The sequence below is a fragment of the Lolium rigidum genome, chromosome 7 (genome assembly GCF_022539505.1).
Source record: "Lolium rigidum isolate FL_2022 chromosome 7, APGP_CSIRO_Lrig_0.1, whole genome shotgun sequence".
NCBI classification, from domain to species: domain Eukaryota; kingdom Viridiplantae; phylum Streptophyta; class Magnoliopsida; order Poales; family Poaceae; genus Lolium; species Lolium rigidum.
This window is the reverse complement of record NC_061514.1, coordinates 356801798-356873102: the sequence shown is the minus strand read 5'-3', so window position 1 is coordinate 356873102 and position 71305 is coordinate 356801798. Positions and strand designations below refer to the sequence as shown.

Sequence of the window (71305 nt, the reverse complement as noted above, 5' to 3'; positions counted from 1 at the left end):
CGTCTTTGTCGGATTCAAGAAGGAGCTCCCTGCTTCCGCTGCCCGGCTGGGACAGGGGAGGTGGACGTCGTCTTCATCAACAACGCGAACGTGTGGCCAGGAGTACGGAGGTGTTTGCCGTTCGTGGCGCCGGAGACCGATCGTGATCAAGATCTTCTACGCGCTTTTGCAGCGGCAAGTGAACGTCTACCGCAGCAACAAGAGCCTCATCTTGTAGGCTTTGGAATCTCTCTTCAAGGGTGAGACTCGATAATCGTGATCAAGATCTTCTACGCGCTTTTGCAAGCGGCAAGTGAACGTCTACCGCAGCAACAAGAGCCTCATCTTGTAGGCTTTGGAATCTCTTCAAGGGTGAGACTCGATACCCCCTCGTTGCTACCGTCTTCTAGATTGCATCTTGGCTTGGATTGCGTGTTCGCGGTAGGAAAATTTTTGTTTTCTATGCAACGTTATCCTTCACTTGGCTCATCTACGATTACTTGAGACTCTCTCTACTGCTCAGTCTCACCCTCGTCAACACCGCAGACTATGACGTACTCCACACCTTCAACCCTTCCTGAAAGATCAGACTCCTCTTAATAGACTTCATAGCTGTTTTTGGGTTTCTCGGTGTAGTCTCCTCCATCGTTCTCACAGTCTAGCAAGGAGTTTAGAATAAAAGAATGAGTACAAGCATACTCGACATGTTCAACTAAAGAAAAAAAAGGTAAATGAGACACTAACTACGGTCCTTGACTACGAAATCGTACCAATGCATGTTTTCGTAAACATTTTTTTAATGATTTTATTGAGAAAAGCTATGTCCATGCGTCTTCATAGGTTGAACAGAACTTCATGGTGTTCTTTTCCTCCCGTGTTCATCGTTCTTCTAGAATAGGTAGTGACAATGCATAATTCATACACTCTGCAGAGGTGTGTTATTTTTCCCAAAAGAGATTATTATCTTTGTTAAGTTGGGCATACTTTCTCATTCACACTTTCTCGGTGTGAGGCCCGGTATAAGAACCAAGACAATCATTTCCCTTCTCCACAACCCCACATACCCACCCTTTTGCAACTCGGACTGAGTTTAGGACGATGATTTCCTTGATCGCTTACCCTTATCCCTTGGGCGTGTAACCCCTAGTCCGATGCAACAATCCATCATAGACAATAGAGCTCCATTCTTTACTCCTAGTTAGGGAGGTTAAGGCCCTCCCAACCCTTGTGGCACATTTTGTACTCACAAGTAGGATTTATTCAATCCATCAACATGCGAAAGGAAGAAACTCAACGTGGCTTCCCAGAGCCATTTAAGATCTCATGGTTAACGCATAATAAAGGGCAAAAGAATTGCTAGACGATATTGAAAGAACATCTCTCGGTTTATTGTTTTGAATGTTTGATGACAATATATGTGATACTCTAATGTATGATTGAGATGGTGCATATTATACATATATATGTAGTTGTTTTTGTGTGGAGAAACATGAGAAAAGGAAGCAGGACAATATTACTAGGCCGGATAATCGGGGCCGGATATTTGCAAAATATCCGGCCCGCAAAAATCGGCTAAGGACTTTCTGGCGAGCTTCTCAGTAACCCCCTAGATCCAGGACGGATTTTTGGCCGGACTTTTCCAGAGTGCCGGATAATCTGGCCCTTACTTACACCGGATTATCCGCCCCCAAATTTCCTCCAACGGCTCGATTTTGGAGGGAGTGTTTATACCCACCTTCTTCCTCATCCCCAAGTTGCTCAAACCCTGCCAAGTTCATCCACCATTAGAGCCACCTCAAGAAACACAAGAATCACAAGATCTCCTCCTCCAACCATCCAAAGCTCTTGATCTTTGGAGAATCGAAGGAGAAGACCCCGATCTACATCTTCACCGAAGAGATTTGCATTTCCCCCTAATATGCTTGAGGGCCCCTTTGCTAGTGTTCCTCTTTTGGAAACCCTAATTGTTTGTGGTTGATTTGTTCTTGTTGTTGTTGTATTGTTACATATATTGGGAGCCTCCAATTCGGTTGTGCATGTGTGCCCCAAGAACCTTGTAAAGGCTCAGTTTCCGCCTCGAGGAAATCCCTTAATTAGTGGAAGTGGGCTAGGCCTTCATGGCGTTGCTCACAGGAGACCTGAGTGGAGGCTTCGTGGCATTGGTCTGGCTTTCATAGCGACCACACTCCTCCAAACGTAGACGTACTTCCTGTCAAAAGGAATGAACTACGGGAATCATCTATGTGTCTCCGCGTGCTCCACTCTCGGTTACCTCTATCCTTATTACCTCCCCTATATATTGTCTAGCTATATTGCTTAGTAGTTGACCTTGTCATATAGGTAAATTCACATAGTTGCATTTTTCTTTTTATTTGTTTTGCTTTTCACTTTGGATTTGACTTGGTGAGTACTATGTTGGGTTCTTAGTGTTTTCAAACCATCTAAGAAAAGTAAATATGGCATAGGCCACTATTTGCAAAAATGGCCATTTGCTCACATATGACTCCACTTTTATTTTCTTTTCTTTTCTTTGTTTCTCTTTGATTCAAAAGGGGCAAGGTTTAGGGTTTTAGAAACATTGTCAAACACTTCAAACAAACAACCATGGCAAAAATCCAATCATACATGCTTGAACACTATGCACATAAAGTAATGCAATCCAAGTTTTTGTTGGCTCCAAAATTTGGAATAGGGGAAATTGAGTTTTTCTTTGTTTTGAAATTTTGGGGTGTTACACCTTCCGTGGACTCGCAACCATCCCGGCCGTGTGAGCCTAGCTTCACCATGTCATGATAGTTGCTTCCAGGTGCACGTAGGGTCATATCTATTCTATTTCTCTATGTCTTCCTCTATTAAAGCTTTGTTCATCGATTCTTAGGGTTATGGTTTTGGTTCTCTATCTATTGCACTATATTCTTGTTCTAGAATTCATATGTTGTTAATTATCATTATATTATTAGTTTCTACCAAGTAGCTTCCCATTCAGGGTGATGTATTCATTGTACTATACATTACTTGATTGCTCGTTTTCTTAATACCTTCTAGTTAAGTCAGATTGTAACTCGAGCTTTTCATGTGAAACTGGTTCATCCGGTCTCTTCAAACATTTTTGGAGTTGTGACTTATGTGCTAATTTTAACCTCTCATGTAACTCTAACTGAAAAGCTACTCCTCGATTCTAACTCAGAATCTTGAAAGGTTCTATGTATTTGGGATATATCTTCCCCTTAAATCCAGATATCTTCAATCCTTACATCGGACTTACTTTTAGGTATGTCATGTCTCCTATTTGGAGTTCCCATTTCTCCTCTTCTGGTCTGTGTAACTCTTATGTCTACTCTTTTCTATCGTCAAACGATCTCTGCTGATATTAATTTGTTGTAATCAGGTGCTATAACATAGGAGGAGGCACAGTGGGATGATGGTGAGCGTGCATCCCCCTAAGTTGATTTTGTGTGTTTTATAACAACACTAGCGAGTTTTTACCGTGTGCTAAGATGTGTAGGGACTATTAAAATAATAGCACAAGATGATGGTCAGCCCCTCAAAAAGGAGAAAATATGATTTACTTAAAGAAGGCGTTCTGTAGATGTGTGTGTATTTTGTAGTAGGAACACGTACCATGAGGAGGGGTTCAACGGTGGAAAGATATGGGAAATTCAAACACATTGGTGAAACCCTACATACAGTCTCACTACCCTTTCCTACACTGGTGTGAGAGAAACCCACTTTGTGGTTGTTGGATTTCCCATACTTAGAGGTGGGTTGAGAAGTGACGAGACCGGATTATCCGGCCCCTAGAGGTTGGATTATCAACCCGAGGCAAAAATTCTGACCTCCGATATTTGCAAATATTTCTACCCTCGAAAAACGGTTAAGAACCTAGAGATGTCCCATTTGCGCGACATTCTAGTGCCACCGGATTATTTGGGCCACATATTTGGTAGCACCGGATTATCCGGTGTAGACCGAAATATCCGACCAAGTAGCCCCAGGATTATTTGGGGGTGGGGGAGATTATCTGGCCCTACTTGGACCGGAATATTCGGCCTTGCGCAGCTACAAATTGGGAGACCTACAAATATCCATCCACTTCATCTCCTACCTCCAAGGTTGAACACACACAATCTCTCTCTCTCCACCATTACATTGAGCTTCAGTTTCCACTAGATCTCCCCATTCTTCCAAGAACTCTTGATGCCCTGTTGGGAATTGAGGGAGGATACATAGATCTACAATCCCACCAAAGGAATTTGAATTTCCCCTTCATTCCATTGGAACTTGTTACTCTTGGGTTATTTGGAACCCTAGATTGAAGAGGTTGTCCTGAAGCTAGTTCTTTGTGTAAATCTTCATGGCCCTCACTTGAGAGCCTCAATGCAGTTGTAGATGCGTGCTCTAACCTTTGTGTAAAGGTTCAGGTTGCCACCTTCAGGTTATCGCTTAATGGAGCATGAGCTAACCTTCGTGGTTTTCTCACCGGAGAATAGGTGAGGCCTTTGTGGCGCCATATCCCTCCAATGTGGATGCACTTTCCCTCAAAAGTAAGGAACTATGGGAGTGAACCCTTGTGTCTTCGCGTGCTTCACTCTCGTTTACTTCTATTCTTTACCGCTCATTTATTACTTGTGTCATGTATCTTGTTAGTTGCTTGTATCTTGTCATATACGTAAATTCACATAGCTTCATATCTAGAGAAGTTACCTTTTATGTCAAGGTTGAAATAAAATAGAATTAAAATTTGATTAACACCTATTCACCCCCCCCCCTCTAGGTGCCCGTATGATCCTTTCAGATGGGCTAGAGCCGGCATTGATCCTCGCCTCATTCCATACGGTGCGACAGTTGAGGGACGCTGGTGGAGCCATCGAGGAGGCTCACGCGGCCATCCTGCAGCGTGCCACCGAGTTTTCTCACCAGTGGGTGCCAACGGAGGAGGTTGGTCTCCTACTCATGGCGGCCGAGGATCATCGATCTCAATGCTCGGACCCCTGGCAAGGAAGCCGTCCACGAACTAGTGTGGGTCACCCATAACGAGGAGTTCCGCCGGTGTCGGTCTGCTTTGAAGGGACAACGTCGCATGGAAGCTCTCTCCTCACCAGCAGCGATCGAGCACCGACATGCGCGTGCGCCGGTGACTGGGCGGAAATGTGGGCATATGCGCAGTAGGACAAGGGAAATAACAATGATGAGGCTAGTACGTTGTGCCCCTCGGCCGATGGTGATTATGCTAGTTATTATTAGGTTTTATTTAAATTTATTCATTTTTTCATTGTACTCTGTAATATATAAAAAAAATAGTTTCTTCTAGTCCTTCGGGGAACGCCGCTAAGCAGAGGCGCCCCAACAAAACGGCAAGCCACATCAGCGTCCCCATTTGGTCTCTCCGGCGCGTGTGCCCCACAACGTTTGAGGGACATGACTGGAATGGTCTTATTCATTTGCTTGTTGCCCTTCGCCTCAACTATGAATGGAGTTTCTTCCAGGTAACTCTTTGACTCAGAGTTCAATAACCAACCCTCTGTGCAAATATTATTTATAAGATTTACTTGCCCCAATGCTGAAAACTGGGTTGTTTTCGGCTTATGTGGTATTTATGTAGAAAAACATCCTCTTGGAGGGAATATGAGTCAAAATCACCAAGTTTTAGAATAAAAAATAGTAAACGCAATATAATAATTTACAAGAAAATGGGAAATAATTTCGAAAATGGAAATAGTTAAATCATTCAAAAATAAAATGTGGAAATAATTCCCAAAAATGGGGAGAATAACATTTGAAATCACAAATTATCAAAAAAGTCGGAGAATAACATTTGAAATCAAAGAAATTGTTAAAAACTTAATATGCTATGGAGATTCCATCTTATAAATAATCTATCATCGCATTTCATGTATCCCTCGACACATAACATCGTCCAAATAACACACTTTAATAATGGATTCCAAATTTCTTGCTAAAATGTGTGATTATTTGTTTTTTAAATTAGTTTTTATATGTGTTAATTTTTTTTGCTTTCTATTATTTCTATGATATTGTATTGCAAAGTTTCATTATGACCTATTTTTCCTAGTTTTCCAAACTATTATGTGTGATCCCCCCACCTTCCCAAAAATTATGTAGCTGCCGAAACATAAAACTTAACTCACAAAGGATAACTTGGCTAAAATAAACTGATAGGATTTTTTGTGCCTCAGAGAAGAATATTAAGCATTTATTTCTCATTTGCCCGTTTAATCATATTGCATGGCGCAAGGTGCATATGGCATGTAATATACCTTCACCAACAAATATTACCAATGTGTTTGCAAATTGGCTGAACGAATTTGATTAAAAAAACTAAGGATGGAATAAGCATTGATGTTTCGGCTACATGTTAGTCTATTTGGATATATAGAAACAATATTATTTTTAAATTTTAGCAAGATGAAAGGTACAAATATTTTGCGGGTTATCCTTTTGGTTGCACATTGGATTCGCCTATGACCTTTCGTTCTGCCATCGTATCAGCGGGGCTCTATAACCAGGTTGGTTGACAGCACATTAGAGGACTCCCATCATAGGCTTTGCTACGTGATGTTTCTTTTCCGTTGGTTGATATATGTATAGGCATTCTATAATCGTCTATCCGCAAACATACTGATCTTCGAACTCGCAAGAATAAAGGTTGTGTCTTCTAAAAAAAATCCATAACCAAATTCATCCGTAGATTCTGATCGTGCGGCAGGCACAATTGCGAATACAAATCAACAAACAAAAAGTTCGTGTGTATAAGGGCATCTTCAACGGCTCGATGTAAACAGATACAAAGTGAGCGTTTGCATCCGTGCGATCGAAAAATAGGTCTGCACCCTAGCCCATCGGCTCAACGCAAAATGTTTGGCTTGTCAACGAGGACACAAAAGCGGCCAAAATTTGTGGTTGAAATGTGTCTGCGCGATGCTGCATGGACGCATCACGTGACCGCTCCCATCTGCCTTGGGCCCGCCTGGCAGCGACCGTGTCCGCTTCGTCTTCTGCATGGTGCGGCAGTACTTGCGGGCAACATCGCTTCCGCATCCTGCCAAGTGAATTAATGGCCGCGCATCGATGCAGCTTCTCCATGCCTGGCAATGGGTGTTCGTCTTAATGTGTGCCACCGCCCGCTCGGCTGCCTCCGATGTATAAAATGGGGTGTAGGGGGCATCCATTTCCTTGACCCTAGCTACCTCCCAAATCCCCAACCCTAGCGCTGCCATCCACCTTCTCTCCATCTAGCTTCTCCCCACGCGCTTCATGGCGGGTCCTAGGGGCCGAGGCCGAGGACGTGGCCGCCGAGGCCATGGCAGGGGCGGCTATGTTGGATCTGCACGCTCGCTATCGCTTGCGCGCTCACCCTCCCATCTGGAGTGGGAGTGCCTATTCGCCATGGACCTCGAGTCCGTCATCCACATCACCGAGGACCCCTTCTACAGAAAGAAACCCCCGGATACGTTCACGGAGTTTCTCGCCGGCCGAGAGCCGGCCTCCGTGAACCTGTGCGGTGAGTGCCCGTGGCCCACCGAGGTCTTGTTTGATGGGGAAGACAAGGTGTACCTTGACACCGACTTCGAGAAGTTTGTCGGTGCCCACAACCTGTTGCTCTGCCGCTACGAAGGCAATGGCAACAGGAGCGTCGGTGTGTTCGACGACTCATGCTGCCCCAGGCACTACCACAACAATGACTCCGGCGAAAGCAACGACGACCAGCTCTAGGTTTAGGGTGTTCTTTCTTTGCAGCGAAGAAGGCAAGTGCCAGTTGAAGCCATTAGTGTAGGTTTCTAGATGTTCTTTCATTCCAGCGAAGAAACCGCGAACGCCCGGAACTATAGTTTGGGTGACTAGATGTTCTTTCTTCGCAATGAAGAACGTGAGAGTCATCGCAACCCACTAGTTAGGTTTTATGATTTTGCAATGTTTTAAATTATGCACCAAATCTATGTATATATCTATCTTGCAATAAAAATCAATGAAAAAATCGCAACTAGAACGCGCTGGGTTGGTGGGGCTGCCACCCAACCCAAAGAGACAACCGTGGACTAGCGACTATTTCGATGTCCACAACCCGACATAAATGGACGCGCGCGATCATTTTGAGATATACTCTAATAGGTAACTTAGAGCATATCCAGTCGCGTCCCCCAAACCGTCCCCAAAGGGATTTGGGGCGCGCCGGACAAAAAAACGTTCTCAGCCGCGTCCCCCAAAGCCGCTTTTTGTCCAGCGCACCCCGATACGGTGTCCGGCGCCCCGAGGCCGTCCCCGCCCCGGGCACACCGGACACAACGAAAAGCGAGGTGGGCTCCCACATGTCAGCGACTATTTCCATAAACCGTTGGTTCCGCCTTTTTTCTCGTTGCTCCTTCCCTCCCGCTCCTCCCACCCCTCCACCGCCGCTGGATCTGCCGGCCGTTTCGACGACTGATCTCTTCTGAGAGTCGGCATCATCATCGCGGCTGGCACTCTCGCCAGTCATTTCGCCGCTGCGCCAGCGCGTCCCAGAACACGGCGTCAAATCCGCCCCACCTCTGCGCACACAAGGTGCTCAACGACTTGCCAGGTACGCGTGATTGGCCGCTGTTCGTTGCCTCATCTGCCACGGCGCAATTTTAACCATTGATTTTGCTTTAGATATGGATAGCGACGATGAGATGATTACCCTACTGCTGGAGGACGAGCAAGCCTCCGACGACAATCATCGCGTCCCTCCAGGACGTGCTTGACGCCGAGGCGGAGAAGAGAAGAGGCCGCGCCGCGGAGGTTCAAGGCTGGGGAGAAGAAGTCGAAGCCCCGGCAGAGGATGGAGGGGCATACCATGCTGCAGAACGACTACTTCGCAGATGAGGCAACACATGCCGACTATTTTCGGCGCTGGTATAGGATGAGCAAGGATCTGTTCATGAATATCCTCCATGGCGTTCGAGAGTTCGACCCCTACTTCAAGCTCAAGCACGACGCTGTAGGCGTTGTCGGGTTCCCGTAGATTCAGAAGTGCACCACCGCCATGAGGATGCTTGCATACGGAGCACCTGCCGATACACATGGCGACTACCTTCGCATGAGTGAGTCTACTGCCATTGAGTGCATATACAAGTTTTGCCGAGCTGTGGTGGGAAAGTTTGGCAAATACTACTTGAGAGGGTCAACTGAGGAAGAGACTACAAGGATCATGGCACAAAATGCTCCTAGAATGCTTGGAAGCATCGATTGCATGCACTGGTCATGGAAGAACTGCCCGTTTGCTTGGCAAGGTATATACAAAGGGCGTCATGGATATTGCAGTGTGGTGCTTGAAGCTGTGGCAGATTATGACATGTGGATTTGGCATTCTTTCTTTGGCATGGCGGGATCACACAATGACATCAACGTGTTGCAGCAGTCTCTGGTGTTCAGCAGACTAGTGGAAGGTCATGCTCCACCATGCAACTATGAGGTCAATGGACATCAATATACCAAAGGCTATTATCTAGCAGATGGTATATATCCAGAATGGGCCACTTTTGTCAAAACAATCTCGAATCCATTAGGTCAGAATAATTTCCACTTTGCTTCGCGACAGGAGGCTTGCAGGAAGGATGTCGAGCGGACATTTGGTGTGCTTCAAGCTCAATTTGCAATTGTCCGGTACCCTGCTCTAAGCTGGTTTCACGACCAAATGTGGGAGGTGATGTAGGCTTGTGTGATCATGCACAACATGATCATCGAGGATGACCGCAAGAATCATGCCATGACACATGTTGGTCCCTATGAGTGTCAGGGCCCAAGGGTGCTTTAAAGTTTGTGATAGCCAAGAGCCCCAACAATGGCAACCAAACTATCCATTTTTACATCTGTGGATGTAAGAAACGACATTAAAAGTATCCAAACATGCCCTAAGTGTAAAGCAGGGTGTCTGCTGAGAATTCCTAGTAGCATGTTTGCATAACAGAAATGCATATGTCCCGTGCATATCTATACCATTAGATTCACATTGTTTCATGCTTTGAGGATCCGTGTTATTATTATTATTTTTTGACAATCAATACCACATATATTCATAGTAACAAATAGTACATGGTAGAGATACATGAACTGACTCCAACGATTACAAAATAAAGTCTAAAAGATAGTAACAAATCTTCGAGGTCTTCAATTTCTTTCTTCTTCCAGAACACAATCTTGTACTCTTCTGAAGGCAGCCAAATATAGATAACGAATTAAGTTTATTATAAGTTTCAAAAATCTTAAACTATTGGTATGCAACAAAACGGGTGGCCCCGTGCACGGAACAAACACTACTCTCGTCTGCATACCCATACATCTGAGATCTCGCTGAACCAATTAGTAAGTGGCCCTGGACTTGCTAAAGAGGTTTAGAAAGAGGCATGAAGAAATAGCCGGCATCTCGGCCACCTCCCCTGATAAGAACCTAGCGTCAGCTTGGTCACAGAGCAAAATTAAGGAGAGCACCGCCAACTCTTGCGGTGGAACTCATTTCTGCTGCTGTGGCTTCCCGACAGTTTGGTAGCCTCGCATCATGGTTACAAGGCTATAATCGAGATAACTTGTTGCTACACTTCCGTCAGCACTTACGTAGACCCGATCGAGGAAGAATGCAAGGGATAGATGGAAGCCGAACAAGAAGACAGATACAATTGCTGTCAGGGGCATTGCGACTGATGTACAATACACCTGCATATTTGCACTGAGACACACATGGCTGGGCAACCAAATACACTACGGGGTGAATTATAAAGACCGGGGAGTAGTGTGATATCAAAAATAACTTTCATCCGTCGATAACTATTAGACCATTTAATTAATGATTCATAGAATCTTAAAATCCAATCGTCACGGCATCACAGATATCTGAAAGTTTTGATATCTAAAGACCATTAGCCGTCCAAACTGCAGGGTAACTGGCTAATGCATTACAGTTCTCTTCCTATAGAAAGGACGAACTGAATATGTTCACAGTTTAGTGAAGACATCTAGATGGTCTGTCTATAACCAGAGTTTCTCAGATAGGTAACATAATGCGGTCTGACAGAATAGTGAAGTAACATATTTCCCCAGCTAACAGAATATGGAATGCCATAGTTTCTCTGATAACAAAATGTGAGCAACTGAGCATGCAGAATGCTACTGAGTTAGTCTCTATCAAGCAGGCATGATGCATGGTCATAATGTTGTTGCAGTTCAGAATGTAGACATGCATAAAATGCATGCTATAAGATGTAATCTAAATGTAAGGATGAACAAAACAGCTACGCCACTGAAAAAGGACTGTGGACTGACTGAAACAATCCATAGTTGCTTAAATCCGTGATCGACTTTTGTAGTCCACCAAGCCACCAAACATTTAAATAGAAAGATACAATGCCATTTTGTATTTGGAATTTATTTCGCCTGGGATGGGTGCTTGGAAAAATAACTAACATATATAATCACCCTGCCGTCTGCAAATTTCAGACTAGTGAAATACCCGTGCATTGGAACGTATAAGGACACAGTGAATTGATGAAAATTGCACTACTTAAAGCTGTATAGAAAATCACAGAACAAATAGAGTATCATTGTAAAGAGATCACAAAGGTGAGTAAACAGACCATAGCCATATTATCTGCATGGCTAGCTTTGTAAGTTTATATGTGGACGCAAGTAAATTTTATTTTGATGTACAAAGCTGTAAAAGATTTGCATCATGGCATGATGACGTATTTTCATTTTAAGTATTTGTGGAACCAATCGAGCATTAAGCCAAGCGCTTCTTCAGCTGTCTTGACTGCGAACGGGTCGGTAGCGTTGTATCTGCCAGCAAAGCCATGCGCAACTCGTGGAAAGATCTTTGCATAGTATGGAATCTGCAACATGCGAAGTCATATGAGGGTCTTACGAATAGTTTTTCCTTTTTGCTAAAGAACATGAAAAATCTGTTCATGTTAACAGCAATAAACCTAGAGCCTCAATTTTCTAACTGATCTATAGCTAAATGCATGTCTCAAACTTGGTTATACAAGTGTTAACACGCCAAATGTTTTGATAGCAATTAAAACTAGCAAGCTGCAACCGGGATGATATTTGCCTTCTGGGTTTATGGTTTAGTTTCAGTTATTCTAACTGAATCTTCGGTTACATCCATTCAAACCGAGTTACAGTCTATCATGCAAAGCATAACAAGGCAAGTACAAACATCCTGCATTTCCTGTTAGTTATTCCACTGAAATGTCTGGAGTGGAATCACCAGGAACTCACCTCATTTCGTTGACGCAGTGTATGCACAATTCGATACACCAATTTTGGCGGTGTAACAGTGTCATTCTGACCTCCAAGAATTTCAATGGGGTTCTTGACCTCTGAGTAGCAGTTGAACTTAATATCAGAAGACAGGTCTAGTTCTTCACCAACAAGAGTACATAGAAAAAGATTTTTAAAAAGCTCACCTTTCATATCGTCAGCAGTAACTGCGTAAGGATGGGAGATGACAACTGCTTCTACCTCGTTCGTTTTCGCCACCTCCACGGCGAATTTCCCTGTTAGTTAAATTCAGTACAGGAAGAGAGCATCAACCAAAATTTGTCCCTGAGCAAAGGAATAAAAATAATCCTATTCGCATAATTCTTATCTTCATCTGCAGGGTTTTGTATTCTTAGCTTGTCAAACAATACAAACGTATTCTCTTGTGCTGATTTCACTCACCGCCCCAACAATAGCCCGCAACTCCAACAACAGAATTTTGTCCCCTTTTCAAGGCCTCGAAGATCGGTTTTGCATCTTGAGCTGCCTTTACCTGTAAGAACGATCGATTTGTATGGGTAAAAAGACAGGATAAAACGAATTTCCAGCAGATTATTATCGATAAAGTTGATTTACCGGAGAATGAGCCGGGAGCCACACTGTTAGGTTAGTACCATTAGTGGCAGGTTGTCCATTGAATAAATCAGGCACCACAACGTAGTATCCAGCTTCACCAACTTTGTCGGCAATTTTCCTTCATTTCCGTGAACCCACGACGAAGTACAAAGGCTTTTATTCATTTCAGAGTAATTTAAATAACAATCATATCAAGTGGAGATTTTTGGTTACCAGGCTCTAGCAATCAGCCGATCATGTAGTTTTAAATTTGAAAACCACATTTATGAGTTCCAAAAGAAATTGAAAAAAAATTCTGGATGTAGCTCATGATGCATCCAACAAACATGTAAAATATTAATTTCAAATACTATGCATTTTGAGCGACACAAAAATAATAAAAGTGTGAATATGAGTATGCATATATTCAAATCTCCAAATTTTATCGGATTTTGTCATTTTTTGTGTAGCCCACAACACGAAGAACTTCCAATTGCGATTTTGCCTTCTTGTAGGTTTAGTCATTGACTATGTCCAGATTTGTTTTCAGTTCATAAAAAAAAATCTTAAAAAGATATTTGTTTACTTTATTAAATAAGGGGATCACTTGAGCTCAGGAGCCAAAGACACTTTCTGAATCATATCGCAATAAATAAATTTTCAATTGACAATTTTTCTGATCATCAAGGGGGAAGATAGGAGCAGTAAAAATTGGGGAAAGGAACTACGGAAAGAAGAAGCTCGTACCTCAACAAGGGCGCTTCGAATCCTGAAATAGAAAATCAAAACAGTGCGCCAGGGAAACTAAGTTACACTCTAGTCGCTACGCTTGCATGCATATTCAATAAACAGTTTACTCAAAATGCACTAACCGTAGGCGTCGGAGGCGAGGACGATGGCCCTGTGGGAGTGGACATCGCCGGTGACGTAGGCCTTGAAGCCGGCCAGGTCGTCGACGACAACACCGGCCTGGTGACCACCGGTCGTCAGATCCGGAGGGTTGTCGAGGCACTGAGAGTGAGAGGCAGCGGTGGTGGCGGTAGCGGCTAGGACGGCGAGGCAGACGAGGCACCGATAGAGCGATGCGAGAGCCATGGTTCCTGCCTCTGCCTGGAGGGCTTGATGCTTCCTCTCGGCTGTCACAGTTGAAGTATAAAGACTGTGTGTCCTGTGTCTGGAAGGCTTGATGCTTCCTCTCGGCTGCCTGGAAGCCGGGCTGTGTGTCTGTCCTGTGTCTCGTTGTCATGGGTTGCTTCCATGTCACCATCGGGCTTCCTCTTTTTCTTTTTTCATTTATAAGCCTTTTGTAGTTTGCTTTTTTGTGTATTATAGAAAAAAATTGTACTACCTCTGTCTATAAAAGGAAGTGTAAGTTTATCTAAATTTAGATGTATTCTTAGCATATGGACTCCAAATTTTGACAAATCTCCAGCACTTCACCGTGAGAAAGGAAAAGGTTAGTGTAAATAGAATCCCGATAACGAAGTAGTATAGTGAGGGAAAGGTGAAAAGAACCTCCAATGGGTAGTGAAATAGAACGTGAAACCGTACTGAGCTCCCAAGCAATGGGAGAGGTACCTTTTATGGACAGAGAGAATATATTTTTCCTACTTGACCCTCATCCACGTCAACCACTGTTATTATACTCCTCGTACTCAGCAGCGATAATTAGACTCTGACTACAGGCTAGCACAAGCTACTGCAATAGCGGCCATTTCGATCGTGGCAAAAGAGGCTCTGCTGCTGCTGCACGCAGTCAATGTTCAGATTTTTGTACAGCACAAGCTAGCGGGAGAAAACAAATTGTATCTCATTGACCTCCCCAGATAGGAAACTAACGCCACTTCAACCACAAATCAAAATTAAACCACTCAACACTCAAGCTGTTCAAACAGCAGCGAAGTGATACGTCAACAGGTTGTTGGTCAGTCAGCCTTGGATCGGCATTGATGCTCAAATTTAAGTAGTGCTCCTTCAGAACTTTAGTCAAGAACAGTGGCATGGCCAAGAGTGAATTTGTGTCTTTGACGTTGTGCAATGATGTTGGCGGTGCTATCCATAAACCCTTCTACAATGCGACGACATCAAAGCGTTCTCTGCCAACTCTTGGAGAGACGGGGGTGGAACTCATTTCTGCGGCTGTGGCTTCCCGACAGAATGCAGATATACCGAGACAGAAACAACCCTGGAATATTATCAGTTTGTTAGGCCACATCATGGGTTAAAATGCTACAATCAAGATAATATGCCGTTGCACTTCCATCCGGACTTACGTAGATCCGAGGAAGAATGCAAGGGATAGATGGAAGCCAAACAAGAAGACCGATACAATTGCTGTCAGAAGCATTGCGACTGAAGTTGAATACACCTATACGTATGCACAGACACATGGTTAGACAATCAAATACAGTAGTTGAAGTATAAAAGACTGAAAAATAGTGTGATATCATCAATTTTTTGATCCACCTCAATAATTATTACAGCATTGAATGATTCATAGAATCTCAAAATCCAATAGCCACAGCATCCAAGATATCAGAAAGTTTGATATCCAAAGACCATTAACCTACTCTGCAGGATAACAGGCTGATGCATTCTAGTTTTCTTCCATCAGAAAGTATATGAACGGAATATTTTTTTTGTTTAGTGAAGAGATTTAGTTGGTCCCTCTATAACCATAGCTTCACTGATAACACAATGTGGGCTGGCAGGATGATGGAGCAACATATTTTCCCTGATAACATAATGTGGAATGCTCTAGTTTCTGGATAACAAAATGTGAGCATACAAAATGTTGCAAGTTAATTCCTACCAAGCAGGCACGGACATGATATCGTCGCATCTAACTGCAAGGGTAAACAAAGCAGCCGCACCACTGAAAAAGGACTGTAAACTGACAAACAATCCATAGTTGTTTAACTCGGTAATCCACTTCAGTAGTTCATCAAGGCACCAAACATTTATAATAGAAAGATCCAAAAAATCTTTACTTCGCATTAACGCGATGAGATAGCCATTTAAACTTAAGTTGAACTAGTGCTGCGTGAAAATTTCAAATGCCATGCAACAAGTATATAAACCACATGTTTTCTCCGAAAAAAAAGTTCAAAAAAAACAGGAGGGGAGTAATATTTGATACGAAAATTCAAGATTATAATAGACTGGATACAGCTAATAGAATGTGTATTTTACGTAACAAATACGGTTATAACACATCATTTAAACGACAAAAGCAGCTGTAAAAGTTTACAATCTGTACCTTGACAATGTTGTCAGCATACTTCATCACCATTGATACAGCAATTCCACTGGAAGCAAAACAAAACAGCCGTAAGTAATGCTAATCCAAGGAATCAATATTCAACCAATTCAAAGATCCAACTGTAGTACCTGAGTGCATGGTTTAGGATCATCAGAAATGTAATAAATGAGTAGCCATGAAAAAATCCTCTGCATTAGATGGCACGATCAAATTAAAATAATCAATACTTTGCATTGTAATATAATATTATAACATGAAACGAAGCAATTTACAGCACAACTGACTTATTCATGACAGCATCAAAGTCCTGAACACAGATGGCAACTAAATTGAAGATCATTCCAAAAATGTACAGCCAAAAATTCTGCACATTAATGTTTCTTGAAGGACGTTTTTTGATGATAGCCTGCATTGTTCAAAGATGAATATATGTCTTTAAAATCTTCAGAAGTTCCCTTGGCAGTCGAATCAAATAAATCTTTCTAAAGCAAGATACATATGCTGATAGGAGCAATTGCACAAAGTTACATACTTCTGTGTATACCCCAGCAAATCCACTCAGAAGAGCCATCACCTAAAAAAGAAAGAGCATTCAGCAAGTTGAGTTGAAATAACTTCCTCTAGCATGTCCAAGTCACTAGATTAGATGATTTCTTTTTTTCTTGCATGCTTACAATTGCCATCATCCAACCTTGAAGAGGGGTTTGAAGAACATGGTCTGATCTGAAAGGGGCATATTATTTCTGTTAGTTGAACATATTGATTAGAGAAATTATGAAACAATAGCAATGGATTTTTTTTGAAATTTATGTTGCTTACGAGGGGTTAAGCTGAGCAGTAGTGCAGCCAGCACATAGAAGAATAAATGCAGCCCACTGAATTTCACTTAACCTGGTCACAAAGCATTCAACGATGGAAATAGATTCAACAATCACTATAAACGATGGAAAACAGGTGATGCCTGCTGGGGAAGAAAATGTCATGAAGAGTTCTGGAAAGAACGAAGATGAAATTGATGAACATTTGAAGACATTTAAGGCACTTAAAGAACACATGGATTACAATGGCGAGCTCATGCTACGATCTTATTAAAAAAAAACAGGTTATCACATTTCATGTTTGCGTCCTGCATAATGATAAATGTTTGTGAGCAGTTGAATTATACTACACCAGTTTTGTACGAAAGTGCCTTTCCGCAAGAAGAAAAACAAATAAATGAAAACTAAGTAGATGCAATAAAGATGTCGGCAACAGAAGTAAGAAGAGCAGAGTCATATCCCTTTATTCCCAGCTTCCAGGCCACATTAAGTGAGTAGAGCTTACTTCTTCTTTAGAATGATACGGTATAAGACACCAGTGCTAATAATATTCAGATTCTTCAGGATCTGGTAAGCTGGTGCATCCACATAAGCAAAGATGTAATACTGACAGGGGGTAGAAGCATGTGTCAAGCTTTTGTTGTTGCAAATACAAAATTATTTTATCGCACAAAAACTTCACAAGTGGGAATACCTGCAATAGATTCTTTACCATGTAAAGTGCGGCGGGAATAGGATAAACACTAACTTCATCTAGTGATGTACTTAACCTGAAAATAATGAAGGTATATCACTGGAGAGTACTGAAAATACAGTAAATACTCGAATTCAATCAATACATAATGGTAGAATGGCCACCTATTATCTTCTGTAACACCTTGACTGTTCCATGTTCTGTACAGGGCTACCAGTGATAATAGACATTTCAGAGCTTCCACCTAGACAACAAGAATTAGATAGATAATTAAAATCATGGTATCAAGAGAACAAAAGGAAAAGCTCCTGCCTCAACTGTTACTAAGAGAAAAATAATTCAAATACTCACAGAAAAATTTGCTGTTGTGACACTATACTCATACTTTCCAGCTCTTTTTGACCACACAATCAGTATTGCCTGGGAACTTGTTAGTAATGTCAATGCAACTGTAACAATGGACCTGCCACAACGAACGACATTTGCCAGTAAATTTTCTGATCTTCTGAAATTATGTTATGTGGCAGAAAGATTGGAACATTAACTCTTACTTTTGCTTCCAGCTATGCTTGCCCTTCAAACCCCCTGCGTCGCCAAGCGTGGAAGATGCTGCAGCTGTATATAATACATGCATTAAAAAACGAGGTTCCTGATTATAGGACATTCCAAAGAGAACATTTCAGTGATGAACCGGGAACTTACTGCTAGAAAGGGACCTCCCATCAGGGCTTTCTATGTCCTGAAATATGACATCATAAGTCTCCTTTAGATTGCCAGGATAATACAGCTCCTCAGCACACAACACAATTGACAAGCATAAGTCTATTGTAACACACGGAACTTCCAAGTTCAAACAGATCGGGCAAGACATTGCCAGACAGCCAGAGCATGAAAGTTTTAATTAGTCCTAGGCTACCAGGGGGCGATGGTGAAGATCAACATGATAAAGTGACTGGACAACTTTAATCATTTTCAAAGGTAAGTCATAGTATGGTTTAACCTCTGCCATAATATACTCAAAAAACTTGCTATGAACAAGTTAGTTCCAGTAGGATGCTCCAGTGTTAAAGAAGATCAATGCGCAAACTAATAAGTTCATAAATGGCTGAAAGTTGTACATGATCCTATGTTCAAATACTCACTCTTTAAAAATGCAAATGTGGTTTACCAATCGATGTTGTATGTTATAAGAGGAAACATCGGTCACCTATAGACTGACTTACTGTCAGTTGTAAGACAATCTGGCAAGCATGCCTGAACCTTGCAATCACATAAAAAGAATAAAACCAAAGCATGTCCACAAATGTATTAGAGTGTTGTTCTCAGGTGCGCTGGTTTGTACATCTACATTATCATTAATCCACGGCTAGCGTTTGTACAGGTTTAATTCATCAGTCATGTAGTATATAGGTTAGAAAACCCCAATGGACACAATAACATACGGAGTAATATTCTTCAGCCAGTGACCAAAATGTCCAAAATCAGTTCCCCGCGACCTACTATCGAACTTTACAACAAACTGAAGTCAGTCACCAACGAAACAATGCAATGTTCCCCTAACTCCCTAAGGCACGGCATTTGCTGCGGAATTCTAATCGAGAATTACAATTGCATCCACGCACTGGTCACACTACGAAACCGTCTTATTGGGCACTAACCAGCAACCACAATTATATGATGACGACCGACACCCTTAACATTCCAAATGTCCTTAATCGAATTAATAACAAACAAATGCCACATATACTAGTGTCGTCAAAAACCTCAGTAGACCAGGAATCTTGAAACCCTCGGTGAGAAAACTAACAAACACGCAAAGACGAAAAGGGAGAAAACGCCGCGGCAGCGATCTAACCTAAAGGCGCGGCCCACGGCGATCTGGCGGGAGGAGCGGCATTTTTCTCTAGATTGCGGGGGTTACCCTCACCTGATCCTTCACTTTTCTGTACTCCATTACTCCCTCCTCTCGATCCCCGGTCCCTCGCCGCTCCTGCCTCTGCGGTTTCTTTCGCAGGAGGGGAAGAAGGAGCGCGCACGGGGACGGCGCGGAGGTTGTACCGCGGCCGGACGAGGTGCGACGGCGGCGCCCGCGTCGGGGATGTCACAGACCGCTCGGTCTAGGTTTCGGGCGGCCCACTTTGCCTCGCCTACGGGAGCTGGCCTCGCCGGGGAGGGAGGCGCGCCACCGAGGAGATCCGCGGCCGGGCTGGGGGGTGGACGGTGGACGGCGGTCGGGGCTCCGTCCACAAGTACGAGTGGGGTTCAGTTCGACGCAAAGCCAGCTCCTGGGTTTATTTCGATGGGCACAGCGGGTACAACAGAAAATTTGGTTTTTTTTTTTTTTTTTTTTTGACATTGGTTACTTTGGTTTCGAGCGGAGCATCTTCACTCGCGTTTTGCTTTAAAGCGCGTCAGATTTAGCGTTGGAAGATGTTTTTTTTGTGGCGCGTTTAGGGGCGTCGCTGCCTAATCACATTCCAACCGAGACCCTATTTTTTATTACAAAACGCAGTCATTTTATTAAACAATAGCATACAAATAAATATGTTTGCTAAAATTATTTTCAATTAAAATACAACAAAGAAGCTAAACAAATATATTAAGTGGGGCTAGATCAAGGTGCCACCGTATGCGCTGATAATCTTTTAACCCTTCACAGATGCTCAACGAGATCATGTTGAAGTTGTTCGTGAAATTTTTTGTCACGGATCTCTACGTGCACAGTGGGAAAATTAACAAAATCTGCAGACACCTCATGATCAACCTTCGCAAAAGGGCCCTGACACTCATAGGGACCAACATGTGTCCTAACCCATTGCGGTCATCCTCGATGATCATGTTGTGTATGATCACACAAGCCTGCATCATCTCCCACATTTGGTCGTGAGACCATCTTAGAGTAGGGTACCGAACAATAGCAAATTGAGCTTGAAGCACTCCGAATGCCCGCTCGACATCCATTCTGCAAGCCTCCTATCGCGAAGCAAAGTGACAATTCTTCTAACCTGATGGCACCGGGATTGTTTTCACAAAAGTCGCCCATTTTGGATATATACCATCGGCTAGATAATAGCCTTTAGTATATTGGTGGCCATTGATCTCATAGTTGCATGGTGGAGCATGCCCTTCCACTAGTCTGCTGAACATCGGAGACTGCTGCAATATGTTGATGTCATTGTGTGATCCGTCCATGCCAAAGAAAGAATGCCAAATCCAGAGGTCATAATCTGCTACAGCTTCAAGCACCACACTGCAATATCCATGACGCCCTTTGTATATACCTTGCCAAGCAAACGGGCAGTTCTTCCATGAACAGTGCATGCAATCGATGCTTCCAAGCATTCCAGGGAATCCTCTGACAGCATTTTGTGCCACAATCCTTGCAGTCTCTTCCTCAGTTGGCCCTCTCAAGTAGTATTTGTAAAACTTTTCCACCACAGCTCGGCAAAACTTGTACATGCACTCAATGGCAGCAGACTCACTCATGCGAAGGTAGTTGTCCTGTGTATCGGCAGGTGCTCCGTATGCAAGCATCCTCATGGCGGCGGTGCACTTCTGAATCGACGAGAACCCGACATCGCCTACAACGTCGTGCTTGAGCTTGAAGTAGGGGTCGAACTCTCGAACGCCGTGGAGAATATTCATGAACAGACCCTTGCTCATCATATACCGGCGCCGAAAATTGTTGGCATGTGTTGTGTCATCTGCGAAGTAGTCGTTGTGTTGCATGGTATGCCCCTCCATCCTCTCCCGGGGCTTCGGCTTCTTTCTCCCCGGCCTTGATCCTCCACGGCGCGGCCTCTTCCTCTTCTCCGCCTCGGCGTTAAGCACGTCATGGAGGGCCACGATGATCAGCAAATGCTCCCGGAGGTCGTCGTCGAAGGCTTGGGCAATCATCTCGTCGTCGCTATCCATGTCTGAAACAAAATCAATGGTTAAAATTGCGCTGCAGCAGACGATGCAACGAACAGCGCCCAATCGCGCGTACCTGCCAAGTCGTCGAGCACCTTGTGTGCGCGGAGGTGGGGCGGATTTGACGCCGCGTTCTGGGACGCGGGGGCGAAGCGGCGGCAGCAGAACGACCGGTGAGAGTGCCAGCCGCGACGATGGTGCCGACTCTCAGAAGAGATTAGTCGTCGAAACAACCGACAAATCCAGCGACGGCGAAGGGGTGGGAGGCGCGGGAGGGAAGAAGCAACGAGAAAAAAGGCGCGAACCAACGGTTTTCATGAAAATAGTCGCCGACATGTGGGAGTCCGCCTCGCTTTTCGTTGTGTCCGGCGTGCCCAGAGCATCCCCTGTGGAGCGGGGACGGCTTCGGGGCGCCGGACACCGTATTGGGGGACGCCGGACAAAAAGCGGCTCTGGAGGACGCGGCTAGAAACGTTTTTTATCTGGCGCGCCTCAAATCCCTTTGGGGACGAGCTATTGACTCACACCACGACGATGACGTACCAGTACATTACTTGCCCAGACAAATGTACCACGGCGGCGAGATACCAGTACATTACTTGCCCAGACAAATGTACTCCTTAGCTGCGTCAATTAATTTGGGCGAGTATACAATTTTGACATATGGAACCTTTTTAATAAGATGACCTATGTTGCTCAACAACCTCAGTCGTGTATGACGTATGAGTGCAAAACAGTTCGAGTGTGATATACAAGTCGCTTTGCATTTCTTTCAGTTCTACTGGAAATAATTCACAAAGTTCGCTGTCACAATGGTACTGAATGATGTGTGGAACCATGGAATTTCCTGTGGATCATTCATCTTCATTGACACTGAGACTGGGCAGCAACCTAAAAGCTGATTTTCTTTACATTGACAAAGCCATGTCCTTCTGGAACAAAGTGGTCATTCAGCGTGCGACGATGAGGCCTTTGCAGCCTGTAGCATTTCCACAATAAGTGTCTTGACATCCCTACGCACAAAAGAAGAACAAGACCATTTAGAGTTGGTCAAAAAAATAATTAAAAGAACCATGTCTTAGTTTTCTGTTAAATCGTAATTCAGCAGGTTATAGACCTAGGAGTTTTTTGTGAAAATAAGTGTAATCATCCCCAAAGAAGGTAATATATACAGTAAACAACAGAGCAGTTATAAAGCATACAGTGGAACAGGACAAGAAAAGAAAATACATTACTATCATTTATCATGTTTAAACCCAAATTAAAGAACATGATTATGAAGAGAGGAGCAGATATAAGCATAGAGTATGCATCAATTATAAGTATAAGAAAAATTATAACATAGCAGGGGACCAACTTTCTGTCTTGTGCACGCCTAGAGAAAGGTATGCGCAGCTTCAGAACACTTCCATCATAACCAGCCTGTATAATTAGAGAAGTGTTGATTACAAGTTACCACATGGTTGGATTTCACTAGAATATATCGGATCAAATAAATTAAAAGACATGAAAACAATGTTCATCGTTGTTCAACTAGAGCACAACCCTAAAAAATAAAATGATCTAATCCCTCCGGTGATGTATGTACCCACTAAAATATGTCTAGATACATCCACTTTTAGGCAATTATTATTTGAACCGGAGGGAGTATATTGTATTCAGTTCTGATGAAGCCATAAATAGAGTGCAAATGATATTTTACCGGTTGAATTGCCGTTCTGAAAGTGGAATATTATGTCCAGAAATCATCAGTGTGATTCAGTGATATGTTTTTAGCAATAAAGAATAAGGCACATCTTCATAGAGTTGTTACCTTCACATTGATACCAAGGCTATCCACATCCAGCATATGAGCAAAATCCACCTGAAATAGCTTACATTTGTCATCCCTCAATATACTGAAATGGGAATATAAACATTTTCTACGAGTACTAAAGTGTCAAAATCAAGATAATGCAAGGGGGATACAAAGCATAGACAGTTACTAGTTAGCACTGACAAGTGACGCCTTGATAATACAAGGGGGATACAAAGCATAGACAGTTACTAGTTAGCACTGACAAGTAACGCCTTGTAATGCCTCGCAATTTAAAGTCTGAACCCAGTTGGTCGTGTTGCAGGCTCGACATACTGCAATTAATAGTTTTCACGGTGCACAGATGAAGAGAGAAATCAGCTACATATAAAACTAGTTGATTTTTTCACAGGTAAACTGGTCTGAATGTGCAGGTGTTTTCCTGAGTCAAGACTGGCATAGCTCTGCATGATGTTTGCATATGTTTAGCTTATATGTTTAGAAAAGACAGTAGGAATCATACGTTTAAACTAAAATATTTACTTTTACAAATAAATTTTTTGAACTAAACTTACTTAACTCAAATACTAGTCATTTATTAACTGAAAGAAACTGAAGACAAAACGAATAAAAACGTTCATAGTATAACTGTCTCACAAACAAACATAGGTACAACTTGCTTTATAGTATATCTTGCAGACTGACGTTCATGACCAAACACCATGTTTCTTTATCTAACAAACACGGTGTAAATAATCTCTATAGTAACTTGCCTTAACATTGGTCGAGTGTTGCACAATGAGCTTTGTATCATCGGCATGATCCTTATTCATGTGGCCCTGTGGAATACATACAGCTAAACTTGAGCATAATGAAAGTTCAACAGATTTAGTATGCAGGCACAAAATATAAGAACATACTGTAATAGGAGCGGAGAATTGTGATATAGGATCCACTTTTGCTTCCTTGAACTCAGCAGGACTAAATTCTGGAAATGTAGAGAACAGAATATTATCTCAGACATCATCATCACCAAATCATATTGTATTTCGAATTTACAGAATTTGACCTTGAAGTAACAAAATACAAATGATCAGTTTATTAGAGCTTGAGCTGCTGATCATTTGTAAAAGGATAGGATGTTAGTTTTTAACTTGGAACTTCAAAAAGGCAGGTCACAAACCTCCGGAGCCAAGGAGAGCTGTTGCAACCCCAGATACGTAACGGACAGCTTTTGGTTTGATGTGCAGAAAACGGAAGTCACCAAAGTCAACCTTGATTTCGAAATTGTTCATAGATTATAACTCAATGAGATATTCTTTAATTACGCTAGACTAGAAACAGTACAGTGTTTAGCACACATACCCAAAAAGCCTCAGGGTGTCTCCTTAAGTATGCACTTCTCACTGCGTCTTTTTGTTCATCAGAAACCTTTGGAATAGAACATCAAATAAAAAGTGAGCCATCACTCAATTATCAGGTAGCATGTGCTGTCCAGTGTACTTTAGCAATTATCGGTACAGATATCTATAGGGACAAAAGCAGACTAAAATAAGGGGCAAGCGACAGGAGGCAATTACAGGTGTAGCATCGCCATATACAGTGATTACAGTATCTGTTCTGTCCTCTGGGTCTTTGGCAACCAGAAGAGAGCACTTGGTACTTCCCGAGAGATTCTGCAATATGGTGGCAAAAAAAGAGAACATTGGAATAATAAAATAAAACTAGAGAAGCATGTTGAGTTTAGTATATTTAGAGCAGCACGCTATTTTTTTGACAGAAAAAAGGCCATCAGATTTACATTTTTTATGTCTATCTATCGTTTGCCTTCTATGTCCACAAGTATGTAGTAGTAGTATTCCTTCCAGTGTGAATATTATCATGTGTGTTGGGAGTAAAGGCACCAAATCCGTAAGGCCTCCATTCATACCAAACGGTATGCACAGGTAGTTTTAAATGTATACATAATCATGAGAGCACAGGACTATCTTACCTTTGAGTGAACTGCTAAACTACTCACTGCTAATATGGGGGAACCATCTTGATCACATGCAAAATCAACCATTGAACCCGATGGATAGCCCACATGTTCCTGTAATAAGAATGACATATTATACATGCTCCAACAAGCTCCATGAAGAGCTCTGCACTCTCACCTACTCTGTAGTTCTAAAGCTCTAAATTACTAGTCCTGCAATCGACTAACTGGCAACAGATGAAGATAGGAAAAAAATCCTTTTCCATTCAGGAAACAGAAAAGGTAGATACTAAAGAGACAACCCTATGACATGGTTCAGAACTACATACCATAATGTGTAAAATATGCGAGACGTATTAGCCAAGTACATGCGACAATTCAGTGAAAACTGGAAAGTGGTGGACTCATCAAGCAGTTTAAACAAAATAGTGAAGTTTCAATAAAATAAGACAAACTCTTTTAGGAAAAAGGACTAGCTCACTCCATATATCCACATGGCAATTTGGCAACCAGTGCAAACAGCTTCAATATTATTCTAAAAGGTAGACCCAGGAAAAGACTGGCAAAATGCATATCCAGTAAGAATCCAAAATAGAAGAATACTCGTAACATACCTGGGAATGGGTAGCCAGAACACCTCTGACACTTTTGTCTAGCATGGTTCGTATTTCTTCCACAGGAGGAAGCCGGGCAGCTTTTGCCTATAATTATGACGATATTGGGTGAGTAAGAGAGATCTCGATATTTGTTCAGAGCTGTCTTAGATGTTGCACATACTTGTTCTACAGGCTTTCAGATATCTAGTAGGAACGGCAATATCATATTTTGTGAAGTTAGGTGACATTGGTTGAGGCATGGAATACTTACTGCTCCCACTTTCATCAATGAAATAAGAACTAATAATAACCTGGTCTTGGTCAGGTTCAACTATTCCATCACAAACATCCCACGCTGTGACTTGAGTACACTAGCCAGATCACTTAAGAAAGGCCACCTCAGAGATGACTATTACGGAACCAAACAAAACTTGCAAAATGGAAGGAAAGAGCACGATCTCCTTCAGTCACCCGCTGCCAGCTTCAGTCAACCCTTTGACGAATTGTCAGATAGTAGGTTCTCCCCTCGCCATACTGATTGGCAACATTTTAGTTCTAGTTAATAATTTTAATCCTAGTTCACAGTAGTACAATGTTTAGTCCTCTTGCCAATCTATCTGACTTCTGATTAAAAAAAACAGCCAAACTTGAGTCAACCACTTGATCAATTGTACAGCCGTACAGCAATTGCGTCCCGAGGTTATCACACGCTACATGATCTGAAAGCAGATACAGGCCAAGGGCCGGCGCACCTGGTGAGCGCGGATGACCTCGAACGCGTCCGCGGGTCCTCCGGGGGCATCGGCAGGCGCGGCCATCTGCAACGCAGGCAAAACAGCAGGACAACGTCAGCCAGAGGCGCAATCGCTGCGGGGGAGGCATTCCATCGAACGGTTGGTCGGACGCCGCCCCTCGAATAGGTCGAATTAGAGGCTGTAGGGCGGAGAGGCCAGTCGGACGGACCTGAGGTGCCGACGATGAGGCGAAGAGGCGGTAGCTGCTGCGGCGGCGGTGAGGAATCGGGGAGGGGCGGGTGGGGCGGGCGTGAGCGCGGCGCGTTTGTAGGTGGAGCGGGAGGAGCAGGCGCGAGAGCGTTGACGGCGGAGCCACCGGCGCGAGCCGGGCGCCCACCGGCGTGAGCAGGAAGGGGCTCATTGCGTGCACGCCTTCGTGTGCGTGTCAACAAGGTGTGGGTGCCTGGTTGTGGCGTGGGGAGCGGACTTGGTGAGCTTGGTCCTTATTTTTTTGAGTGACTTGGTGGACTGGTTTTATTTTGCAACTTGGTGGACTTTGGTGGTCGATCGCTCGGCACGGCTGATGCGAGCTTCCGGGCGTTCGGCCCGGCTTGAATGCTTTGGAAATGGGCTGGTTAGCCCGACTACCTTTGGGCTTATGCTTAAACCGGTTATAGGAGACGGTGAGGAGGAGATAACTTGGCATGCTCCTTTCAAAATCACACATGGGCCAAGCAGTTTTGGCACTGAGTTGAAGGAAGCTACGAGGATCAAAGTACCAGAATTATGCCCGGCCTCTTGGGCAATAGATCTGGTAGAAGGAAAAAAATCACGACCCTGTAAAACGCAGCAAGCTAGGTGTGGCACGGTGATAGAGGAAGACCGGTTATTGGATCAGTTAAATGGGCCTTGGAAACCACAGTGGATCTTGCTCGTACGGGCGAGAGCAAGGGGGAGGTGCTATACACCACCCTGCTCGGTGAGTATCAGGTGCCGCACCCCCCCAGGTGGGTGTTGGGCCGGCCCACTCGCATCCTTTTTTCTTTTTCTGTCTTTTTCTTTTTTTGCTTTTTCTTTTTTTTGCGTTTTTTAAAAATTCAAAATTTTAATCTGATTTTTTTCGGAAACCAAAAAATTTCAAAATCTAAAACCCTAAAATTTTGAACATTTTTAAAATTTGTATATTTTTATAATTCGAAAAACATTATTTTAATTTTTTTAATTATTATATGAACAATTTCCGAGTTTGAACAATTTTCGACTTTGAATAATTTTCGAGTTTGAACAAATTTTGAATTTGAACAATTTTCGAATTTGAACAAATTTATATTTGAACAATTTTCGAATTTGAATAATTTTCGTATTTGAACAATTTTTTAATTTGAACAATTTTTAAATTTGAACAATTTTAATAATTTTAGAATTTTAATAATTCTTAAATTTAAACGTTTTTCCAATTTGAACAGTTTTTGAGTTTAGGCCTTTCCAATTTAAACAGAAGTAAAAAAATAAATAGAAAATAAAAGGAAATAAAACAGAAAAGAGAAAAAGAAATAAAAAAGAGAAAAGAGAAAAGAGAAAAAGAAAAAAAATCTAAATGGGTCAGGGCCCAATACCCGACCAGGGTGTGCGGTGCCTGGTAGGCACCGACCTGGTCGGTGTATAGGATTTTCCAGAGCAAGGTGCCTAAACCTCTTCATGTGAAAACACGTTGGAAGAAGCGAACGTCCTTAGCTCAACGTTGATGTGAGCTTTACAGAGGTGGAGCTGCATTGAGCAAATGGGCTAGTGGTACGCGGCCATGGAGGGTAGCTGATTGTGGCGCAAGCTCTCTGGTATCCTCATGCTATCAGTCTGATGGCAATGGAAGTTCTGGCTATCCGTGATGATGTCAAGTTGGCGGTGAAGAGGGGTTATCACCTGGTTCGAATCGAATCTGATGCTCGGGAGGTGGTTAAGTTAATGAAGAAACCTAGCATTGCAGATTTGAAATTGTAGGTATAACTCAAGAGGTAAAAGAGCTTAGTTCTTTATTCAATAGTTTTAGCATTAGTTACACAGCTAGAGCTGATAATGTAGTAGCCCATCGGTGTGCTAGTAGGGCTACTGCTGAAAGAAGGAGATGTCTGTGGGTGATATAAACCACAATTTATTGTAGATGCTCTTCAGAACGAATGTATCAGTCCTGGGTAATATATATAGCTCTTTGATCGCAAAATTGAAACGGTGAGGAGTGAAGAAGCTCACAGGAACTGGTTACTCCATGTTTTGGCTTCTAGAAATTTGGTTGCTTATTTAAAGCATCATTGCAGGGATTTCGAGCAAAAAGTTTAAGCATTTCGAGCTAATTTGTCATTGTTGCCGAGCTGGTTGGGAAAGACTAGTTTGATGTCACCGCTATGGTGAGAACGTGAGCTTAAGAGCATCTCCAGCCGCGTCTCCTAAAGCGTCTTCCAAACCGCGCTGGATTGAGCGTTTGGGGGACGTGTTTTGTTCGTGCCGCCTTTGGGGGAAGTCGCTCCCCAGCCGCGTCCCCCAAACGCCGCCCCCAATCAAGAATTCAAATTTTGCATTCAAAAGAGATCGTTCCCGCCGATCAGAGTAGCGGCGATCAGAGTAGCGCGATCAGAGTAGCGGCGATCATATTACAGACCATATAGTGCATGCTAAATTAGAAGAAGGGGTTGATCGACGACGACGTATCCTGAGTTGACGCAGGCCCGTCGATCACGACGACCTCGTCGCGATCTGCCTGGTGCTGTGCATACTCCGTCTCCTCCGCCGCCGTCGCGTAGGCCGACGATGGTGTAGCAGTCGAAGACGCGCGCAGCCGGCTCTTGCGCCGCGATTCTTGTCGCCGCTGCCGCCGCCGCTTCTCGGGCCGCTGCGTCGGCCGCCGCCATTTTGGCTTCGATGTCGTCGAGGATCCGGCCTTTGAAGAAGTTGTGCGCCGCCCGCGTCCGGGAGACATTCCCTCCGTCGACGCGCTCTCGGCGGGGACATGTCGTCCCTGCGTTTCTTGAGCTCCAACTTCTCCTCTTGCCTCTTGAGCAGCTCCGCCCACCTTTCGTCGTTCTTTTTGGCGCGGGAGAGAAAGGTCGAGGAGACGTCCGCGAGGCATTTCGTGATCGACGCCTCGCGTCTTCTCACCCGACACGGCGTCGGCCAAGGCGGCCTTGGCAGCCTTGTTGCCGCATGGGACGCCCTGCCGACGTTGCCGACGGCGCGTCCGGATCAATGGCGTCCTTCCCCTTGGACAGCGACAGGCGCGTCAACCGCCATTTCTCATTCCCTTTGAGCTTGCTATAGCAATGCATCAGCGCGAACGGCTTATGCCCATCCGAGTTCCTCGCGTAAACCTCCATGGCCCTATCAAACTAGCCAAAGGAAGCGGAATCATTTCATCGAACACAATGTAGGCGCTACGGATTATGGAAGAAAGAGGCGTACCATTTGGGAGAGGTCGGCGCCGCTCTCGGCTCCGGTCGGTAATTCCCGATGGTATCCATGGAAGGAGTTCACCGACGCACCGGATGATGGCCCATCGCGTCGACATTGCCTTTTGGCTCCTCTTCATTGTCACTTTCTTGTACTCGCTGTTGATGAGCTTGCGCTCATCGAACTCGGCCTTGATTCTCGCCCAATACTTCCCGTGTTTTTGGTTGGCGCCGATGATGGAGTCATGGCTCACCGTCGCCCACGACTCGCACAGACAAAGATCCTCCAAAGCCGTCCACTTGGGGCCTCGTGTGCCCGACGCCTTCTTCTTCCTTTTCTTCTTCACGCCGTCCGCGTCGACCTCCACGAGATCATCGTCACCGGCACCCTCCTCGTCTTCTTCCTCGCCGCCCTCTTCGTCCTCGTCGTCGTCCTCGTCCTCCACCCCCTCCTCTTCATCGTCCTCCTCTTCCTCAGCACCCTCAGCACCGGCGCCCTCGAATTCGAGCGCCCCCTGCGGCCAGTGAAAGGGTCGCTGTCCGCACCGGGTCCTGGCTCACGCTGCTCGTACGCCGGGGAGTAGAGGTTGTTGGGGTTGAAGCCGCCATGCGGCAGGGCATCCTGGTAGTGCGGCGACAAGTTAGGCGTCACGCACCCGGGAGTGGGGTCGTCGTTGTAGAAGGCGGATGACGACGGAGAGAAGACTCCCGGAACGTACACCGGCACGTTCGTACTATATGGGCTCGCGTTGGTGGCGGCGATACACCCGGCCATTATGTGGTGGTGCTGGCGCGCCGCCAGAGCCTTCTTCTCCTGCTCCGCCGCCCTCCGCCCTTTCCGCTCCGCCGTCGACATTTTCCGGCGCAGACAGTTTTCATGCCACTGATCATCGGTCAATCCTTCCGGCCTCTTCTTCGGGGCCGGCGCCTTCCGCGGCTTCGCGAACGGTGCTTTCGCCCCTTTCGTCGCATTGCCCGGCGGCTTCTTGGCCGCTTTCTTGGCCATCTTCTTGGGGGCTACCGGCGGCGTCATGGAATGGGGAGAAGGTAGCGGCGGCGGGTGGACGGCGGGAAGGAGAAACGAATCGGCGGGGGAAAGGAGAAATGAATCATCGGCGGGGAAAGGAGAAATGAATTGGCGGCGGGGGATGCCAGAAATGCGCGGCGGACGATTTTTCACTGAGCCGCTGACGAGTCGGCCCCGCCACTCCCCGCCTCGTTTTTCGTTGTGTCCGGCGTCCCCGGTGCGTCCCCTGTGGGACGGGGACGGGCTCGGGGCGTCGGACACCGTATCGGGCCGCGCGGACAAAAATGTGCTTTGGGGGACGCGGCTGGAACGCATTTTTTGTCCAGCGCGCCCCAAATCCCTTTGGGTGACGCTTTGGGGGACGCGGCTGGAGATGCTCTAATGTGGTTGTTGCTGGGAGGAAGCGCGCCGTTGTGGGAAAGACGCAGCAAAGGTAGCCGGTTGGGGATGGGTGAGATGTCACAGATCTTTACTAATAAATGGGAGTTGGTCGTTTGACACTCAACGCACTTTGGTGGTCGTCATTGAAAAGATCCTGGCCGTTCAATCTAATCTTACGTCTCTGCTTCGTCTGATCTAATTTCACTGTAAGTTTTCCTCCTTCCATTTATCAACCCTCACAACATATCAATCACGATTGAAATTAACTAGGAAACAATTTCATTCCCTTTGTCACCACCGCATCAATGAATTAGGTAATTAATTGTGAAGGAAACAATCTCAAGTGCTTTAGGAAATAAATCAATCACGTTGGAAAGATACCTTTCCTTTCCAGAAAAAAATCTCTTACTCCTACATGTCTAGGAAACAATCTCTCAGCACCACACAGACGAATGATGCGCGGGAGTATATGCGCCTGCTAGCAGCCGCCATGCTCGAGCACCGGCATGAGGTCTCCCCCTCTCCCCCTTTCGCCCGCCGCTGCTCATACGTCGCCCTCCGTCCTGAGATCCGAAGGCTGCTGTCCCAACCCCAAGGTCACCGTCCTCAGCTTTGACAATCGCTTCTAGAAATTCGCTGCCTCGAGATCCCGCAGGCCGCTGCCGCTAGGGCGCCGTCCTCCCATCCCCTTGTATAACGGGGATTCTTCCTTCAGAAGAAAGCATCTTTCAGATGTATGTCTGATGAATGAACAGCTTCACAACCAAAGAGAGGAAGGGCCTCGGGTCATCAACACGCTAAAATCGGATGATCACGTGTTGGACCGTGAAGGTAGCATGTTCATATTCATCGAATTTTTAAAGCGATTAAGGAGTTAGATTTACCTGTAATGTCACTGAAATATTTATGCGAAGGAACATATTACCTTGAGGGAGATAAGCTAGAACAGTGGCAGTCAGTCAAACGGTCTAATCTATTCATGACCTTACAAAAATATTTCAGGCAATGAAGTATTTCCTTGCGAAGTTCCATGTCCACCTGCTAAAATTTGTCTTGTTTTTTGTGTTATTTAAATAGGAAGCACGTCTGACAGTTTATGCACCAGGATGTTGGCAAAATTTTGACATCAGAGACTTCTCAGCATTCTACAAACTTTGACCACCCGTTGCATTTTTTTCATGATTCACAATGGAGGGACTCCATGGTGCTGTGGTCGATGATGTCTAGGGCCCTAAGATGAGATGGAGAATTGTCAAGGACAAGGTTAACTTGGAGATGAAAAACTTCTCTGCCATGCATACTTAAAACACTGCATTTATTTTCTTACTTATCAAATAGATCACTCATCACATTAATGTAAGCTTAACTCTGATATTTAATTGGGTTGTTATTGAATTTGCCTATTTTCTATGCATGGTTGTTGGTGTACTTTTTCTGAATGAGGTTACATGTGTACCCTTTTGTGTTGATGATTATAGTTTTGCATTACCTTCCGGACTATGCCTACTGACGTGAAGTTTTATGCTATCATATTGTGGTTAAATTATGTTCAACGTTTCGTTCTAATTCTCAATCTTGAACTAGCTTTGATTTGCTCAGAAGGTGGAATAATGATCTACTTCCAGTTCTAGCGATTGTTCATGTTTATCGATGAGTTTTCACAATCTATTCATACAAGGGTATAAGCTATGAAGCTGTGTTCAAGTATTTACATAAGGCTATTATGTTCGTGTGCATGCCTAGAGCAAGTTTCTACATTGAGTGTAAGTACACATATTTTTCCAGGATTTAGATGTGCAAATGGTTCAATTTATTGATTAGTATGCTTTTTCAGACTTTAGATTAGGTGCTACTTTCTTGGCCATTTATTTTCTGCTCCAAAAATTCATTGATAACTTTTCAGGTGATAAGTTTCTATCTACTCTGGCATGTTAATATGTTGCATTTGTGAACTTTCAATATTTTCTTTTGGTTCATCAACATTACTAACAACATCGCCTTTTTTATATTTTCTGACTCTAACATCATTAATTTTTTTTAATTATGCTAATTGGTTTCTAACTACTCAGACAGGTCGAGAATGGGAATACAACATTAACATTTGTCATCCAAATCCTAGGATGCACAATCCAGAAGAGCAGAGTTGCAGCATAGCTACCGTTTCATCAACATTAATAATTATTATTGTTCATAAAATTATAATACGATCCTAACTAATTGTGTAGGTTATTTTAGCATTTGTTCTATTTTTTAAGTTGCAGCATAGCTACCGTTACATCAATTTCTGATCATGATAAATTTTTGGTGCTGCATTCATTGTACAAATAGGAGAATGCCAATGTGCATAGTGTTTAAATTATATTATATTTTTCTAGCCGGAAGGAAGTCAAATAATGAGGCAATTTTGAGATTCATGAACCAAGGTTGTGATAACTTTCAAGCATAATCAGTGCCCTGTCTCAAGATGGCACCAAGGTTACCTTTTATGCTTCATTTGACTTTGTGAATCATTTATATTCTGCTAGACCTTTGGCCATGAGACCCTATTTATTGGTTCTACAAATTAAATAAGCCTAAAGGTGTTGATTTATCAAATGTTTGGTGCTACAAGCTTTGGGCTTGCAACTGAACTTTTTGATATATTCCAAGGTGAGAATGGAGTCCAAAAGTTAGAAGGATGAGCAACAGTAGTGAGATTTATGTGACATACAATTTTCTATGTTTTGTGTTCTTTGAGACTTGTTCTGAAATCTATTGTTTCCAGGAGATCCTTTTTCATCACTCTGATGCCTTGACAACCTTCAAGTGCTCCCCTCCAAACGCAACTTCAAAAATGAAGGCAGAAAGATCCTTGCCTACTACGCCATGCACTCCCACTGGTAAAAGCCATTCATCACGTTCTAGGAGGCTTCAGGGTCATACGACGAGGCTTGCTTTAGCCCTTAGTGCATGTACAACTACCTCAGTTGTGGCATGTCCGTGTAATTAATCTCATTTATACTTTAATTTTCATGTTCTACTATTTCAACTTCAACATAAAACATTTTCACATTGGACCTAATTCTCCTAGATCACATAAGTTTGATCAATACATCACTTGTGCGATATAGCTTTCGAATGGCTCAGATATTACAGTCGAGCAGCTAATAACGCGCGAATGACCTTCCAAAGCAGATCTCCTTGCTGATCCAGTGGTCCTATACTAAACGCACCAATGAGTATCTAAGAAAATAAGAGGTATTTCCTTCCCTTTGTAAATCCAAGAAAACTTTTATGTCCTTATATTCGCCAATTTTCCTTTGATGGAAACTTGTTTTGTTATGACTTATGATGTAGGCTTTCATAAAATGGACACGGATTGTCATGCTAAGAATATTTCCATCACCTGACTTAGGATGGACAAATGGGATAAAGTGTGGTTGTAAATGTGGTGAAAGGATCTACGGGTGATCAGCAAAGAAAATAGTTTTGCATGTGCCGAGAGACATTTGGTGGTCTTGCTTCCCATGATATTTCATAATAATTGTTTGTTTGACACTAGATATCGCTCTTCTTGAAACTAACAAACTTTACCTTACACTACCTCGGTATTTTGTTTTGGAGTAGCTAACAGCTCTCTCGATTGTACTGTTCTATGAATATGCATATTTTGTCAAACTACGTGAATTGAAAATTCTAACATTTACATTATACTATGTGCCTATATTTTGTATGTGCATTTTACATGTGCAACATATGTGGCAATGAAAACAAATATATGACCGTAGCAACGCACGGGCATTCAACTAGTCTATGATACCATGTGGGTTCGTGATGATTTTGAGGGACGGTAGTCGATTTGGCCAAAAACACGTATCTAATGTACCGGATAATTTTTTTTGGTCAAGCGAAACAAATATCGTCCCTCAAAATCATCATGGAACCACCTGCCAGATTTCCCCCCTTTTATCTTCTATTTTCTCTCCCCTACGTGCTCTTGTTCTTTCTCGCCTTAGCCGCATCGTGCCTGCACCGCCAACAATCTACTCCTCGCCCTGGCCGCCCGCCCGCCCACGCACGCATCTAGGAAGCCAGCAATGGCACCGCGCTTCTCAGCTCGAGAATGCAACAAATTTGTCAGTTATTCGCCGTAATTTGACCGAACTCCGGCGAGTTCACCAGTTGAAGGTCATCGATGGGAGCTGAAACTTGCATCGCGCCATTTTTTTTCTGTTGGGGTGCTGAAAATTTTTGGCCGAAATTTGGAACTTCTTGAGGTGGGGTACAGGGGGTGTTGGATATTTATTCAGTATTATTAGGGGATCGCTTCGGTGCACATTTTCTAGACAGAAACTGTTTTTGCCTCATTTTCCTAGATCTGCTAGTGCTAGGGTGGCCTAAACCCCACAAGCCCTTTTCCCATAGCAGCACGACAGCAGGAGCTCCCCCACCCACGAGACCACGACGTAAACGACGCGTGCTCCACGGCCGCGCTGCGAGCGATGGCCATAACTCTGGCGTGCACACCCTCTGCCGTGACGCGCGAGGAAAGTCGGTTCACGCACGCCGCAAAAGCAGTGACGGTCGGCCTCCATAACCGTCGCCATGAAACATAAAATTCTACCCCACGAGCAGGCAGCAGGAGGAGTTGTATACCTAACGCATGTTAAAAGCCGCTGCCGACTTTGCTGCATCCAGAAAATTGATTCACGCCACAACTTTCCACGCCCACTTCAACTCCGTGGTGTGCTGTGCTCGTTCAGAATCTACAGTACCTGCCTGGTACCTGCAGGTAGGCACTGAATTTCTCTGTATTCAGCGTTGGTTAGACTGCTTAGAGCAATTCCAATAGTATAGCTAACTGTTGGCTATAACAAGATGTTATATCATTTGTAGTCATCATATAGCTAACATGTACAATAGTTGGCTATAAGAATGTAGTACTTTACTAATATATGACCCACCTTTCACTCTCACAAGGTGTCTAGGAGGACGCGTAGCTGGCTAGTTATGCATAGTAGCTCACCTCCCTTCTCTCTCCTCTTCTCTCTCCTCTTCTCTCTCCTCCAACTCATCTAAAATATATTATTTAATGTCTTATAGTCAGCTGACTGGACTCTATTGTACTTGCTCTCATAGTGGGAGTAACATAGTTAGTAACATCACACATCTCAAAGTATTTTGGTGACATGACATGGCAATAAATGAAGAAAAAGAGTGAGGTGGTAACTAGCTATGTTACCATAACATCACAAAATGAGTCTACAACATAATAAATGACACAATGCATGTACACCACATATAAGTTTACTACCCACTATGAAGGTAGTAGCACTAGATAATAACATGACGTATATTCTTAGTACAAGCTTACTCCCCACTATGACTAGCGCCTTAGCAGGCTGCGATCAAGCATAGCTGAACCCATCTTGGCATGGCAGCTTACGGTTACATTCTCTATTGGAACGTGATACTGTCGCGATTCGCCGCAAATGGCTCCGACGTTCAGCCGGAAAATCGGTGGTGGACGGACAGGAGGGCCATGGACAGAGGAGAAGAGGCTTTTTTGCACCGGTGGCAGTGGTCTGGCGGGACTATTTATTTAAGAACTTTGACAGCTAATTCTGCTGGGGGTCCAACGGTAACTGTCGAGCCAGCTGTTTCCACTAGGCTGGTCTTCCCCATGCGTCCATGGACATGCACCTGCGATCCTCTGAGCTGCGGCTCCGTGTGATAGAGGAGGCGATGGTAGATTGGTAGGACTCCTCACTCGTGTGCTCCAAAATGAAGGATTCTATCCGATTTCACATCTACTAGATGGAAAGGCGCGCTTCGCCGCGCCGCCTACCTTACGTTTTGGTACCCGTGGTAAACGTGGTGAATTTCCAGCAAATTCCTTGCGCTAGAAATTCTCAAGGGAAACAAAATACAGTGAAATATGCAATGCACCAGCCCAATAAATAGTGCTACATGAATATGATAATACTCTGTACCAGATCATTACCCTTGAACCATGTAGTATCATAAAGAAAAAAATGACAATTCTGGATGGAACATACAACTACATAAACACAAAAGCATTCTTTTATTATAAATCCTTCCAGGCGTTCTAGGCTTTTATTTCAGTGTGACTCCTCCGAATGCCCAATCAAACATATTATTTCCTTTAAACAACACCATATGAATCTTTTAGTAATTTCTAAGGATGTTTCAAGCTTTTTACATCATCTTTTGTCAGTTATAATTTTTGAATATACATGATAAAATATAATCTACGTCGTCTGAAAAGTCAAAAGGAAAAAAGGTACAGATGAACTCCTTCAAAAGCTAAAAATAGACGAAGATTTCACAAGTGACGTGAGTCAGAATCTGAATGCACATATATCCGCCACTTCCCAAAAAAAAAGGTCATGCTATTGATTTACACCGATGTGCGGAATCACAGACAAAAAGAAGAAAAATGCTGGTTAGAAGATAAGAATTGTACAGTATACGGAACAGCAAATTGCATGAAGCTAAAATTTCCATACGCAAGCTACCCTAGTGACCTGCCCCCATAAGCTTCATTTCCCTAGCGCTAGCTCTTTTGCCAGGTCCCGTGTAAGGCTGATGGCATGAGTGTTATGCCATGGGTAATGGGTGCGAGTAACTGGAAGTTTCCTCCGAAGATCCTGCAAGCAAGACATGATCAGCTTTGACGTATGTAGAACAAAGGATAGGTAAAAGTAACTGAGATAATCCAGTGTCATAACTATCACACAAGTCGTGGAATTATTTACTATTGCCTCGACGTACCTTGAACGCTGCGTCGGACAGATTCAATTATGATTCCTATGTGTATATCAAAAACAAATAACATCATTCACTGTGTTAACATTTTGTTGGATTATATTAAGTAAACAGCAGGAAGGTTCCAACCTCAAGTGACCAATAATGCTCGGACTCCTAATGGCGAATGATGTTAGTTACCGAGAGTGAAGTGTCTTCAGGGGGCTGAAAGAGAAGTAGTATAACATCAGTGTCATTCTTATAATTTTAAACCTGACAAAGATATAAAAAACAGAAAGCAAATAGGGGTTCTAGCATATTGAAGGCGGCGCAATAAATATATATCTTGCGCCACATCAAAATAAGTCAATGACACAAAGATGCACGTTCCCAAAATGTAAGTGGCGTGAACACCCAAATTACACTACCAGCTACAAAAGAAAAGAACTAAAAGAGGTGAAACAGCAAACCCATGGCCCACCCTTTCTTTCTCTCTTATATGGCAATCATGAGGGTGAACTTGCAACTGTCATTTCTATTTACGCAACCCAACAAAGTAAAATCTGGTAAAGGAAATATGTCATAAGCTAATCATTTCCTCAAATAAATAAACGTAGAGCTTAGCTTTGTGTTAGAACTATTTGCACCAATGTAGCATCTGCAACCACATGAATCTGTCCAATCCAAACCACCAAGCCAACATGGTAATGTCAAGATGATATTTCCAAGGTTCTGAATACACACAGATGAACACCTGCTGATTTACATGTGCCGGAGAGTATTATTACCAAAGAATGGAACAAAGTCCGTAGAAGCAAAGAATTAAAACAGTGATGCAACAGCCTTTAAATTTAAATTTGAGGTGATGACACACCAAGTTCTACAACAGAACTTTAAATTTGAATATTGCGGGTGCGGAAAGGGCCAAGGTAGTAGTTTCTAGCCAACATATATCTCTTATGAAGAGAGGTTTCTTGAACCATTGTGTGGAGGGGGCACGGCCCATGTTAGACTCTACAAATTTACAACAGAGAGCTTCAGAGCCTGGATAGGCCATGTTGATGACACACCAAGTTCTACAACAGAACTTTAAATTTGAATACCGAGGGTGTGGAAAGGGCCAAGGTAGTAGTTTCTAGCCAACATATATCTCTTATGAAACAGAGGTTTCTCGAATCAATTGGGTGGAGGGGGCACAGCCCATGTTAGACTCTACAAATTTACGCCAGCACAAATAACGTGTACTCTACTACTATGAGATCAAAGAAACAAAGAAGACAATGTTACACTATGCAGGGACAAAATTACCTCATGAGCAGAGTCATTGCGATCAATGTCCCATCTGTGCATTCCCTCTTCAGAATAATGAGCACCTACCTAGTGACCATAGAAGTAGTTCTTACAATACGGATGTTAGTAACGTCCCTTACAGTAACATTAACTACCTGAAATTTCGGTACAAAAAACGCCTAAAACCCCACAATTTACTCATCTTTCTTGCAGGCAAAAATGCAACAGATGCCTCAGAACAGAATCCATGAAAATTCGCTCTATAGTGAGATTTAAAAGAGTACCTTGCTAGTGGTTAAGATACATGTAGCATGTAGCAAAACCAGCTTCAGTATATATACTTATTATGTAGCAAAACTCGTGCTGGCATAGCTGCCCAACAGAACTGCTGAACTTGCGTTGAACGCCTGAACCTAACACTCTCGGTTCTATATTACGGAAGCATACGAACAGTGCAAAGAATTCAAATGAAACAATCCTACTGATGTATGATGTACATATATCGTGATGTCGAAATGAACCTATCTAAAATTGAGTTATCTCATAAGCTATATCTGACACAACTAAACACCAAAAGACTTTGCACAATCAAAGTGAAACGAAAACTTATCAGGATGTGCATGTTGAATCCCTTTACTCTGTCCGGTATTTCTCTTCCACGGTGCGTGGGTATAAACTTCTGCTTTTCTACAGTCCATGGCGACGGCAGTCCGGAGGTAGGTCTACCCACGGGCGTCCAGCCATCCATGGCAACATTAGCCCAGCTCATCGACAGCGTGTTTATGCCAGCATCCTCCTCTTGTACAACACCTGTCCTTCTTCACCTCCCTGAGGCTCAGCCGCTCTGGTGTGCTTGCTTCCGGCCTTGCCCCTCTCGCTGCCGGTGGACATGCCAGCAGCAGCAAGGCAAACAGGGAGCACTGACCGGTGGTGGCACTGACCGACTGGGCATCTGAGTTCGGATCCGCCCATCCATGGGTGGCGGGGAGGCGCGAGTGAGCCTATGGCATCTTGCACAAATAATTATTGGAAACAAAGATGATTCTTCCAAGAAAATTCAGCAATGGGAATCATGTAACCAATGATTTGAATTCAAAAAAAATCTAAACAATGAAACAAATTTATAGGTTTAGACAGTAAAGCCAAGATAGCTCTCACGTGTCCATTTCCATGGAAGAACAACAGCATGCCCACACGCATATCTGGAGGCAGCGAGCTACCAGACGGGCCATGCATGTGTGGCACCATTCTATCACAAGACCATCAAATATTATGAACAAAACAACAAAAGTTAGATAAGAAAACATTATTGATTATTTTCTTATGAGCATTAAGAGTAAGTGTAATATCTATTCTTGCATAGAAAATAAGCAGAAAATGCAAAGTTTGGATTTTTAAAAGGTGTGTCTTCATTATAATATCAATCATCATTGATCCACAATTAAAGCATCATTTGTCATGTACTTCAACTAAAGCTACAGCGGAAAAGTTTCATTCATTCTCAGAAAAGAGGATCTGATCTAATATGCTTCAAGGCAAAATCAAGAAAGGGGTGAGAAAGATTTCACCGGTGCATGTTGTACACATGGAAGATGAAGTCAGGGGCTCCCAACTCCATGGGGGAAATCTCAGGATGAGAGCTCGGTCTGTACACATGGAAGATGAAGTCAGGGGCTCCCAAGTCCATGGGGGAAATCTCAGGATGAGAGCTCGGTCTGGAGGAGAAAGCGGTTGCTGGGATCTGTACTCCACGACCAGCGAGTCAGCGACGACTTTGTCGGAAGCAAGAGCTCCTCCATCGTTGATTCGGTTGCGCGGCTAGCAGCCCTCCGAGCAGGTCGACGAAGATGGGGCGGAGGTAGCAAGACCTGGAGACGGACGGTATGAGCAGGAGAGATCAGAGACAGAGGGGGGCGGGGGGCTGAATTTTACCTCCAATATGGTGCAGGGACGGACGACTCCAGGGCGTCAGGGTTGTCCGCCGTGGCGACGAAGGGGTTGCCGAAACCGCCACCGCCGGAGAAGACGAAGAGCGCCGCCGCCGCCGCCCCGCCACGAACACCTCCATTCCGTCGTGACCTCCACCAGCCGGACCGCCAGCCACCACCGCCCGCAGCCGCCTTGCCCTCCCCAAAGCTCCACCTCCGCCGGTCCTCCATAGACCCCCGGCGTCCCTCTAAGCTCCGTCGCAACCCGTTCAACTCCGGCGGCGACGAACCCTGCACCCCCACCCTAAGTATTTTTCACGCCGGTGGCTCGTTGGCCATCGCTTTCTCCGCAGCGAAGAGCCAGGGCGTCGCCGGCTCCGGCGAGGTGGACGGAGATGCTCCGGCTCCGGCCCTCTCTCTCTCCATTGCGGTGCGGGGCAAAGATGGATCGGATCAGGGCGAGATGACACGAAACGCAAGAAGAGGGTGGCCGGTGGCGGGGCCTACACGGCGCTGCGCGCGCCGTCCAAGCGCTGAGAAGGCAGCGATTGCAACGGACGTACATGTTGTATCTAATATACAATTAAACTTTTAGCAATTACTACTTCATATTTTAAACCGGAGGAAGTAGGCTTTTCCACGAGAAATCCCCCGACCATCCTATTGTCAAGATCTCCGCCGCATGCCCTATTTAGCACGGGATTTCGACGACTGGATTTTGGAGACTTGCTACACCGATTGGGAATTTTTTTTGGCTCTTGGGTGCCGGCGCACTCTATATGCGTCATTTTTTTTTAATAATCCCAAATAGATTAGAAAAATAACAAATTCTTTGGATATAAAAAATGATCAAGTGTTTTTTCTTAAGACTCGTATGAAAATGTCTGGACAAAAAATGATTCCCATTGACATTACGGCAAAACAAAAAGCAAATTTATGACAAATATAGCGTGAATAGTACTTGTATATAGGGCGTTTCAAATATGTTTCGTTGAACCATGAAACAATGAAAACCATTCCCTAGCGAATAGTTTTTGTAACGTTGCAATACTTGATTATCGTTGATTTCAAAAAGATTCTAAATTTTTTAAACCTTTTTTGAATTCATAGATATATTTGAATGTATAGGGTGGTGTGGTACCCAAGTGCACCAATGTATTTCCCATTGTACATGTTCTTCTCTCCCGAGCCATCAAGTGGGATGGATGAGATATGGGGATTGACTTCATTTGACTTTGTTTTGGACTCTACACTCTTGTTTTTCTTCTTGACAAATCTGAATTATATTATCCCACTTCCACGTTCAAATATGCAAAATTACCCAAAGACCCCCACCGGTGTCAAATGCATGAATTGAACAAACATAGTGCAATTGCAACCGGTGAAACGCTGCTTGGTCCAAATTGGGAGTTACCCAACAAATAACTCTTTTTTTTGCAAAATTAATCATCAAGGGTAGTACAAAATATAAAAAGTTCTAAAAGTAAAAACATTAATATTAATAGGTCATTAGACCACCTAGTCCTTATCGGAAAAAATTAGACCACCTACGCGATGAGGACCAGAGCAACAACAATCACCAATGATGACAACCGTTGATCGGAAGGGAATGATCTGAAACCACGAAAATCGACCAGATCCCGAGAGATCAGCCTGACACACGACTCCGCACACCCTCCATCGGGGCGAGTATAGGGCGGGGAGGACCTTATTCTGACTTTAGGATGTAGTCTCCGACTCACCATCCCGAAAAAACATTGAAAAACAAGCTAAACAAAGAACGAAAACTCTCCACCGATAAGAGATCTTGGTCCGCCACACCTCCAAGGCCCCAAGGCCACTGAAGACGGAGCGGGCATGCAACATCGCCGATGAGAGGGACGAAAACCTATGTTGTTTTTAGATTGGCCGCGGCCTCCGGATTGCCTCTTGTCCTAGGGTCATTATTGGTTCTTAATTGCACAAAAGGTGACTTTAGGGGTAGTGATTATTTGCAAGGGGTTATGTTTACATCATTTAACCGCGTTTCACACAATGGGGCCTCCAGGTGCAAGGTCTGCTTTTTAATATGTTCATTAGAGCTCCTTGCAGCATATCTCCATTAGAGTCACCGGTTTGTGTGATAATTCATTAGAGTCACTGGTTTGTGTGAAATCTCCGGGTAATTATAAACACACACCTTGTGAGGACTCCCATTTTTTTTATTAGACACTTGTAAATTCAAATTTTGAGAAGTAGTATTATGGTAGCATTTGAAGTGTGGGATCACTAGATATTATAGATACTCCGTCTATAGGCTCCGTTTGTTTATGCTAATTGGCATTTCGTGCACGTTAGTCAGCTTTCATCAAGGAAAATATACGTTCTGGAACGTCGGTTTCGAAACTAGACGTGCCAACCTCGAGAGAGAAATTTTCAACCCGGAGCAAAAGTCAGACCAACAATGAGGAAAGCGCGGTGCGCACGTCGATGAACGCCACGCGCGCTTCGCTCCCGCCGCCATGCGACGCGCTCAACTCAAACACGCGTGGTCAGTCAGAGAGGATCCCGGCCGCCTAACCGTAACTCCAGCCTAGCAAACCACCGCTCCCAACAAATGGCCAGCCGTACTCGTCTCCTCTCCACCACCCTACGCGACCTACCTCGCCGCTATATAACCCTCTCCCCCGACTCGCCCCTCCTCCCACCTCCAACCCAAGCCGCCGCCCTCTTCCTCCTCCGCGTGCAGCATCTCTCTAGCTTCTCCCTAGAGAGATCTCACCGCCAGATACCACCCACCACCACCTCCGCCCTCCCCGCACCAAGAAGCAAGAACCCAATGGCCGGTCTCAGGATGAAGTTCGTCGCCGTCGCCGCCATGGCCGCCGCGCTCGTCGCCTCGGCGGCCGCCGCCGAGGCCCCGGCCCCGGCGCCCGCCTCCGACGCCGCCGCCGCGCTGCCGTTCGCCGCCGCCTCATTCGCCGCCGCCGCCTTCGGATACCTCTTCTGCTAGATCCGGCCGTCCGTCCGTCGTCGTCTTCGTCTGGTTTCCTCGTCTTGGTGGGTGTGTGCGTGTGTGTATGTATGGATGTGTCGCGGCGGTGTGTGTGTATGTGTGGGAGGGAGGTGCGTAGTACGTGCGCCGGCGTGCCATTCTTCGTGGTCGTCATCATGTACTTGCTCATACTCTCGTTCTCGCTATGAATGAGACCATTTATTTGATTCTTTCTTCATGCTTGAACTACATGTGCAACCATGGTCTCTGATGCTGTCTTCCTGACTGAGATGCCAATAATTTGTCTTTCATCGGTCGAATTGCGTCTTAGCAAGTTTTTTATTTTTTATTTTTTCGAGAGCACGCGCAAAACGTGCCTTATCTTTATAGAAGGTGAAAGCAAAACAAATTACAAGCACAGCACCATGGTGCTGCGGACACACACACACGGCCCACCTCCGCCTAGGCCTACTCTCTCACTATACCGCGTCTTAGCAAGTGAAAACAGCAGTACAAAACATAAGCACAGCAGGTTAACTCTGTTCATCGCCCAAATTTGCTACTATCTGAAGAACTGCTATATACTAGAACGTGACAAGCACGCATTTCTGACAGGCAAAACTTCAGTTCTTCTGCACACTCGGAACAGTTGGTTTCTGCATCGCAAGAACTAAACAACGCGCTGATTCATCAAAAGAAACACGATTCATTCCATCAACATCTTTGGTTACAAACCAACGGAGCGTTCTGAATTGGCCGTCGAAACCAAACAAGCATATTGATTTTTCTGAACCACTGCGCATAGCGCTTGCAAGGTTTGTTTGGAGATATGCCTGCCAGGTTGTTAATTGGGTGAGCGATACCAAGGCTGGCTGGCTGGAATGATTGGGCCATGTTGCGGCCATGTGCTGCTGTTTAAGCATCGGTCCACATATGAGTTGTCATGGTAGGGCAGTCGTACCAACTGTCGCCCTATTATTCATGTCCTGCCTGGACGTACCAACGGTGTCATGCCAATGGCATGGTAGGAAAGAGCAATCCAACTTTGAACCCGGCACGTCGTGCGTGTACTGCTCGAGAGATCGCGTCAAATTGTCTTTCGTTGAGGTTCGGCTTTTTCAAGAGCATTTCCAGCCGTGCCCTGGTCTAGAAAGAGCAATAGGTTGATCGTTTGAAGGACGTCGCACCTTGGTGCCGTGCTTGGAAGCTTTCCTCTCCAACCGTGTCGCCAATCGCGACCCTTAAAAACCATTTTATATAAAATTAATGCTTTATTCATAATTTCGGAGATGTTTTGTCGCTTTTACATGAGAAAAACATTTAAACGGCCGACGAAGAATATCCAGAAACCTTCAAAAACATCAAGGTAGGTCATAAAAACCTATACTAGAGGTTGTGATAGCCCTCGTCTTCTTCGCTGACATCGTCGTTGCCGTCGTTGTGGTTGTGGATACGGCAAGACTCATTGTCGAACATCTTCACGCTCATCTCGTTGTCGCCTTCGTAGAAGTACACCAAGCAACCGACATCCACGTCGTGGACGCGAGCAAACTTCTTCCAGCTGGTGTGAAGGTCATCTTGTCTTCTCCGTCGAACAAGACATCCACGGTCCACCGACAGAAGCCGCAGTTTGCTTGCCGCAGGGTCACCACGGCTGGCTCCCGACTGGTCAGAAATTCAACGAACTTGTCCAGGACCTTCTTCTTGCCGAAAGGGTCATCATTGATGAGGACGATGAACTCGAAATACTTGTTGTGGGGGCACTCCTCTTCCTCATGCGAAGGCGAGTGGGCAAGAAGACCACCCATGCCCCTGCCACGACCGCGACCAGTTGAACCCGCCATGGAGCGTGTATGGAGAAGGAGAAAGTTGGGTGGCGGCTAGGGTTGTCGATGGGTGGTGCTAGGGTTTTGTGTGAGGGAAGATGAGCGACCACCCCATTTTATACGCCGAAGGCAGAGGAGGGAGCGATGACGCGCATTAACACCGGCACACATAACAAGACGCGACAAGACGTCTCGCTGTGCGTCTAGGGAAACTGCAATATCGCTGGACGGAAATTAATTTGCATGCGTTGGCCAGAGGTAGGCGACGGGTGTGCAACAATCTGCGTCGCTGACAAGGCTGGCCCACCACTCGCGACGCGTGTTTTGGTTCCATCCGGTGCTCCCGTAGCGTCCCTTGTGTAGCGGAGACAGGCTCGGGCTGCCAGACACCGTATTGGACCGCGCCAGACGGAACAAGGCTTTGGGTCGCATGCCTAGGAGCGAAGAAACGTCCGGCGCGCTCCAAGTCTCTTTGGGGGACGCTTCGGGGAACGCAGCTCTGCGTCACCCATGGCCCAGGTGGGGGATAGGTGAGGCGCGGCTTGTTCCGACTGCGATGTGCTTGAGCACCGTGGTTAGTGACTTAGGGTACGTCCCAGTGTCCCCATTAGATCCTGCGCACGATGGTGTTCTTGTTTGGCGGTGGTGGATCTTTTCTGGTGTAACGCACGAGATCCATCAAGCGGCGTTGTCGGAAGAAGGAGTCCCAGTGACGCCGTTATCCGGGTCCTAGTGGGGATCCGCTCGTTGCTCTAGCTTTCTAGCATGAGCTCGTCCTAGTAGTGTTGTTGGATCGCCGCTGCCTGCGCAACATCGCGTGGCTCTGTCGAGATGTTGATCCGTCCCACGCCGAGCCGCTACTCACCTGATGTGCGCATGTTCGATGGAGTCACGTGACCTCATACAACGCATAGATTTCCCCTTTTCGAGCAGGGTCTATTTGCGAAAGCTGTTTGTGGCGGTACTATCTCCCACGTCGCGCTCGACCATGGTCTAATCCGGTGGCGGTTTTGGCGTGGCTGGTAGGAGAGAAGGCGATTAGATCGAAGCTTGAGCGGCAAGGTGAGGGAATAGGAGCTGCGGAAGAGGTAGAGCCGCAGAGGTAAAAATAGCGGGAATGGTTGGGAACCGCCGGGAAGACGCGCAAGAACATGCAGGTGGCTAGGACTAACGCCGTTGCGTACCCTATTGATGTGATGGGAGCGGCGGTTGTGCAACATTTTTTTATCTGTAGGGGGTCAAGTGGACATGCTTTAATAACTTATTTTCATCCTTTTTTAGAACATGCTCGATTTTTTTTTTTGTTGAACATGAACTTCTTGTTTCCAGAATGGCCTATGCGCAAGTCAGTACTCGGCAGTATCAGGTTGTAAAACTTTAAGCCCAGCCCGACTATGAACACGGACTGGAACAGGCCTATATAGTGATCAGCTACACAAATCGAGCTGCTGTAAGCTCCGGCTTTCATTTAGGCTGCGGGCTTTCTTTCGTAAGGGCCCGTTGTTGCTACTACTACCGAATAGTATACGCTAAGTAGAAAAGAAAATGTCCACGCTCACATTACACGAAACTCTAATCTCTCGAATTCCTCCGATTCAGGCATCCAGCAATGGCTTCGGCGGCTCAGGAGCAGGAGTGGTTCATCTTGTACAGCATCCCGAAGGTGGCGGCCAAGCAGGAATATATCTTCCAGGAATCCACCGACATGTCCTCCACCTTTAACAAAGCGCCGCTCCCCTCCCACCCACACGTAACCGTCGCGAGTAACGCCCTCCTCCCCATCGACTTCTTCAGCTTCTCCTACATCGCAGTCACCACCGCTGGGGCATCCTTCTCTGCGGTTACAGCGAGATCGGCTGGACCTACTACCTCTGCGAACTGCGATCCATTGATCCGCAAGAAGCTGAGCATCGTCCCCAACGGCGTAGTACTCAAGTGTCGCCACTCCGTCGGCCTCATCTATAGTCGGAGCAATCTCATGGTCGCTGAGCTCATCCCATGGGTGCTTGCACTACGGGTCGGCACAGCAAAGAAGGCCGTCGGCGTAGGTTGTGTTGACGGTGACCGTCGGCGTAGCATCGTCGGCATAGTTCTGATCGGGGACTGCCCGATCACCGTCGGCACAGATTGTTGTGCCGACGTTATACCGTCGGCATAGTATTTCAAAATTTTCAAAAAAAATTGAAAAAAGATTCAAATTATGTTTTCTTAAAAAAATATTTTTTTTCCAATTTTCTTCTTATTCTTTTTTACTTGTTAATCTTTCACAATCACACTTACACTTAGTACACCTAATATTAGGTTAAATTGCATTTGTAGTCAAACTTACGGTTAGTCACCCATCCTCACACTACTCCCGCCCCAGCATGGTTAACTTCTTGGTTCTCTTCGGATGAGCTTCCATGAAAGAAATGACGCCTTTGTTGTTAATACTACCATATCAATCATATTAACCCTTTGACCGTGCTGCCACATCTCTATATTTTTGAATTCTAAACAATTACTTAAGTAAACAACAATGAATATATATAAATAATAATAATATAGAATTTGAAAAACAATTAAATAATTTTATTTTTATCTTTTTATTTAATATGGAATAATTAATATCAGTAAATCGAATTTGGCAAATAATATGTCTAAATTGATCAGAAAAATGAGAGGAATACAAATATGACATCCATATCATATTTTGAACCTACAATTTAATTTACCCAAAAATCATGAGCAATAGATCAAGTACCTCTAGTTTAAATCTGGTTGATTTTATCGAAAATGAGGTGGGAAACGGCCTCGGCATGACATAGTCGAAATGAGGTCATATTTGGCACGTGTGTGGGCCCTAGGATGGGAAGCAAGACCTTGGACGCGGATTTCTAATCCGGCCCACGGGCAACCATCTTTTCATTTTTAGCGTGCCCAAACGGTTTTTATTTATGAAGCAGCTACATGGGGCGCATTTTAGTATGACGTGAAACCTCCGTGCGATGATAGTAGACCACCTACGCACTACCTATCACATGGCATGTACACGCGTTAACTATTTGAGAACCCATGCGGCTTTCGTCGGTGTCCCGCCGAATCCGCTGGAAACTGACCGGATTTGAACTAGGCCTCAACTATCCGTCACTCCAGAAATTCGGGAAAAAGTGTTTTTAGCTCTACGAAGCATCATTATATGTGCTAATTTTTGTACGTTTAGTTTGTTCGCGAATGGGTGCACCCGCACGCCCGGTACGACGATACCGCATGTCCCGGGGGTCCTGTTTTGGCCAGATGGCAATTTGAACGAAGTCAAAAAAATCCCACGGAGCCGTGTGGCGTCATTTTATATGTCATGGTAACTATTCCGTTTGTCAAAACTGGGATACGACAATTATTTTGAAAAAACCCTTCACGAAAAGGGCTATCACGTCCGGAGTTCTATGGATTTCAGGGGAAATGAGGTGGGAAACGGCCTCAGCATAGCATAGTTTCCCGAAATAAGGTCATATTTAGCACGTGTGTGGGTCCTAGGGTGGGAAGCAAGACCCCGGGTGCGGATTTCTAATCCGACGCACGGGCGACCATCGTTTCATTTTTAGCGTGCCCAAAGGGTTTTTATTTATGAAGCAGCTACATGAGGCGCATTTTAATATGACGTGAAACCTCCGTGCGATGATAGTAGACCACCTACGCACCACCTATCACATGGCATGTGCACGCATTAGCTTTTTGGGAACCCATGCGGCTTCCGGCGGTGTCCCGCCGAATCCGCTGGAAACTGACCGGATTTGAACTAGGGCTCAACTATCCGTCACTCCAGAAATTCCGGAAAAAATGTTTTTAGTTCTACGACGCATCTTTATATGTGATAATTTTTGTTCGTTTAGTTTTTTCGCGAATGGGTGCATCCGCACGCCCGGTACGGCGATACCGCATGTCCTGGGGGCGGCCTGTTTTGCCAGATGGCAATTTGAACGAAGTCAAAAAATCCCACGGAGCCGGGTGGTGTCATTTTATATGTCATAGTAACTATTCCGTTTGTCAAAACTGGGATGTGGCAATTATTTTGGAAAACCCTTCACGAAAAGAGCTATCACGTCCGGGGTTCTGTGGATTTCAGGAGAAATGAGGTGGGAAACGGCCTCGGCATGGCAAAATTTGCCGAAACGAGGTCATATTTGGCACGTGTGTGAGCCCTAGGATGGTAAGCAATACCCCAGACGTGGATTTCTAATCCGACCCATGAGCGACCATTTTTCATTTTTGGCGTGTGTGAAAGTCATGAAATCTCGAACATTATAGATCATTTCTAAGAAAATTTATTAAGGTATTCGAAATATTCCATTTTTGATATTTTTCTATGATAGATCTTGTTTTTCTGCAAAATTTGATATATTATACTTATTTTTCTCAGTTAGAATGATTTAGTTATGCTTTTTTGAAGACTGCCATGGAGAAATAGGAAAAAGCTATGCCGACGGTTAAACCGTCGGCACAGGTCTGTAGTGGAAAAAAAATAAAAAAAAATGTTGTGCCGACGGCCAGACTGGTCCTGTGCCGACGGTGACCGTCGGCACATCCAGCCTGTACCGACGGCCAATTTAGCACCGACGGTCATCCTCGTCGCCGCGCTCCGGAGGCTACTGTGCCGACAGCCCCGACATTTGGCCGTCGGCACATCGCCTGGCCGTCGGCGTACGGCAATTCTCCCGTAGTGTTGCAGAGCACGGCTGCGCGATGATCCGTTGCACGGTGGACATGTACAACTGGGTCGAGGAGTCCAAGTGCTCCAACATCGTGGTCAGAGAGAGTGGCGCGGTCACGGCGTCCTCTCCCACAAAGGCTTCCTCTGGTGGTTCGACCTCTCATACTATATCCTCGCCTGCGACCCCTTCACCAACAAGCTGTGGTTTCACCAGATCATGTTCCCGTCCGTTCCCGACGCCCTGCCCTTCTCTCCCAACCCCATCCACGGCGATGTGCGCCGCTGCTTGAAGGTCGGCGATGGCAGGTTGTGGTACGTGGCGCTACGTGCAGATCCACGGCGCCTCCCACGAGAAGCTGGAGGTCAGCATGTGGACGCTGTCCTCCAACGATCCGTCAAATGCCGCCTGGACGAACCGCCTGGATGTGGGCTTCTACAGGGGAGGCGGGGCTGCATCCGCGGGCCGATCCCGCCAACAATGTCTACTTCTTCCTCGACACAACATCCAACCTAGCGGAGAAGAAGGCGGTGGACTGCGCGAAGATCAACATTCAGGTAATCAGGTGCCGCCGCACAAAACCCTGTCCTCCCGCCTTGTCCATGCTTGCGGTATACAAAGCCACCCTCTGGGTGTGAGGTGTGACTTGTCTCGTGGCGCGGAATCTGATTTCGTGACGCGATGGAACTCGAGGATTTCCATACCAAAGCTGCCATGATCATCCGGTCGCGTCCCAAACTACATGATGACTGGATGTTGATGAGGAGGGATATGACTCGGACACCAGCAGTCCGCTTTAGCAGCATGCTCCCTTTATATCCGGTGCAGTCCAAAATCCAAATCAGTCCTTTATCAGTAATTCATTTTCCTTACTAATATAATATCATCTATATTGTCCCCTTATCTTTTGTGAAAATGCATGGACAGGAGATCAACACAGGTCTTTAGTTATACGAGCCCTCGCTAGATCAACAGCGTGTTACTAGATGATTAGATCGCGCGGAGTCGATCACAGGCAAAGTTTCTGACTTTTGTTTTTTGAGGAAATCACAGGCAAAGATGATGACGCTTCAATCCGACCATCCTCATCAAGTTAGCCTTCCACATCTCCGTCGAAAACGGCATCTCATTCTTGGGATCAAATCATATTGCTAGCAGGATAAATATTTCTATTTGAAAAAAAATATCAAATGAGCAACATGCAAGGACAAACAAGTTGGATAAATAGTTGATAAAAAAGGGAAACATTCGAATCCAGGACTTTTTGTAGCTGCTAACGACATCATAGAATTGCATCCAAACAAAACAGGTGGGCGAAGCATAAAAAGTTCGCTAGAGCGGATACTCATCAGAGGCAATTGGCAACCAGTTGCCAGTTCGATGTAGTCTTCACGGGCATCTATCACAATCAGGCAGCTAAACCGCCACCGAGCTGCGGCTCGAAGAAATCGATTAGGTCCCCGTCCTGCATCTTGAGCTCCTCCGGCGTGCGCCTGCCGGCTACACAGAGTTCTTCGAGCCAGAAGGTGCCGTCACCATGCTGCAAGTCGGGCCGCTCCTGGCAGTACCACACATCCATGAGTACCTGGAGCTTGTCGGTCCTCTTGATGGTGTGGCGGAGTCGGTTTTCCAGCTGGTCCACCACCTTGAGCGTGATGAACATGTTGGATAATTAGGCACAATTTCCATGATTAATTCCAGAATATTAAGCATGACGACAGTAAGTACTAACATGTGAAACTCGAACATACTAGATGTAGTGATCAACATGAACAGTAGCATAGCAAACAGTACAACATCCATCGCTAAACAGATCGAGATATGTCGCACGTACCGATCCGGTGGAGGTGGCGGTGGAGGTGTAGCGAGATGATGTCGCAGCGAGTAACGTTGTTGATGACAACGTTGTTGATGACGGGGACGACGGGTCGAAGTAGACGGCGTTGTAGACGACGGTAGGCAGCACCGCCCGACTTGGATGGAAGGCGACCCGTGATGGAGAGCTTGAGCAGTCGCGCGGAGCGCTTCCCAAAAACCTAATTCGCCCTCTCCCGTACAGGATCGCAAGGACGAGCGGTTCCGGAGACCTGCTCTCCCGTTCGCCGATGCACGTCGCGCGCGGGATGGAGTAGGCTACGATGGCGGGCGCAAGTAGAGAGGTGGAAACCCTAACTCGTGTATTAGATGTGTTTCTGCGGTAGCCGGGCGGGAGATTATATAGGCTCGGGAAACCCTAGGCAACGTGGGCCACGCCCACGTCGCACGAGCGTTTCGAGTCGGTTACAGATAGCCCACGATCCGGGAGCGACCCGAACCGACTAACTGCGACGCGTCCGTCTAGGACTCGTTCGTTTTCCTCGAGTCGCAAAAAGTAAGGAAAGTCTCGGCTCGAGGCTCAATCCACTCACCACGAGCGCGGCGCGCGTCGTGACGTGTCGTGTCGAGTCGAGACGAGACGAGCGAGCGAGGAGGAGGAGGAGCGCGCGTGTAGCACTCCTATTCTCACTCACTTACTAGTGGCGGAACAACCCACCTTATAAGGTGGTCTAACTTTCTTTGCCACTCCCTAGTGAGCTGCCACCAACTTGGGCTCAAACTCACATGGCTGCCACTATGTGGGCTTTGAGATTTATAGGAAAAAACTGAAATCTAATTTGGGCCACTAAAAGTGGGCCCAATATTTCAACAATCCCCCACCAAATCTCAAATCCCCATTTAGAGATTTACCAATACTCGTTGCTTGTTTATATACCGAGTGTTTCAGCGGAGGCTGTTAAGTTGAACTTCCGCCTAGAACCTTAAGCTACATCCACTCACACTTGAACAATGGACTAAGCCTTGAATTGCAAGTTTTGCGTGAACGGGGTTTCACTCAAAGTCATGACCAGTACATGGCTGCCGGTAGCCTACCCCGCGGGTGAAGCATATGCGTCATACTTCATGGTCTCTTCATGAGTTTACTAGAGATCACCCAAATCTCATAGATTGCGACGTTTAACAATCGGACTCATATAGGTGTGTTATTTCAAGAATGCTACGTAGGACGAGCATCTTTGCTAAAATAGCCAACATAAACACATTAAGGCTTGTTGCCAACCTGCCTTACAGACAAGCGAGAGTTGTGCATCTTCACATAGAGAGGGTTACATAATACTCTCCTCAATTAAACCACTAGTTTGTTCTTCCCGAGTCCTAATTCACGGGATCTCCGATCACAAAGGTTGGGTTACCACTATGGCGTAACATCAACGGGTCTCAAACCCATCTCCCTCGATGCACTTTCTATCACATTACGTGATAGTCCCTTTGTAAAGGGATCTGCCGGGTTTTTGTCTCGTTTGAATATATGTAACAGTTATTACTCCGGAGTTTCGCAATTTCCGACAGACTTCAAACGTCTCTTGACGTGTCTTGATGACTTCGCGTTATCCTTAGAATTGTTCACTTTGACAATTACGGTTTGATTGTCACAATTCAAAAGGATTGCCGGAACAGGTTTTTCAACCACAGGCAAGTCCATCAAGAGCTCACGCAACCATTACGATTCAACGGTGGTTGTGTCTAAAGCGATAAGTTACTGCTTCCATAGTTGACCTCGTCAATATGGTTTGCTTACAAGATCTCCATGACAACTGCGCCACCTCCAAAGGTAAATACATACCCACTTGTGGCGTACGGATCAGCTACATCCGAGATCCAATTCGAATCACTATATCCTTCAAGCACAGTGGGTGCCTCGAATAGTGAATCCCATAACTCATTGTACCACATAGGTAGCGCATGACCCTATCAAGTGCATGCCAATGATCGGTACCCGGGTTTGACATGAACCTACTCAACTTGCTAACGACAAAAGAGATGTCGGGTCTAGTCGCGCTCGCTAAGTACATGAGTGAGCCAACGATCCGAGAATATCTCAATTGATCTATGGCAATCCTCCGGTTCTTGCGTAGTGTCACACTTCGGGATCATAAGGTGTTGAAGAAGGCTTGCTATCAATATAGCCGAACCGGCTCAAGATCTTCTCAACATAATGGGATTGCGTTAGAGTAATCCCACTCTCGTTCTTAATCAGCTTGATGTTCGGAATCACATCGGCTTCTCCCGGATCTTTCATATCAAAGCTCTTTGACAAGAAAGACTTGACCTCGTGTATTACTTTCATGTTTGTACCAAAGATCGGAATATCATCCACATACAAACATAGTATAACACCTTCGCCCCCACCATGGCGATAGTAGACGCACTTGTCGGCCTCATTGACAACAAAGCCTACGAAGTTAAAGTTACATCCAAACTTCTCATGCCATTGCTTAGGTGCTTGTTTTAGGCCATATAAAGATTTCAGCAACTTGCACACCTTTCTTTCTTCACCTTTTACTACGAACCCATCGAGCTGATCCATATAGATTTCCTCTTCCAACTCTCCATTAAGAAAAGCTGTCTTTACGTCCATTTGATGAACGATAAGACCATAGGAGGCAGCCATGGACGAGTAGTACTCGAATGGTGGTAAGTCTAGCGACGAGTGAATAGGTGTCGAAGTAATCTTCGCCTTCTCTGCGTGTGTAGCCTTTAGCTACAAGCCGCGCCTTGTACTTCTCAATAGTACCATCGGGTCTTAGCTTCTTCTTGAACACCCATTTGCAGCCCACGAGGTTTGCATCCATGGGGTCGTTCGATAGCTCCCAAGTTCCATTAGAAAGAATCGAGTCCATCTCATTATGGACAGCTTCTTTCCAGATCATCGCACATCTGGAGATGCATATGCCTCTGCAATGGACGTGGGAGTATCATCCACAAGGTACACAATGAAATCATCACCAAAGGATTTTCAATCCTCCAGTCTCTTGCTCCGTTTAGGAGCTTCATTGTCATCCTTCTCAATAACAATCTCATGTGATTGTTCAAAATACTCATTAGATGTACTAGATTCGGGAACTATCTCGGTAGAAATTCTAGCAATGCTATGCATATCTTTCATAGGAAACATATTCTCAAAGAATGTTGCATCACGAGATTCCATAATAGTATCAACATGCATATCAGGTACTTCGATTGAACTACTAAAAATCTATAGCCTACACTCCGCGGAGCATAACCTAGAAAGATACAATCCATTGTCTTTGGTCCGAGTTTGCGCTTCTTAGTAATTGGAATATTGACTTTCGCCAAACATCCCCATGTGCGCAAATACGAAAGTGATGGTTTTCTCCCAGACCACTCCTCGTAAGGGGTTTTATCTTTATTCTTGTTAGGAACTCTATTCGGGACATGACATGAAGTCAACAAAGCCTCCCCCACCATGCCTTTGATAAACCAGCGGTGGCTAACATGGAATTCACCAAGTCGGTCAGCGTGCGATTTTCCTCTCGGCAACCCCGTTTGATTGGGGCGAATAGGGAGCGTCCTCTCATGAATAATGCCATGTTCCTCACGGAATTCATCAAAGATTTTAGGAAAATATTCGCCACCACGATCCGACCTAAGACGCTTGATCTTTCTCTCTAGTTGATTTTCAACTTCAGCCTTATAAATTTTAAAGTAGTCTAAAGCTTCATCTTTAGTTCGCAACAAATAAACATAGCAAAATCTAGTCGCATCATCAATCAATGTCATGAAATATCTCTTTCCACCTTTTGTCAACACACCATTCATCTCGCATAGATCGGAATGTATGAGTTCTAGAGGTGCCAGGTTTCTCTCCTCGGCCGCCTTGTGAGGCTTCCGAGGTTGCTTTGATTGCACACAACTATGGCACTTAGAACCTTTGGCAATAGTGAAATTCGGAATTAAACTTAAACTGGATAGCCGAGACATTAAACCAAAATTAATGTGACATAAACGAGAATGCCAAACAACTGGTATCATCACTAACATTGCCACAAATATGGTTCACGAGACTTATTACTGAAATCGAAAGCGAAAAGCGGAACAAGCCTCCGCACTTATAGCCTTTACCAATAAATTGTCCAAACTTGGAAACAACTACTTTATTCGACTCTAAAACAACCTTAAACCCATCTCTCGCATAGAAGGGAGCCGCTAACGAGATTCTTGTTCATAGTAGGGACATGCTGCACGTTCCTCGGCTGCACGATCTTCCCCGAAGTGAACTTCAGATCTACCGTGCCAACACCACGAACGAAGCATGTGACCCATTCCCCATCAAGACGGAAGAATCCCGGGCGACCCGGTAAGAAGTGAACATGGATATGTCAGCACACACATGAACATTAGCACCCGTATCAATCCACCAACATGGAGATTGAAATACCGAAAGAACGATAAAGAGATTACCGTACCCATCAGCATTGCTAGCGGTCACCGTGTTGACTTGCCTCCCCTTTTTCTTGCGGTCCGCCCTCTCCGGACAGTCCTTAGAAAAGTGGCCGGTCTCTCCACACGTAAAGCGGCTCGGATCTGCTTTGTTTATCATCTTCTTCTTCTTGAAGGTTGTAGTCTTCATAGGCTTATTGAAGGAGGGCTTGTTATTCCCTTTGTTCTTGCTCGTAGGGTTTCTTACGCACCATGTTGGCGCTAGACTGACCCTCTCCTTTCTCGGTATTATCCTTAGCCCGAGCTTTCTCCTCAACATCAAGAGATGCTATCGGGTTTTCAAGCGATATCTCCTGTCTCTTGTGTTTGAGAGTTGTGGCAAAGTTCCTCCATGAAGGGGGCAACTTAGCGATGATGCATCCAGCCACAAACTTGTCGGGTAAGGCACACTTAAGGAGTTCAAGCTCTTTCGCAATGCACTCGTATCTCATGAGCTTGTTCGACTACGAACGGTTGTTAACCATCCCGATGTCATGGAAGCTCTCCATGATGTACAGATTCATTGCTCGCATCGGTTGCACCGAACTTAGCATTCGAGTGCATCCCGGAGCTCTTTACCATCCGTTAAGTGCATGTACACATCACACGGACGATCAGCAAGGATACTTAGAACGCATCCGACGAAGAGAGTATTGTTTTCCTTGAACTTGTTCTGATCTTGGTCGAGATATAGTTCCTTCGGGTAAACCATCGGTAACTTCGAACACTTTCGGATGAGTAAGCCGGAGCATGGCCTTATACTGCCACCTCTTAAAGTGCACACCGGTAAACTTATCCGGCCTCGATGCATCGGAAAAACCAGCCATTGTTAACTCAGGAAATTGCCTACAATTAGGTTTTTGGATTGTTGGATAATTAGGCACAATTTCCATGATTAATTCCAGAATATTAAGCATGACGACAGTAAGTACTAACATGTGAAACTCGAACATACTAGATGTAGTGATCAACATGAACAGTAGCATAGCAAACGAGTACAACATCCATCGCTAAACAGATCGAGATATGTCGCACGTACCGATCCGGTGGAGGTGGCGGTGGAGGTGTAGCGGATGATGTCGCAGCGAGTAACGTTGTTGATGACAACGTTGTTGATGACGGGGACGACGGGTCGAAGTAGACGGCGTTGTAGACGACGGTAGGCAGCACCGCCCGACTTGGACGGAAGGCGACCCGTGATGGAGAAGCTTGAGCGGTCGCGCGAGCGCTTCCCAAAAACCTAATTCGCCCTCTCCCGTACAGGATCGCAAGGACGAGCGGTTCCGGAGACCTGCTCTCCCGTTCGCCGATGCACGTCCGCGCGCGGGATGGAGTAGGCTACGATGGCGGCGCAAGTAGAGAGAGGTGGAAACCCTAACTCGTGTATTAGATGTGTTTCTGCGACGCGTCCGTCTAGGACTCTGTTCGTTTTCCTGAGCTGCAAAAAGTAAGGAAAGTCTCGGCTCGAGGCTCAATCCACTCACCACGAGCGCGGCGCGCGTCGGTCGTGACGTGTCGTGTCGAGACGAGACGAGCGAGCGAGGAGGAGGAGGAGCGCGCGTGTAGCACTCCTATTCTCACTCACTTACTAGTGGTGGAACAACCCACCTTATAAGGTGGTCTAACTTCCTCCCAACTTTCCATGTGGACTAAACTTCCCACTCTTGGTCACTCCCTAGTGAGCTGCCACCAACTTGGGCTCAAACTCACATGGCTGCCACTATGTGGGCTTTGAGATTTATAGGAAAAACTGAAATCTAATTTGGGCCACTAAAAGTGGGCCCAATATTTCAACAGAACAGAGGCGCCACCACCGCCTTCGAGTCCTCCACCACTTCCCTAGCCGGCGACGACATGGCTTCACCTGTGCGTGTTGCTTGGCTGTCTATTGTTCTGATGCGCTGCTCTCTAGGGCCTGCGCCGAGGTGGTACGACGACGCCGAGAAGATGTGCTTATAAAGGTTCAGGCCGTCGTTTCAATTCAAGCTGATGGAGGACGACCCTTGGATTGCTGTGACATTAATTCGTTAGACGGGATTCGAAGCAACTGGCCGTCGTGTGGATGCGATCACAGCACGACGTTATCTGTGGAATTGGAATCGGAACAGTGAGCAGATTATGCGTCGCGCTCGTGTATGCACCGCAAGAAGTTAGAAAATGAGCCTTTTCACGGTGCGGCTGGAAAATATTAACCGTTCAATCAGCAAATCCGATTGTATAGATGAATACTATTTCCGTCAAAAGGATATCTTAACTTTGTCTAAATTTACATGTATCTACACATGAAAAGATATTGAAAACATGCATATTTTCACAAACTTGAGACATGTTTACATGAACGAAGGGAGTATTTGATTCTAAAAGTAGTACTTTCTCCATTTTTATATATAAGACCACTAAGTATTTCGTGCCAAAATTTTGACTGATAATTTGATCAATAAAAAATAAGTTATATAACGCCAGAATTATATCATTGAAAACATCTTTCAAATATCAATCCAATGGTATACTTTTGTTGACATATAATTTATACAGTATTATGTTGATCAAATTATTACTTAAAGTTAGAGGGAGTATTTTTTTCAACTAAGTGAAGATTTGGCAGCGCAACAACATACAACCATCTAATAGAGAAAATTTCTCTTTGCTTAACATTTCTTATAGTAGCTTATTTATTTTATTCCTTTATACAAACAATCTGCGTGGTCAGAGAATTTGGATCTCATTACTGTTCGTAGAGAAAAACACTTGTATACTACTTTGTTTATCTCTCACGAACGGGAGTGCAGGAAATTTAAATGGAGCGGTAAAATCCCGACGGGGAACTAATTTAACTTTACAAATTTGGTCATATGTGTCTAAAAAAAATCAGAATGATAAAAATATTCTAACACAGTGTAACACTGTACTGCTTGCTTTTAGAGTAAACTTTTACACGGATATGTTCGATAGTTTTGGATGTCGACCGAGAGTCCGGGATTTGACAAATCTTCGGTTGATTGATGATTAGCAAAATAAAGTTTAAAATAGGTTAAAACTCCATCGCAATAAAGATGCAGTTCTATCTAAATGGCATGATCAGTGCCGTCGACTTTAGACCAGATGGTTCTTAGGCTGCTCATAGTGGGGAGTAACATAAGGTGGTGTCATGCATAAGTTACTAGTTCATGTTACTACCTTCATAATGGAAAGTAATTTAGAGATGGTATCATGCAAAGTCTCATTTATTAGTTTGTGAGCTAAATACACCATTAGTCCTAATAGTTGTACGTTAGGTGCAGTTTAGTCCAATAGTTGTAAAACGGGGTGAGGTAGTCCCAAAAGTCGCCAAGTGTGCAAAAGTAGTCCCAACTTAATCTAATGCCGACACCTGGCTTCGGAAGTTTCGCAAAAAGGCCCCTACACATTTTCTATACCACTTCTGACCTATCATATGTCGACCCCACCTGTCAGATGAGAGGAAGAATAAGAAAATTTAAGCTTAGAGGAAGGAAGCGAACACGCAACTTCCTGGTAATAGCCCGCTCGATACAACCACCAGCTCAATACAATCGTTTCGAAAGAACACACACCGTGAACTTATTTATATGATAGTTTTCTGATTTGCCTGCCCAAGCCGGAATTCTATATGTGGGATTATGTTTACGTCAATGATGCGGCATTCATAAAAATCTCACGTATTGAGCTTCTGAATTTTTTTATTGCGCCGAACACAAGGTTCGAACATGTCCTTGCCAGATCAAAAATATGTGCTTTTCTTACCGCCGGCACACCTCTATGGTGATGCGCTGGTAAACAATTGACAACCCGATTCACCTCTATGGTGTTCTAAAATCATATGATTACACATAGGCTTGCAAACACCATTGACGTGTTCTAAAATCATTGTGATATGTTGGAAATTCAATTCGGTTCCGGTCGGCCGACGTCCGTGTTCGCGGGGGCGTGGCGAGGCACGGCCAGATGGAGGCGGCCGACGCCCGTGCTCGTGGCGGCGTGGCGAGGCACGGCCAGATGGAGGCGTCCGACGCCCGTGCTTGCGGCGGCGTGGCGAGGCACGATTAGTCGTGGCGCAGCGCAGCCCGTGCTTGCGGCGGCGTGGCGAGCCGCGGCCAGATGGAGGCGGCCGATACCCGTGCTCGCGGCGGCGTGGAGAGGCACGACCAGATGGAGGCGGCCGATGCTCGTGCTCGCGGCCAGCGCCCGTTCTCGCGGCGGCGTGGCGAGCCGCGACCAGAAGGAGGCAGACGACGCCCGTGCTCCCGGCGGCGTGGCAAGGCGCAGTTAGAAGGAGGCGGCGGACGCCTGTGCTCGCGGCCGTCACCTGTGCCCGCGGCTGTCGTGGAGCTCATTTCGGCGACGAAGAACTCCGGCAGAGATGAAAAAGGACTAGCACAAAGCAACGGGGGGCTCCATGCGTGGGCGGTGGCTCCAACTGCACATAACCAAACCGAAACCGAAAACTGAACCGGAAGAAACCTAATCGAAACCGAATTTCAGTTTTAATGGTTTTATGGTTAGGTTTCAGTTAGCAAAAGTCCTAACCATTTATACTTTAGTTAATTCGGTAAAAAACCGAGAAAACCAGAATAAAACCGAATAGCCAATCACAACAAAGAATTTTGCTTTCTGGGCCCACACCAAATTCACGTTGACCTCTTTTATATATGTATAGTGTGTGCATTTTACAAAGAAGCTATTCTGGCGTGGTGGTACCTGGTAAATACGTGCTTGTATGCATATATTTGTGACATGTCGAGGGTTCAAGTTCCTAATAATGCTTCAATTTTTTTTATTTTGGCTGCACTTTCGTTATTTATTATTTCTTTCTCCTGTAACACAATCGGTTTGGTCATAAAAAAACTACAAAAATCAAATATATGCTCATAAAAAATAAATGTTATTTAAAAATTCGCGTCAACTTTGGTTAATTTGGTTAATACCGAAACCGAACCGAATTTATATGGTTATTACCGAAACCAAACCGTATTTTTATATAAAACCGTATTTACCGAAGTATTACAATCGTATTAACCGAACCGAACTAACCATATTAACCCAACGTGCAGCTGGAGCGGCGGCGGCAGTGCCCAGGCGAGCCATCCCACCGGTAGCCATGGGAGCTTTCATTGGGAAAAGAAGCTAAAGAGAAACATAGAAGAGAGGATGATATGGGGCTTTGTCTCAATCAAATGGGCCATGCTCGGATGCAGAAGGATAGAAAGGGACGTCCACGTGCACTCGTCTATCTGTGGTCGTGCAAAAGCTCCCTAGGTTTGGGTCAGCCCCTGGAGATGTTCGAATTCATCCAGGAGCATGTACATTTTTATTTCTTTCCTCTCACCGGGTAAATATTAAATGGGCTACAACTTAATCCTGCATGTAAAATTGCGTCTTGGGCAGGCAAATCAGAAGACTATCAGTATGATGAATAAGTTCACGGTCTGTGCTATGTCGAAAAGAATGTCTTGAGCTATTGGTTTTATCGCGTGGCAGTGAACAGGAGGTTGCGTGTTCGAATTCTATTCCCCCACACTTAAATTTTCTTATTCTTCCTCTCATCTGACAGGTGGGGTCGACATACGATAGGCAAGAAGTGGTATAGAAAATGTGTAGGGGTCTTTTTGCGAAACTACCGAAGCCAGGTGTCGGCATTAGATTAAGTTGGGACTACTTTTGCACATTTGGACAACTTTTGGGACTACCTTACCCCGTTTTACAACTATTGGGACTAAACTGCACCTAACATACAACTATTAGGACTAGTGATGTATTTAGCTCTTAGTTTGTAGACTCATTTTATCTTGGGGTGTGTGATGTTATGGTAACATAGCTAGTTACCACCTCCCTCTCTTTCTTCATTTATTGCTATGCCATGTCACCAAAACACCTTGAAATATGTGATGTTACTACCTAAGTTACTCCCACTATGAGCAGTCTTAGTTTGGGTCATCCTAACTTTTTGCAGGTTATTATATTTCTATTTAAATATACAAATTGAAAGTTATGTAATATTTTTTAATTTATCCGGACACCCACATAGCTTGTTATATTCTATCTACAAATCTCTTAGAACAACTCCAGTCACCCACCACACTTCGTCAATAAATAGCGACGGATCGAGCGTATGAGGCCGCTACCACTATTAGCGGTATATTGTGGGTGCCTCTCCCGAACCGCGCCCTTGATAGCATTTTTTATTTAAATGGGAGCTTAAATTTCATTCATAATTTGTTACATTTTAGAAATATGAATGAAATCCAGCTAAAATTTAAACCTATACTAAACTATAGCCTGCCATCGCGGCGCAGGTAGTAGAACCAGTTGTAGTCAAACTTCTCCTCCTCCCGCTCCTTGACGCATCTAGGGTTGTTGCTTATGCCTACGATGCTTACTTTGTAGCCGTTGTCTTACTCGCCAAGGTCAACGTAGTTGCCCATCTCACACGCTGACCACACAATGCTGATGGATAAGGGTGCACCATAGGTCGATGTGTGATTCTTCAAGGGCGAGAGCGAGCCCTAGGTTGTCGTGGGGTCGATGGTGGAACACAACATCGATATCGCATGCCTCTGGGCGTTTGCCAATGATGAATGATTAAGTGCGCGGAACCAAAGACAAGTAGAGCACCATCGAGTACAACGAGTGCGTTGTTGTCTTCCTCAAAGCCCCTCGCATCGATGCATGCGGTGATGAGGGCGGCGGTGGAGGTAGATGATGTGCCCCGCAATGGATGTGGGCAATGACAACATCAAGGGTTCGCCCGGGCACACCCCACAAGAGTTCACGTCCCTCATGGTTCTTCTTTTTTCGGGGCACATAACTACCTCATGGCGGGCTAGCTCCAAAACCCGCCACTAGCGGAAGAAAGACTATTAGTGCTCCACGTTATTGGCATCACGGAGAGGGCGCCGTGCTCCGTGTCTGCAGCCCCTCCCTCGGTGGTGGTAGAGCACCCACACCTTTTCGACCATCAAATTGTGCGCCAACCGTCCGTCGTCACGCCACCGCAGCAACGACTTCCATTACTGCGTTGACACGTTGTCGGTCTCACTAGCATTTGGTTTGGTGCTTCGAGTGGGCGAGAGAGGAAGCGGCGACTATAGGAATTTGAGCGAGAGGGGGCATGCTAGAGCCTATTTAAACGTCGAAGACACGCGAGGAGGCGGTCATGCGCTATTTATGGATTTGTTGCATATAAAACAAAAATCCTACGGTTGCAACTCGCAAAAGCACCAAGATCATATCTAGGAGATGCAAGTAACGGATAAAACATGGTTCAGATTAATTCACCCTTGAAGACACAAAGAATTAACGAGAATGATTCTCGTAGTTGATGTAGGGGATCACTTGCCGATCTCAAGATTGTGAAGAAGATAAGCGCTACAAATGGACAGCACTTCCGTACTCGGTCACTTATACGGATCGACGATGTTCTCTGATCCCTTGTTCCAGCGGGGCAGCAAAAGTTGAGGATCCACCGGGATAATATAACAACATTTCGGTGTGGTGGTGTTGGTGGAGAAACAATTTCAGTAGGGATTTACCTAAGCCATAGCTCGTATGGTGGATCAGCGGGAAGAGGGAGAAGGGGCCAACCAAAGAGCCAAGACATGAGCAACTATGGAAGAGGAGCTCCACCCAGATTATATAGGAGGATGAGAGGGCAGCAGCCCAAGGCGGGCAGCCATAAGAAGTGTCCCCACCTCTTCCATCGTCATGTGGTGGACACTCCACTCACACCCACTCAAAAGTTTCATAATTGATTTAAAACTCCACCCAAAAAATAAAAGGGTTTTCTCCCATAAATGAATAAAACACTTTTAATTCTTTTACTTAATATTTGATAATTATTTTAATTTAAAACATTAACATTAAGCACCTTTAACTATTCTGATATCTCAAAACAATTGTGGCGAGTCTCGAAACAGTCCCTATGCTGTCCAAACTTCTCTCCGGTGTTCCGTATTCACTCAAAAACATCGACGAACATTAAGTGTGTCACCATATGGTTCCTGAATAATGTGGACATGATCGAGACATTGGCATCAACTTATATGAACCATAAACGCCGTAACATTAAGCACCTTTAACTATTCCGTAATGACTCCCACACATTTAACGATGAAACTTGTGATCACATGAACCACAAACGCCGTAACCAATCCCTTTTATCTCACGATACTTTATTTGTCTGGGATCCAATCATTGGCATCAACTTATACCTAGTTTGATCCCGTTACCGACAAGTACTCTTTACTCGTTCCGTGATATGACACTCATGTGACCTTGTCACGTGCTTGCAGGCGGTGTCAATTTGAAAGCACCTAGAGGGCCCAGAGTATATCTCTCCATCACCAGAATGGATAAATCCCACTCTTGATCCATGAGTCTCAACTAATACCTTCATAGTACCCAAAAATACATTTTTATAGCCACCCTGTCTAGGTGTGACGTTTGATTTCATCGAAGTACTCTTCCAGTGTTAGTGATTGATGACACTACAACAAGTGTGTCAATTCGTTGGGACTCCAAATGCAAAGTGATACAACAAGAGAAAATTTTCCCACAAGGGTGACTCGGGGTTTATATCAAACTCTCGGGGAATAAAGGTGAAGCTTCTTCCAACCTCGTCTAGCAATCTGCAAAGCAAAGTCTTTGTCTTGTGCCCCGAACTCCACCGTGTGGTTATCAAGCACAAGGCTTCGGTAGTTGTAAAGTAAAATAACAATAAATAAAATACTAGAAAGAAAATTAAAACTAGAAAGTAAACTAAAACAAGTACATAAAGATGTTTTTGAGTTTTTGGTTGTAGTTGCAAGAAGTAAAGATATTTTTGTACTTTTGAAATTAATTAATGCTAAAAAATTAAAGACAAGTGAAAGCAAGTAAAATTAGTTAACAGTAAAACTGAACTAGCTACGCCTCCTCACAGCATTTTGACCTCGTCGGCCGTCGATCACGAAGTTGGACGCCCCAGATGCCGCTCACGTGGTTAACTTTCTGCACGACACCGTTTGACACCGTAACCGGGCCACTACTCCGCAAGTCTACCGGGACGTACTCTCCTCTGTCGGGCCGACAGATTGTCAAAGGTTATTTCCCTGTATCTTAAGACCTCCGACGATTTGGTTCTTCGCACAATTAATTGCATAGGAGGTGAGCAGCCACCACCCATACCTGATTATATTGGGCGGCGTCTGTCCTGCTCACCTACTCTCTATAGCTTTGCTTGGATCATGGCTGCAGGGGCGGCGGATGATGCAACATGTTGTCATGTTGACGCTGACGGCGGGCGGGGAAGAGGAGGAGGCGGCGGCACCGTCAAGGATGCAGAGGAGGGTGTGGAGGGCGGGGAAGAGGAGGAGGCGGCGGCACCGTCAAGGACGCAGAGGAGGGTGTGGAGGAGGGAGCGGCCTCTGGTCCGCATCCTCTCCTGGCACCACCGTCTGTTGCACCATCGTGCCACAATCGTCTTCTCCCCACCGGCGCTCTCTTCCACCCAGGTCCCAGGGCACCCACTTCGGGAGGAAGATGAAATGGTGTGGCTGCTTTGCACTATTTCTTTACTAATTGTTTATTCTGCTTGGTAATCTGGTACCAAATTGTAAAACTTGTTATTTGGCAGGAGGATTGCTGCAGCCTGAGACCACCGAATTACCATGGAGAATTATTGGTATCCAAGTTCAGCTTCCAAACTGATCGTATTCTGCAATTGCACACATGGACAATATCAAAAACCTTGTCTGTATATTAGATTTCTTTTTTATAACCTCTACCGCATCCAGCAGGCTAAATAGCTCTGTTACGGAACTTTCTTGTAGGTTCATTAAAATAATTTCAAGGACAAAAGGATGACACCTGGATTTTTATTTTGCAAAGAACAGGTACGAGGTTGCAATGATGGTCAAACTCTTCTTATGAAGGAGATGAGTACAAGCGATGGTACAATTGTCTTCTGCATGGTACTTGTAATGATCTCAGCGTAATAGGATATCAGTTCCTGCTTATCCATTAAATTCGAAATTTTCAATTATTATTAGGTTACGTTAGCTTTACTTTAGCTGAGCCTTTATTTTGTTCTTCAGCAGCATATATCTTAAATTGTCTGATCTTGCCAAATGAACTTGGTTCAGTTCACCTAGCAACCTAGCATGTCACTATAATCTGGTTTAATTGTTCATTCTTCATCGTAAGCATGCCACTTTATAAATATGCCCTTACTGATTGTGGGCTAATGCTTTTATTTCAGAAATAAAGAACCTACCAAGGATGAAACCAGCACTCCATTTGTGTCAGCCAATCTTACGTTGCAGGTTTGCAATATGCGGAGGTAGCACTTGCTTTCATAAAAAAAAGTTTCAAATTGACAAACTTTCTTTGCATTTCTCTTAGACTAACATGTGTAATTGACCCCTATTTCAGTTGCATATGAGATTGTCTATGCTATACAATCTCAAGATAAGAAACCTGTTGATGTGACGAAAGGGATGAATTCGATATCAGAAAGAGGTGACCTTAGATTTTACTGGTTCGGTATTTCAGCCGGATTAGTAAGCTTCTTTTGATCTTACAAAGCTGATTCCGTTTAAAAAGTCAATTGTATTGCATACAAAATCTGTGGATGGTGGATATTAGTTATGTGCATAGTAACAAGACATTGCCTACTGCTACCGTATTTGTAGTTTTTCAATATTGCACTTTATATTGACGTGTACTTCATATTAACAGGCATATCCATTAAAATAACTAGCATTGTTTCACAGCAATGCAGCTGTTGAATTCATGCAAAAGTGGAAGATGCTACCCTCTAGATGATACAATGTTCTGTTTTAATGTTCTTCTTGACCATTTTATGCAATGCAAAAGAAAGTAGTTACGTGAGTGCATTAGTTCTGACTAATTAATATGTCCCACCACCTGTGTAGACCATTATAATTTAAATTATTCATTTTTCTTACCAAATTTTTTTGTTGTCTAATTTTTCTCAAATATTTCTGAACTTTTTGTTATGAACTTATTTTCTCACGACGGGCGCGGCAACGCGCGCCATCATGGTCTAGTGTCTCTTATGATACAATGTGGACAGGGGTTCATTCAATGACCTCATTTAGCAGAACTTCTTGGATGCAAAGAATGAGCTGTACCTGAATCATAGTGCGATGAAATAAACAAATGGAGTTAATAAAATTTCATTTTCTATTTTGGTTGCCGTTAACCAGACTACCGTATTCTATTTCCATGTGATCTGATCAAAATTTATTGACTAAACCATCTCATTTTTGTTCCTATGTTATGTAAAGTTACAATTCTACCATCCTGAGAATGTAAAACTAAGTGTTCTCTGTTTATGAAACAAATGTGTACTAAATCCCATGTTTCAAAGGTACTAATTTTTAAGGAGTATCATTCTACACCTTCCTGCAAAACCGCATGCCCCTGTTTTCTAAAGTTTCATGTTGCGAGTGATTGGAGTTGCCCAGTCCTAATAGTTTCCTATTGTATGTCAAAGATATCGGAGATGCTGAAAAAGTGTGTTCTAAAAACATGTCAGTGATGACAAGATATGCAGATTCTGTGGAGGTAAAAAATCTAATTGTTTAATTGCATTTTTATGGGTAGGAAAGACAAAGTACTTGATGCTTTAGATGCAACAATGTGTCTGTCATTTGGGCTCGAGGCGGCTAATTTTGCATGTATCAGATTCCTTTTGTGATACAATTTGCTCTTACCTTGACTGCAGATTCCTTGATAAATTACTAGAAGATGCATGCGTTTTGTGCTTTGATTTTTCAGGGTCCTAGCTTCTGCCAGTCACGTCCAAGTATTTGGCAGAATGTCTACCTTCAGAAAATGGGTGAACTCTTTTCTTGCACTCAGGTATTTGTTAACGGAAGGTTCTGCAACATTTTAACTAAGACTAGATTAATTAAGGTCGCCAGTTTATATATCAACAGGTGTCCCCCTCTTCTATTCACATATATTAACCTTTCAGTATTAGAGAGACTTTTCTATTTCCATGGGCACTATGAAATTTAAAAATAATCTCATTTATTTCTTTTGTTAAATCCGAGACACTAAACAATTTCAATCTATTGTCCGGTACAGTCTCCATTAGTTAATTTGGTTAAAAGGATTATTGGTGAGTGGATATCTCTCTCTATCTCTCAAATATAAAACATCTCAGCCCTGCTCTGTGTAATCTATTGAGCTGCACAAATACAATTCTTTTGAAATTTGGTACGTTCAGTACTTATGTATGATCACTTTATCTGAGTTAACATTTTTTGATGGAAATTTTTCATATTTTAGCTACGCTTACTTAAAATCCAAATTTTCAATGATAGACCGGAAATTCAATTCGGCTCCCGGGTGCGTATGCTCCCTCTACCAACAAAACATATTTTGAAGTGTGGAAAAATTTTGAAAAAAAATTCTACATGTACATCTCCATAATATATGTGTATGCGTCAAGTTTCACAAAAATATAATATTTTTTGTGGCCTATGTAAAAAAGAGAAAACTTATCCTGTGAAAAGCATTGTTTTCAGCACTGAATTTTGTCTTTTTTACAGACGTCACATGATAAGTTCATTTTTTATGAAACGACTTTGTGAGCGTGTAGCACATGAAGATGTACGTGCGAATTTTTTGTTTCAATTTTTTTGAAAAATAAAATATGTGTAAGATGCATTTCAAATTATAGGGAGCATATGCTCCCATGTTCCAAAACATCTACCGGAAATTCAATTCGGCTCCCGGGTGCGTATGCTCCCTCTACCAACAGGCTACTATTTGCATCTATGTCTTCATAGCTGTTTCAACATGGTTCTTGCAATTTGATAAGCTTAATTTTTTTGAAAGATCCAACAACTGTTGGCTTTTGGTTTTTCATTGGTAGATAGAATTTGTACAAGGTGGCTGTAGGCCAAGGAATAAGCGAAAATGAATTTCAGCGAAAAAACTAAGGGCTAAAACCCTCAACAGAGAGGTTTTCAGAACGGTTTTCAGGGAGGTTCCCAAATAATTCAGTGCATCTTCTTTGCTCCAGCCAGCGCCCACTCATTCGCGGTGTCCTTGATCAGGATCGCATGCCGACGAATGGTGGATGCCGAGTCCTTGAAGATTCGGCTGTTGCGTTCCCTCCACAGCTCCCATACGACTAGAATGATGATGGAACGAACGCCGTCTCGTATCTTGCGACGATGCATCAAGCATGACTTGCCATGCCTCCGGCAACGTGCGCTGCCCGCTCCACGCCCTCGGCCCGAGCAGTGCGGCCATGCCGCGACGGCGGCCAAGAGCAGCCTGGCATACGGGGATTCAAGGAAAAGGTGCTTGGCCGTCTCGAGGTTGCGGATGCGCAGCAGGCAGAAATAGGAGTTGGGCCATTCCCTCTGCATTAACCTGTTCGCTCACCACAGGCGGTTCTGGAGAAGAAGCCAGGCGAAGAGTTTGCACTTGGCAGGGGCCCAAGTGTCCCGCACCAGATCCTGAGCAACGCTGAGCTGACGTCTTTCGAAATGGATGCGATATGACTTCTTTTATGCGGAAGCTTATACGCTGGTACACAGTGGATGTCGGTGAAACTCATGTAGGTAACATGTTTTTGGCATTAATTAGGGTGGATACCTGCAAGGAAGTACCAATAAATCGTGGTGAAGATACTGAAGCAAAACAAGGTTGAAACGTTGTTGCCCCTTGACAGGTAAACTTCCTAATGACTAATAATGAATTTCTCAACAAAGCGATTTTGTAGTATGCAAATGAATACTGTAGTTTGGTAGATCAAGATGGAGTAGTCTTATATGGAATACACACAACTATTTTCATCATTGAGAGTTTATCCGTGAAAATTCAATTCGGCTATTGGGTGCATATGCTCCCTCTATCCAAAAAATATATTTCTAATCATCAAAAAATTCTAACAAAAAATTGCGCATGTACATCTCGACAATCTATGTGCGTTCGTACAGTTTCGCGAAAAACTGATATTTTTTGTGATCAATGTAAAAAAAGACAGAACAAGTCTCATAAAAAGCCTTATTTGTAGCACTAAATTTTGTTTTTTT

General features: G+C 44.6%; 3 protein-coding genes and 2 long non-coding RNA genes across 8 annotated transcripts; 1 reads left to right on the top strand and 4 right to left on the bottom strand.

The window, feature by feature from the left end:
* Positions 1-11493: 11493 nt before the first annotated feature.
* Positions 11494-14015, bottom strand: LOC124677529 (endo-1,3;1,4-beta-D-glucanase-like). Its single transcript, XM_047213514.1, has 7 exons — positions 13701-14015; positions 13576-13597; positions 12850-12967; positions 12676-12766; positions 12420-12509; positions 12232-12332; positions 11494-11840 (listed from the first exon to the last, which is right to left on the bottom strand). Exons 1-7 carry the CDS (start codon positions 13921-13923, stop codon positions 11700-11702), a joined length of 786 nt encoding a protein of 261 aa, XP_047069470.1. The 5' UTR covers positions 13924-14015; the 3' UTR covers positions 11494-11699.
* A 497-nt stretch (positions 14016-14512) lies between these two features.
* On the bottom strand, positions 14513-19640 carry LOC124674405 (CMP-sialic acid transporter 2). Of its 2 annotated transcripts, none has more exons than XM_047210453.1 (15): positions 19530-19640; positions 18305-18365; positions 18154-18217; positions 17954-18065; positions 17767-17846; positions 17603-17678; positions 17414-17514; positions 16910-16981; positions 16765-16813; positions 16623-16664; positions 16375-16496; positions 16219-16278; positions 16088-16136; positions 15102-15196; positions 14513-15013 (listed from the first exon to the last, which is right to left on the bottom strand). In XM_047210453.1, the coding sequence occupies exons 1-15, from the start codon at positions 19554-19556 to the stop codon at positions 14956-14958; spliced, it is 1068 nt and encodes a 355-aa protein (XP_047066409.1). In that variant the 5' UTR covers positions 19557-19640; the 3' UTR covers positions 14513-14955. The 2 variants fall into 2 exon arrangements, with proteins under 2 accessions (XP_047066409.1, XP_047066410.1); XM_047210454.1 differs by having other exon boundaries at positions 18305-18341.
* A 2528-nt stretch (positions 19641-22168) lies between these two features.
* LOC124673951 lies at positions 22169-27054 on the bottom strand. The gene is made up of 12 exons (XM_047209996.1): positions 26847-27054; positions 26636-26701; positions 25902-25988; positions 25303-25401; positions 24890-24985; positions 24675-24740; positions 24493-24583; positions 24230-24297; positions 24083-24148; positions 23328-23378; positions 22872-22936; positions 22169-22527 (listed from the first exon to the last, which is right to left on the bottom strand). Exons 1-12 carry the CDS (start codon positions 27036-27038, stop codon positions 22461-22463), a joined length of 1014 nt encoding a protein of 337 aa, XP_047065952.1. The 5' UTR covers positions 27039-27054; the 3' UTR covers positions 22169-22460.
* A 10692-nt stretch (positions 27055-37746) lies between these two features.
* LOC124677113 lies at positions 37747-41346 on the bottom strand. Of its 3 annotated transcripts, XR_006993950.1 has the most exons (5): positions 41247-41335; positions 39518-41145; positions 38360-38963; positions 38237-38272; positions 37747-38112 (listed from the first exon to the last, which is right to left on the bottom strand). It is a non-coding gene; the product is annotated as an uncharacterized LOC124677113 (long non-coding RNA). The 3 variants fall into 3 exon arrangements; XR_006993949.1 differs by having other exon boundaries at positions 39518-41346; XR_006993951.1 differs by having other exon boundaries at positions 38360-38434; positions 39518-41346.
* Positions 41347-67093: 25747 nt separating this feature from the next.
* Positions 67094-67748, top strand: LOC124676710. The gene is made up of 3 exons (XR_006993766.1): positions 67094-67198; positions 67486-67566; positions 67659-67748. It is a non-coding gene; the product is annotated as an uncharacterized LOC124676710 (long non-coding RNA).
* The last annotated feature ends 3557 nt before the right edge of the window (positions 67749-71305 follow it).

What these genes read in the sequence shown, in the direction of transcription:
- LOC124677529 (XM_047213514.1), bottom strand. Translation starts at nt 13,923, where the DNA reads ATGGCTCTCGCATCGCTCTATCGGTGCCTCGTCTGCCTCGCCGTCCTA. An exon ending in CCTCGCCTCCGACGCCTACG is followed by an intron (nt 13,598 to 13,700) that starts GTTAGTGCATTT and finishes TTTCTATTTCAG; the next exon opens with GATTCGAAGCGCCCTTGTTG. An exon ending in TTCGAAGCGCCCTTGTTGAG is followed by an intron (nt 12,968 to 13,575) that starts GTACGAGCTTCT and finishes ACGGAAATGAAG; the next exon opens with GAAAATTGCCGACAAAGTTG.
- LOC124674405 (XM_047210453.1), bottom strand. Translation starts at nt 19,556, where the DNA reads ATGGAGTACAGAAAAGTGAAGGATCAG. An exon ending in TGGGAGGTCCCTTTCTAGCA is followed by an intron (nt 18,218 to 18,304) that starts GTAAGTTCCCGG and finishes TATTATATACAG; the next exon opens with CTGCAGCATCTTCCACGCTT. An exon ending in GCATTCTTCCTCGGATCTAC is followed by an intron (nt 15,014 to 15,101) that starts GTAAGTCCGGAT and finishes ATAATATTCCAG; the next exon opens with GGTTGTTTCTGTCTCGGTAT.
- LOC124673951 (XM_047209996.1), bottom strand. Translation starts at nt 27,038, where the DNA reads ATGAGCCCCTTCCTGCTCACGCCGGTGGGCGCCCGGCTCGCGCCGGTG. An exon ending in AGGTCATCCGCGCTCACCAG is followed by an intron (nt 25,989 to 26,635) that starts GTGCGCCGGCCC and finishes TCATAATTATAG; the next exon opens with GCAAAAGCTGCCCGGCTTCC. An exon ending in TTCTGGCTACCCATTCCCAG is followed by an intron (nt 25,402 to 25,901) that starts GTATGTTACGAG and finishes TTCTTATTACAG; the next exon opens with GAACATGTGGGCTATCCATC.